At 35.5% G+C, this 72,089-nt stretch overlaps 1 protein-coding gene across 1 annotated transcript; it reads right to left on the reverse strand.

Moving 5' to 3' along the window:
• Positions 1 to 13,605: 13,605 nt before the first annotated feature.
• On the reverse strand, positions 13,606 to 48,598 carry LOC123542589 (lysosomal cobalamin transporter ABCD4-like). The gene is made up of 11 exons (XM_053543169.1): positions 48,453 to 48,598; positions 44,857 to 44,978; positions 40,534 to 40,625; positions 38,654 to 38,755; positions 37,284 to 37,411; positions 36,434 to 36,544; positions 34,461 to 34,552; positions 32,401 to 32,443; positions 23,839 to 23,941; positions 20,856 to 20,932; positions 13,606 to 17,968 (listed from the first exon to the last, which is right to left on the reverse strand). The coding sequence occupies exons 1-11, from the start codon at positions 48,586 to 48,588 to the stop codon at positions 17,763 to 17,765; spliced, it is 1,212 nt and encodes a 403-aa protein (XP_053399144.1). The 5' UTR covers positions 48,589 to 48,598; the 3' UTR covers positions 13,606 to 17,762.
• Positions 48,599 to 72,089: the final 23,491 nt, after the last annotated feature.

Genomic DNA, 72,089 nt, shown 5'->3' on the forward strand with positions numbered 1-72,089 from the left:
AAGTAGGAAATAAACAGAAACTATTAGACATAGTGAGATCGCATAATTTATTACATATGAGAATATTGGTTATTATATCTAAGGAGTAACAAAAACAGCAAGGACAAATTCCAAAAGGAAAAGCTACATTTAACAAACGGAGCCGCCCATAAACACTCCACATGGAATTTCGTAATAAGAGTATGCGTAAATGTATACAAGAACACATCGACGGACCATAGTACACGTTAGCACAAACGTATGAAACGATATTAACAGAGAACTAGCAAATAGACACCAACATACATGCAGAACAAATGCACAGGGCACAGCTTTGGAAAGTCCAGTCGCAAAGCTGAAACTTGCTAACACGGGCTTAATTCCCTTTAACAGCACGTGTTATGTCTCATTTCATCTTTTATCTACAGCTTAATGTTACAGCGTTATCTAAACTACCTTCCATTACTTACAACAAGAATGTAAACTTTGTTTAATTACGGGAATCCTGAAATCCAGCTTAGTTCTTTCATATTTTTCAGCTGCAGTCAGGAGAAACGTTTTCGACAATCCCATATTTGCTTTTTTCTGGTGTTTCCGATTTTTTGTTGTACGAATATATAATATCGACATATTCTGTCCGACAAGTTGATTTTATGTCTGAAAAGAATGTCATGTTGTTGTAGCATAATTTCGTCATTATTATGATACCAAAATAAGAATATTTCGTGCATACGTAAGGAATTAGTTCAATTGTATGTAAATATGATATGTGGAGGCATATTAACTTACATATATTCAACCAACAACCTATTTATTGTGATGGAAATGACGCCAGAAATATAGTTGTGAGGAAGAGGCGCCGTGCCCATTACCAGAAGGCCAGTAGTACGCATCTTTATTGTATGAAAATAGTGTATATAAATGTAACCCAATGAACAAATCATCTAAGGACATTCCTCCCTAGAATTCAGTTCAAATTACAGTAAACAAATCTTCAGTCAATGGACTTGCATGTTAACTTGAATGCACCACTAGTTATCTATTCAGACCTCAAATGTTATTAATCTTATTTTTACCTAAACGATATGCAGTATTTGTGCATGTTTTCAAGTAAGAAATTTGGGTATAGTATACCTTTAAGGAAGTCAACTATTTGCATAATGACCTCTGTGCTATGTGTGGGCAGTATTTTCTTAGAGGATTGTTTTGCGAAAAAAATGTCATAAAGCTTTAGGCATTACCTTAGAAGACAAATTCAACTTTTGTATCATCCTTTTAAATTTAATTACGTTTCTCATTAATATACGAGGATTGTTCAAATATGAATGCAACTAAGCACATAAAAATGTATCCTTAATAGATTTCAATGAAAATTTTACCTCCAACATATATGCAAAGTTTCAGTCTTCTAATCCAATCCTTGAAGGCATTTCCATAGTCTTTTCTAGGAATACTATGAAGACATTGGAATATTGCAGAACCGAGGTGTTTGCGCTGCACAAATTTTCGACCAGAAAGGTATTTTTGAGCCTTGGGAACAAAAAGAAGTCACACGGGGCAAGGTCAGGCGAATAAGGAGGGTGAGGGAGCACAACAACCTTTTCCTACTTCAGAAAGTCTTGTACAATAGACGCCTTGTGCGATGACGCATTGTCATGTAGCAATCTGACATTGGCCAAACCAGTTGCGGATCTTCGATGATTTTTGAAATATTTCTTCAGTTTTTGAAGAACTTTAGTCTTGTAAAACTTCGCATTTACGGATTTGCCTTTAGGTACAGCAACCTGAATGGCAGGACCCTGAGTTGTGAAGAATATGGCATACATTACCTTCTCATGGTCCGCTTTGCAATGCATAGTCTTTTGTCAGACTTTGTTGCCCCTATTTTGTTCTGAATCTTTCGTTTGGGCTCAGAAAAGTGAACCCATGTCTCGTCACCAGTGACGACATTTACGAAAGACCGTGCATTGTAATTTGGAAACTGTTTAAGCAACAATTTTGCGCAGTGCACGCGTGCCTTTTTCTGCTCATCTGTCAACAGATTGGGAATCCATCTAGCACAGATCTTTCTCATTTTCAAATTACGTTTCAGAATTGTATGAGTTGCTCCTAATGAGATGCCAACCATACTAGCTATTTGCCTAGCGGTGTATCTTGCATCAGTAGCAACTATTTCTTTCACTCTAGCAACCATCTTGGCAGAGGTTGCTGTTTTCCGCCGACGGCCATGTGGTGCATCTTCTGTTGAAACTAACCCACATTTGAATTTCTTAAACCAACGAATAACTGTCGAAAAAGACATTTCATTATGCCCATAGACAGATCATATTTCATCAAAAATGTCTTTACACCCTATGCCAAGAATACAACGATTCTTAATATAGGACCGTATTTCAACGGCGTACGCTGACCTTCCAATATTTTTATATTAGTATACACGAGTATATAGGCAATGTTTAGCGAGCGATAGACACAGCTAAAGTGAACGGATTTTAATGGGTGTGGTATCAATGTAAAGCTGATATGTTTATCTACCCAATAATCTTAATTTCCTCGTGATTTTCGCATTATTGAGCGAGATAACGTTCTAGATACATTCATATTTGAACAATCCTCGTATTTTAATGTTATTGTAAATTCTCTTTGTTAAAGGTAATGAAGTAGTGAAAACACTAAGAAAAGGTAAAGCAATAAAACACAGTTCTCTAGAGGGTGGTAAAACTACCAATCACATCACTGCATGCAGTAATGACAATGTTTTAAATCCGATATAGTTTTAATAGCCCTTTTATGATAACTGAATGGTTTGGAGTACCCCTAGGCAATATTCTGCAAAGGCTTAAAACATCTAATTGTATATTGATATTGTCGTCGACTGCTTGATAAAGTCTTAATCAAGCGGGGACAGGTATTGTCGAACGTGCTTGTAATTCCGATCACTTTTTTCAAGGTTTGATTAAAATAATCACATTGAAGTAAAAGTTAAAATGAACATTAATTTGCATCCATGTCTCTAGACAGACTTGTCGTAGAAAGGAAATGGTAGCATACATAGTTAAGTTGTTATGGACCAGATCATATTAGTGGCAGTAGTGTCATGTGATTTTTACGAAATTTCAAAAATTGGGTGACCAAAATTGTAAGGTGTATAATACCTATCAGGAACAGATTCCACGATTTTGTTTGGATGCGTTCATTTCTTGTATACACTTGATATATAACAAAAGTTGAATCTATAAACATGCAGTTAATTGTTTACAAATTAGAGGAAAATTATAACAAACAGAACAATAGCTAACATTTTGTTTTCGATAAAAGGATAAATCTGCTATAAGTTTTCAATAAACCCATCCATTATTGATTTATTGTTGAAATAGTTGACCATAGCAATTTCTTTTAGTTTTTCATTTTTGATATAATTTGGTATTTAGATAAACAATACAGCATCACAGAACATTCTACTAATACATTGTTCTTATATTTTATGAGGAGAAAAAGTTTAAGTACTTTTAAACGTTTGTACAAATTTATTGACAGTTGATACAGAAAACAGTTTTATTATTATAATGGTCATGGGCAAGCTATCGACTCGGTTAGAAACTAGATTTTAAGGTATATGTATACATATAGAATCGGGAATAAAAATAAAATCCTTTAGATCACTGTATACACGGTTTTTCAAAGTCATATCCTTTTAAACCGTATTTATTGCTTCTGTTTTGGAATTCAACCATTCAATTAATTCAAGTTGAAGTGTATAAACTATCATCTGTTGTTAAAATAGCGATGTTAATAGCATAAAGGTATTGTCACATTACAACATATAAGTGATTCACCATAAGTATATAACACATTTTATTACCTCATTTCGAGTTCTTTGGATTTTCTTTTCATTTATTAAAACTCTGAGAAAATAAATCTTCTAAACGCGACACGTTTCAATGTAATACGCATTAACAAGGCTCTCGGAATAGAGGGGTGATCCAAAAGTTGTATTAACGTTTTACACGCTCGTTATTATTCCAGTATCTCAAGAGCATAGATACAATATGTTTTTACATAAAATTATTTATTTATTGTCTTTAAAAGAGTTATCGGATAGAACTTTTCTTGAAATTCTCGATATAGCCAGCGGCTGTTCCCGTATTGTTCTGAAACAAACTGCATGTTTGGTGTTCAGCTCTTTTACAGTTCCTCTTTGACTGTGATGGGGGACTGCATAGCAACAACCTCATAAACCCACTCTAGGAACGACTGGTTTGATAATTGTCCCATATCTTGCTTTGTCGTGCCCTTGACAGTGTTTCCGCTGGTGCTGTGGCTTCTGAAAAATCCTTGAGTAGATAAGTTTCCTTTTTGGTTCATGAGCATTATAAAATTTAGAACAGTAAAGTAATGTGACGAAACTTTCAAGTTATCCTAAAAAGATCATAGCATACATCTACTCGTTATAAACATAAAAAATATCTTCATATTTCCTACACCCATAACTAATGTACTTTATTAGTTGTATACCAAAATAATATATGTCCCAAAGCATGTTCATGTTAGTCTTTGAGCTGTATCATGCGAAAACCAAAATATGGTATCATTAATTGTAATTCGGTTAGAGGAGAAAGTTTGAACTCTGAGCCCCTTATCTGTAGAATCAATTGTAGGTTGCCTCCCTTCCACGTACGTTTTCATGACAAGCTAAACACCTGAAAAAAATCTGTCTTCGTATTTAATCTCTTTCCTGCACTGCGACAAATATTATGTGATTTGTCGTCAATTTTGTCGCGTATTAATATCAATAGACGTAGTATTCTAATGTTAGCGATTTTAAAGAATAACAATCACGATTTTTACAGTAAGAAAAATAAAACATTTAATACGAATAAAAATATACAATTATAATAACGAAATATACAATAATAACACCACGGATGTATAATTTAACAACATTTTACATTCTGTAAAAATAACTTGTAGATATAAACAATACAACTTATAAAGTCCGATTTGATGCTTAATATATATACTAAACTAAAGCCATTTTATAACGAATATGTACAGCAATTATTTCAAAACGATAAGTTCTCTTCCTCTCACATATTTGCAACTTCTGTATCTCGATAATCTCCTATCCGCCCCGAAAACATGAAAACAACATCTTTTATACCCGCTACAAAATATTGACAGCTATCAGCTATTTCATAAACTAAAGCATTAGCCCTGTCAGATAGGTAGCTTAGACCCTAGAGATATATTGAGCTACATGTTGAAATACACACTGACTTTACAGCATACTTTACCGGGTGTAATATAGGTGGCGCTGCGGTCGGAAAACAGGTTTCCCCAGGCTGTCAATTTGCAGGTATTATAAAAGTTAGAAGAAATCATACCTAATACTATGCATTACAGATCACTTGATTTGCAATTATGTTAATTGGAATTCATCGAGTTCCGATATTATCAACGCCTGGGAAATCTGAAGGAGTTCCATGTTACAAACTGATTTCGATTCTATATTAGCCTAATTTAACATGTGATCAGATTTGCGTTGTTGAAACGAAACGAGGCAAAGATGCCGAAATCGGCATTTTCCCGTAGATCACCAGGTCTACATAATATAACTCTTGATAGCTATACGCAAATTAAGTTCATACTGATTATTTAAAAGTGTTACATGCTGGAAAGCTATTGGAGGCCAAACTGGTATGTCTATGCCGGAATGTTCGGAAACCTTCGAAGTACCACGATTCTGATCTTCTTTTCCGTGAGAATTCGTTTCTATTTTAGCCATGTATATTGCTTTCAGAAGTTTCGTTCTTTACCAAACACCCATAGTTTCGGTGTAATATAGGTGGCGCTGGTCGGAAAACGGTTTCCCAGGCTGTCATTGCAGGTATATAAAAGTTAGAATTGTCAGACGGATTCCAGGCTAGACAGAACTAAACAAACTGGAATTTAGAAAGGGGATCTGAGGTTATGGAGCCTGCGTATCACAGGAACTGTCAAATTACAAAATTAAAAGCAGGCACCATATCCGAGGGGTGATTATACAATACCCAAGGCTATGAAAGCGGGAGTATTGGAACCACCCAGGCCGAAATGGTAATGTTGAGAAACTAAACAGTACCAATAACACGACATAAAAGTCGTGCTGAACGATCTGAGAAGATCGAAATATAACAGCCCTGACCGAATAAACGGGGAGACTTTTTACGGCCGCCACACGGCACAAACAATGCTGCTGTGATGATAAAATAGAGAAAAGCGGAAACTTCACAGGTCGACCAACACGACAAAAATGAAAATGTTGCAGGCTCGGTTTGATTGAGCCTGTTCATGGACGGTAGTGGAAATGCATGCTACCGCCCACGCCCTCTAGCCCCGGGTTGAGCAGATCGAACTCAACATTTACACATGTTAAAAGTACAAAAAGCAATTTAGAGACATCCGCAGATGTATTCAAACGGCGGTGAACATGGAACTTTCAATGATACACGTGTTGAGGCGTGTAATTCCATGAAGAGCGGCGTTTGGTCCTCAGATAAAGTAAAGGGTTTGCCCCAAACGAGAAAACAATGGGCAGAACTAAACAAACTGGAATTTAGAAAGGGGATCTGAGGTTATGGAGCCTGCGTATCACAGGAACTGTCAAAAGACAAAATTAAAAAGCAGGCACCATATCCGAGGGGTGATTATACAATACCCAAGGCTATGAAAGCGGGAGAATTTGGAACCACCCAGGCCGAAATGGCCATGTTGAGAAACTAAACAGTACCAATAACACGACATAAAAACCTTAAACACAATCACTCTCAACTTTATTCGGGTGCCATTTTATTTTCTATTTAAATGAACATCATATAAGCATTTAAATTTAACCATTCACAATTTTCAAACTTTCTACATTAATTTTGGACAGTATTTCATATTTCTTAAATGTTATCAAATGATATCTGAAAGGAAAATTTCAGAATAATTAGAACACCTTAAATCCAATTTTGTGAATACAAATTATTACTCTAAGGTAGAATTCACTAGGAATATTGGGTGTACACAATATCCCGTCAAATTCCTGAACACACATTAACAAAAACAATGCAAAATATATTCCAACACATTATAATTCACAGAAATATTGGGTGTAATACAATATTCCATTCAATTTTGATACGCACATGAACTATATTCCAACAGAATAATTTATATCCAACAATGCCCAAGAACATTTAATCCACAAGAAAGAATTTAAAACGTAGATTTCCAAGATAATTTCTTGAAAAATCTCACATCAAAAATTTACATCCTTTCACTCTGAAATCTCTTAAAAATGCTTAGAAACCGAAGGTCATCTCAAAGTTTGCACGAGTTTCTTTTGTTCCCATAAGCCGTTGACTGAAACTGACCAGTCATTTGTCAAAAGTTTTCCCAGGGCTAGTACTGAAATGGTTTACTTTGAATCCCATTCAAATCACAATTTTATTGTCTAAATATTTGTCTGTCTCTTTATTTGTAACAGACCCTGTAGACCTTTAAATGATAAGTCTGTCCCTCTCGCACCAATATGGCACAAAGGTCCCACGGTACAATTTTAACCTGTCATCACTGCGATCCATGTTTTCGCATTCTGAGAAACTTGAATCTCAAATAGTACGTCATTAAATTTTCTGGTAACTTAGTAAGGACCTTTCCGGAAACCTATATTTTTCCAAGTATTTCACATTTTGTACAAGTCTTGATATGACTTTTCACACTGTCTTTCATTTTGTACCTCCTAAATTTCTGTCTCAGCCATGAATAACACTTGTCCACTCGTACGTATGCACCAGCATTCCGATCATGAACCGAAAGCAACACTATTCGAAGGAAGTCCTCATGACTGGGTTTCACAAATCTCTTAAATATCATGCTGTCCCAAAATTTTAGTAAGTCCCAATGTAACCACATATTTCTCATGGCAGGATATTCTCTTGTTGTCAGACTTAAGCAATTTAAAAATAGCAGATATATCGGGATTATGCTGCTGAAATTTTGCCATCCTTTCAGGTGAAGAGTTAACAGCACAGACGTTTTTCAAGCTGCCAAACGCGGAAGATGTTTGGTGTGCTGCACTGTCGAAAAGTGAGCCAACATCGTTGTCAGAGTGTACGCTTTTTCCTTCCTGTATATTAAAACTGCTTTCACGAGAAGTAGAATTGCTGTTATTTGATAGGCCAGAAGTTTCAGAATACTTCTGGAAGCGCAATCGGTTGACACCGCAGCGACGATATTTCCTGATTCTGAATAGTCCATTGCACAAAGACACAACACAATTCCTGGCTTGTACAAAAAAACATGCTTTCAAAAGAAGTGGTATTGCTGTCATTTGCTAGCCCAGTGGTTTCTGCATACTGATGTAAGTGCAATCGGTTATATACCGCAGGGACGATATTTCGTGATTCTGAATAGTCCACTGCACAAAGACACACCACAATTCCAGGCTTTTACAAAAACAATTTGTAACACCAGAAGAAACAAATCCAAAGTTCACTCCCTTGAAATTTGATTCTGGAGATCCAGGCACTCGATGACTTCTCCCAAGTTCTTAGACAAGTGAACAATGTCCTTTTTCAAAAAGGGGAACAACATCATCAAACTGTTCGAAGTCTGACCAGGCTTTATGCTTCCTTAGGCACGTAGCACATCCCTCATGGCAAATCCTCTAATATGGTATATCTGTCAGAACACTGTCATTTATCAAGGTAACAATTTAAGGTATTCTTGATTTACAGAAACTGCATAAGAGTCCTAAGTCCAACTTTGATATCTACAGTCCACAACACTAGCAAATTTTAAGTCCAGTTTTTCCCTCGCCAGAAATTTAGAAGTCCACAAGGTGATCACATCACCAGTCTCTTTAAAACGTGTCAAATTCCTAATCCCATCGTTTAATATATACTAAACTAAAGCCATTTGATAACGAATATGTACAGCAATTATTTCCAAACGATAAGTTATCTTCCTCTCACATACCGGTATTTGCAACTTCTTAACCTCGATAATCTCTAATCCACCCCGAAAACATGAAAACAATATCGTTTATACCTGCTACAAAATATTGAAAGTTATCTCCCAAATATGGAATGCTATCTCATAAATTATAGCATTAGCCCCGTCAGCTAGGTAGCCTAGACCCTAGAGATTCATTGAGCTGCATGCTGAAATACACACTGACCCTAGCTAACCCCAGCAGTCTGCAGAAAGTAACAGACATTTTCTGCAATGAAATACTCTAAGGAAAAGAAAATAAATCTCTGTAAAATTACAACAATATAGCGAAAAGTGGAAATTTCACAGGTCGCTCAACACGACAAAAACGAAAATGGTGCAGGCTCGGTTTGATTGAATACTCAGGTCTACAGTGTTCTAAACATTTTCCTGCAAATTTTGCTTCATCAACCGTTTCGTTTATATTCTATCAGTTAAATATTTTTGTATCTACAATATTCAGTCGTGTATTCAATTTTCCTTCTGTCAGCAGTAAGGCGTAAAAAAAATGTTTGTTTCCGGTATCCCGACATACCCTAAATGTTTTTATGGCCTTGGAGAATATTTTTTTCAACTTTTTAACAAAAAGTTGCGAAACTGCACTTTTTATGCTTTAAACATGTCCAGTGATGTTAAAAATCAACTTACTGATGCTCTGAAGGCATTACCCTCTTATTTACATTCATTTTTTGACACAAAAATATTTTCCAAAAAGTCTCCCTTCATAAAAAAAATCAAAAAAAAAAATTTCCAACCTACCTACCCAATTTTTTTGAGCATGTTACCGGAAACAAAGAATTGTTTTAGACCTAAGGCAAAAGCTGTATCATTAACCTCCTTTACATTGCATTCTTATTCCAACTCTTTCTTAAGAGTGTATTATACCATGTAATCAGGGTAGGAAGCAATTCATTGTACTTCAGAGTTTAGCTGCTAAAAGTTCGTGTTTATGGGTCTGTGTCACGAAGTTCTTCGCCCTTAAAGTTATATTTGAAGGTGCATATGGATATTAAATACTTTTCAGCTTATCAAAGTTTTACTCAAAGCAGAGGAAATCTGCGTAGATTATTAATAAGCATGGAAAAGGTGATTCCTAAAATACATCTGTTTGAAAAAGAAAATCCTTCAAAACATTTTATTTTTAAAATGATAAATTTGTTTTATTCTTATTTATTTAAACTAATATACAAAACAAAGTCAAGGTCTTACGTTCAATTCATCGTCTTCTAACTGCTTGTACCAATAAAATCTGTAAAAAGATCCTTTGAAACCAAAGAATGCAACCAAAAAGAATAATAGCAGACTGGGTTTATATTAAGTTTCTTTCATACAAAAATAAGAGACGTGAAATAAGAGTGACCTTGACATCTTAGGCTCTGGCCCCAATTTCACGAAAATACTTAAGTTTGTTAATTGAATTAAGTACGTTAATATGCATAAGAAAAGTAATGTGGATTTGGTAAATCCAAAGTACAACAAATGTATACAACACATGGCGAAAAACATTTCTTCATAGTTTCATGAATCTAGGTCAAATACTATTTAACATATATAGGACTTAAACGCTTTGGCAATGCATAGCTTTGATGAAATCGAGGGTTGTTGAGTGAAAACCAAAACAAAACATGAAGTGTACAACTATAAATAACATTTCTAAATGGTTTCATTAAAAATCAAAAACGATTTGAGACATGTGTGACACTAACGTTTGGGACCTTTATGCATAGTTTTGACAAAGTCAGTGGTCATAACTGTAATCTGGCTACGTAAAATACAAAACTAAATCCCAGGCGGATATCAACCCTGTAAACATGAAGTCATTGGGCCAACGACGAAAAACCGTCAAAGGATAATCTGATGTCGGTCAGAACGCCGTAAGAGTAAGAACTACGGGATTATAGATACAGATAATGCAAGCGAATGGCATTTAACAATTCATATCTAAATATCCTGTGGTTGAATGTTGCCTCTCGTATTGCAATATTATTTGGCTCGAAATATGACATGCTGCTACATATGATTAAAAAGCAGCTGATTAAGAACTATACTCTGGCAGTACAATAAAATTTCGAGTGTAGTTTATCATGGAGGTAATATTACCTCCATGAGTTTATCCGGTCACGCTCCCGTAACAGTGACCATTGCGAAAAGTCATTTCTATTATTAAAGGAATACTTTTCCTATAATTTTCCCTCAGACATTGTCTGTAAAATGAAATTATCTCGATACTGTATTATTTTACCAACATTATATTGGATGCGTTTGCAAGCTAGATAAAAAGAGAGTTGATTTGTTTGTCTATACTCCTTGTCTTTGAATTTTACGGGTTTTCTTTTCATGTTGAAGGTAATCTTAACAGAAACATTTCTTTACAAGTAACTTTCAATGCGTACATATCATCTGGGATTATACTGAAATCCATGTCCCAGAATTCATGAACGGGACAGGGGTGATCCCTATTTGATATTTGCTGCAGCAAGTCATGCCAGCAACAGAGCCGACATTAATTGGAATTTATGCCTTACATAAGAAAAATAACATTTGATGAGCAGATCCAAATCCTCGAGGTCAGTTAAATCCAGTACATTGTAAAATGCATAAAACTGTAATTGAAGATTATGCACAAGTAAACAGTTAGTGTCAGGGGTGAATAGATGTTGTTCATTGTACTTTTATTTGTTTATGGGTATTCAAATACTGTATGTATACTCTATTTTCTATGATTCCAAAAGCTTCACTTTTACTGTCAAATTATTTTGTAGGAGTGAGATTTGGTGGATTTTGCAAAAACAGCTATTTCCTTGGGATATAAATTTAAGTAGTTCAATTTTTGAAGATAATATGAACTAGGATTTTGTTTGTAATTGGGATTTAATATAGTTTGTTTTGGGTTTAGCGCCGGTTTTCAACAGTATTTCAGTTATGTAACGGCGGGCAGTTAACCTAACCAGTGTTCCTGGATTCTGCACCAGTACAAACCTGTTTGCAAGTAACTACCAACGACAGGTGGAGGATGAATGATTTCAGACAAAACGTCTTTTATCAAATAGTCATGGAGAACATACGGCCCAACCGGGAATCGAACTCACAACCAGGAAGGTCTAATACGAGGAGTAGAAACTCCGTATAAATCAATACATTTATCTGTATTATGCTGTCGTCCATACCTGTAAACATCGACCAGTCGTTAGCGATCGATATTTTGTTTTCGCCACTATCGATTAGCGTGTAATTAGCATATTACCTCATGTTAATCATGGAGCTGTAGCACTTGTTCAAAGGGTTTACCAGTCACATGTTAAGTGGCGATAATTAGATGATTAGAGATTGATCTAAAGGGATTCCGAAGGAAAAACAGCATGCGGCTGCATGTGGTGTTATGCTTAATTATTATGAATTAACTCGAGCTCACTTCCCTGAAGAAATATTTTACCACGTAACTTCAAACCTTTATCAAAGGACCGATTTTTGTTGGATTTGAATAAATAAAATGGAAAAACCCAGAAAGCTGACACTTTTTCTTAATCTTGTAGAGCCATAATTATAATTATTGTTTATGTCAGATTTCTACATACAAGAAACAAACATTCTTCTTGAACGCAGAGAATGTTTCAAACGAAATTGTTGTTTAAACTCCAAAAATTAGTTTAATAATTTAATCTTAAAACTGATGTGTGAAAAATACAACGTATTTAAACGAAAATAACAATATTTTTTTTTAAAGGCCGACAACGAAGTTACATTTAGTATTCCGAACTTTTAGATACAACTGCAGAAAATCATCTAGATTTAACACGCATTTAAATGGTGAAGAACAAAGCAATATCTTAAACAAATATTTTCAGGCAACAGTTTACAGTTTCGACTTGCTTTTTTTCATTAAAATATGTCCTAATTTTATTGTTCTAAATACTCTGAATCAACAAGGCAAATATCATGTAAAAAACGACATCTTTCTCTCTGGGTAAGACAAGCCTAGATTTAGCCATTTTCACAGGGCGAAAAGTAACATTAATGTAGATATTTTCCATTTAAAAACAGATGCAGGCAATAATTTCATGGCAGAACTTTTGTTTGCAACAAAAAATTCAACAAATGCTTTCCCAGATTTTCACTGAAAGTACGAGTTAAACTGTAAGGCGTAAGTGTGTGAGTAATAGACATTTCTAACGTAAACGTAAATCGGAAACGGATTACTGAATCTGTAAATGTTATTTGCAAATAAAGGTCTAAGGGAGATACTATTGCATTACTATTGGATAAAATTGTCTCCCATAGACCACAAATTAGCCTAAAATTTTACGGATTTAGTATTCCGTTTCATAATTACGTTTACGTTAAAAAGGTCTAATAGCAGAATAACCTACGACATATGCTTCGATTGGATGACAGCATAAGATAAGATAAATGTCGCTTTCCAGTCCCCGTGTCAGTTGTTCCAGTCACAACCCCGCGATCCTAGATCTGCACTCTCACTATTGAGCTTAGCGGGCGGATTACTTTAGTATCGTGGAAAGATGCAACTAGCAAAGTCCACTAAACTGATTCTTCAAAGAAAACTAAGAGCGTTTCAAATGTCTAAGTCTAAAAATAACAGGAGCCATGACGTAATTACATAATTTTAATTTTCAAATACAATTTTTAATTATTACAAATAAATCCCAAAAGTTCATCTAAAATAAAACACTTAACATCATCTGAAAAACCTCTAATACACAACATGCATCATGAAACACCAAACACAACATATAACTAATACTAACATTACCTATTAAAAGTAATAACATTCATGTGGATTTCTCATCATTTAAAAAATTTCCTGTCATCTTCAAATTGTCATTTACAGAATATTAATACTGTAATATAAATGCCCAGAAAAAAGGTAATCTAATTATCAAAGATGCAGTTGAATTATTGGTTAGCTTGTTTTATAAGGTTATGACAGTGACAGTTATTCATTTAATCCTTGTCATAAATGGTATGTTGTGCTAATAATTCTGATATCTATTAATTCCAGTAATTCGATTGGTTAAACTGAGACGTTCACACACTTGTGTCTCATTATCATTTTTGATTTTAACATTTGTTTTTTTTTTCAGGGATGAATTAATGCTGAATCAGGAAGCTGTTGACACACACTTTCTTAGTTTGATCTTTGATTTAAAAAAAAATCAACATTGTTGGTGACAAGAGCAAAATCATTAATACACAACAGCTGTCAAAAGACAGCAACGCTCGACTATTCAACAGCCTTGTAAATTGAATGAATACAAAAGTCGTAAAAGGGGCATAATTTTGTACAAATGCAAAACAGGGTTACGGAACCTGCACAGTGCCAAAAAAAATCAGCTCATGACAGTGAACAAGTGTGTGAAGTTTCAATCCATTCCCATTAGTGGGTACTGAGATACTACCTTACATATAAAAACTTAACCAATAAACAGCTAAGTTGAAAAAGGGGCATAATTTTGTAAAAATGCAAAGTAGAGTTATGGAACCTATGCAATATAAATCAGTTTATCACAGGGAATATGTTTGTGAAGTTTCAATCCATTACCACAAGTGGTTACTGGGATACCAGCTTACATACAAAAACTTAACCAAATCGGGACGCGGACGCTGATGCCGGGCGAGTCCAATAGCTCTACTATTTTTTTAATAGTCGAGCTAAAAACTGAAAAATTGGTATGGAAACAAATTACTTTTTCTTTAATTCATATATCTGTAAATCCTGCCTAATAATCTATACATTGAATAGTAAATTACATTTCGATACATTAGAAGGCAGTAATGTAACTAGGTTGTTCTAAATTTGAACAAGTTCTCAACACATATATATAAAGCAGTATTGATACATGTCAATTCTAACTGTAAACAACTTCAAAACAGATAGCTACTAACAATAGGCAGTTTTAGGAACTTAAATATATATAGAAATTAATAACACCACTAATGCCTTTATTTCTGTGAACCAATGCTGTACGTGTTATAAGCTATTTCTCCTATGAATAAGTACTTAATATGTGCCGAAAGGGACACTAAGTCTTGTACTTCTCATCTCAATTCTACATTCTAGTATGGAGTGAATCAAATCATACTGTTTTAGAGGCACTGACCTCCGGATTTGGGCTAAAAATGATCTTTCTTCAGAACTGAAGTTCGGTCATATTATGTTATAAACATTAGAAAACTAGTTTTTGTTTCTTAACTACCTTAAAAATGCCAAATCAAGAAAAGAAGACATCCTACAAAGATACAAAATGTAGTCCTAGATAGACGATACCATTACGCCGAACTTCGGATAAGCCGATGCAATTTTTGCAGTCCCTTGAATATCAAGGTAACGGTACTTAACTGTAATCAAGTTTCAATGCATTCTTAAGAAATATAGCATTAATTTTGTTTTTGTTTTACAATCTGGAGGCCAGTGCCTTTAAATATTTTGTACTGCATGTCAAAATGTTTTTGAGCTATATACATGTAACAATGACATTGTTCATTGCAACAAAACAACACTGAGTCTAATATTGAGAGACAATGTAATGCATCAACACAGCATTTAGGCCATCCAAATAAACAGAATGATTGCCTGTCTTTAAGACATGCTGCAGGAAGAAAATAACACAAATGTCGTATTTAGAAGAAGCTATTTGTTGAAAAGACTTTCATTTACAACTTTTTAGAGCCAATACATATTCATGTTGTGGTTACTCACACATTTATTAGTGTGTAGTGTTTCAAACTTAACACATAATATTGTTTGTACACAAATAAACTTGATTATCTTATAGATATTGTGCAACAATTAAGTGTTCTTCTTTTCAAAGATGGAATGTTGGCAAAATTACCTTCAAGAACAATTAATTCTAAATATTGTATGTCAGAAATATTGAGACATAGGGAACTAAGTCGGCTGTACTCAATTTAAAATATTTTGTTCAGAGAAAAATAATTGACAAACAATAAACGTTTGACGTTTGTTGCTATTGGCTTTGAACACGACCCTGTTCCAAAACATATAATCCATGTATCAAATACATAACATATTCATTAATAAAGTACATCATAAACTCTTGGAGTCATAAGACAGACAATTATTGGTTTTGGAAGAAACATGGCCGCTAAAAGGGGTCAAATACAGCGGTCGGGAGGCAATTTCGGTGGCCGCTGGGCACGGACGGGAGGTGGCCGCTGAATGAAGTAATAAAATAGAGGAAAATCGGTCGGGGGCGTCATAAAATGACCGCTGAACACTGATCTGAGGTGACCGTTAGTACAGGTTAGACTGTACTGACAGTAATCTAAAATAAAACAATCACAACAAAAAAATTAATTGAATAAACACAAGTTCATGTATGGACTAAAAATGTTTGTTTTAAAAACTGTTTTTAAAACCACTATTTCATATACAATTACAAATATGCTGACTTTATTGTATAGTCATGTCAGCACAAGGAAATATTTTCATAGTACATACATAACTTGTCAGGTCTATACTGATTAAGGTAAAACAAGATTATCTACAATGCTTGTAGCTAATGCAGCGTTTCATTTCTTCTAGAATGTGATTTTAAAGCACCACTTCAAAATTGTAACACTATGCTGAGTAATCAGAATTTATCAATGGTGAGAAATACCACTAGGCACCACCTCCAGGGCTTTGCACTTACGGAAGTTATTCCAGCAGTTTTGAGAATATGAAACAGAACAAAATAAAGCTATCTGACATTTTACCACTAGCTCTTGACCCAATAACCCGGGTCATGTGCACTGCAAATCATTCTAAGAAAGTAACTAATTTATACAAGTTTCATGAAAATCCTTCCCAGAACTTAACAGGGATAAAATACATAAAATAAAGCTGTTTCACATTTGACCTCATTGTGACCTTGACCTAGTAATCATAGTTATAGCCTGTGCATGTCTAAACGAGGTTAACAAATGATGTTATTCCTATGACTATCCTTCCAGCAATTTAGAATAGAAGGAACAGAAAAAATCCTTGATGAACTAATGGATGGATCAATGAGACACCTAATATATCATTTATCCACTATGTACTTGGGTGTATAATTATTTTCAGGAAATTGAAATCATATAATTGTCATGTTCTTGATTTAATAATGATCATGTAATTAAAATGAGCCGCGCCATGGGAAAACCAACATAGTGGCTTTGCGACCAGCATGGATCCAGACCAGTCTGCGCATCCGCGCAGTCTGTTCACGATCCATGCTGTTCACTAACAGTTTCTCTGATTGCAATAGGCTTCGAAAGCGAACAGCATGGATCCTGACCACTATGTTGATTTTCTCATGGCACGGCTCAAATGTCAATAAGAACCCTGATGTAAGTTGCCCTGATACAGATCCTCAATCTTTCATATTGGCCCATGGCATTCAGTCTCCAACCAGTGTGACAGACATTGGAGCTATTACAGGGCCATTATGAGAACACACGTGTGTTTAACATTATAATATTTGAGTATTTAAACTGAGTTTGAGTCACATATTGCTAAATGGTGTTTTTTTTATAATCATATTGCAATAAATCTGCAAAATTCTAAAACTGTCAGTACCAAAACATCAAGAATGATCAAGTGTTTCTGATGAATGATCTATAACTTTCCTCTCATCAAAGGGAGACATTTGAGCAAAAACCATTTGTCACTAAATAAATTAAAACATTATACTTTTGTGTTGCTGTAGGAAAATACCAGATATTGAAACCAACTATTTGTCATGTCTAAGTCCCTTTGTTTACAGTTATCTATCTATATGCGATGCACCATGATGTTGGATAGGTTTAATACTACAATCTCCACTACCAGTAAAATGGAGTTCAAACTGATGATACTGGAGAAGGCTGTCCCTGTGTCCAACACTGAGCACTGTTATACCAAGTTCATCGCAGAGATTATACATGGCTCGCTCTGCGTCAATACCAATCTGACTAGTAGCTTCATCTAATACTGAAATATATAAAATCGTATATGAGCCGTGCCACGAGAAAATCAACATAGTGGGTGTGCGGCCAGCATGAATCCAGACCAGGCTGCGCATCTGCGCAGTCTGGTCAGGATCCATGCTGTTCGTTAATGGTTTCTCTAATTGCAATATGCTTTGAAAGCGAACAGCATGGAGCCTGACCAGACTGCGCGGATGCGCAGGCTGGTCTGGATCCATGCTGGTCGCACACCCACTATGTTGGTTTTCTCATGGCACGGCTCATATATATATTTTTGAAAAATATTTCATTTCTATACCTTGCTTTGTTTTAAGGTCATTTTCAAGTACCCTTGAAATACACAAGAGCTAGCAGTAAATGCATGTGTTCCTGCATTTTTAACCACAATTTAAAGAGGACAAAGTTGAATTACACAAAAATGATCATAAAATTTAAGATGAAATACGCTGGATGACCACAAGTTAAAGGGAACAAGAAGCTGTGTTCAATAAACACTTGATGCCCCAAGTGGCATCCTTGTCGACAGATTTTGCAACTGAGTCCAAAACAAGGTCAATGTCAAACTGAGGTCAGGTGATGTTTGAAGATGAGGAATGGTCACAGTTTACATCTGTATTAGTATCAATTCATTCTTGTAAGGGGTATTGATGCTAGACGAAACGGTCCCATTTGGTTAACCAAGAGATGGCCCATATAAAGCAACCTAAGTCCAAAATGAGGTCAAGGTCAAGGTCAAACTGAGGTCAGGTGATGTCTGAGGATGAGGACTGGTGACAGGTTACATCTGCATTAGTATCAAGTCATTCTAGTAAGGGGTATTGATGCTAGACGAAAGGGTCCCATTTGGTTAACCTCGTACGGACTGACGAACCAACGGACGGACAGGACAATCACTATATGCCTCCCGCATCTATAAAAAGGATGAATTACACTGGATGTTTATAAGTTAATAGTTGCAATTCACTAAAATGCCAACAAGTTAAAGATGAAATACACTGGTTGACCATAAGTTAAAGAGGGAAAATCAAAATGAAGATTAAATACATTAGATATCACATTACTGCCGAACGTTCAACAGCATTTGCCCCTTCAGGTTTAATTTTTTTTTTACTTTTGGTTTGAAATGTATAGCCTTGACTCTGCAATGTACTTACTATCAGAAATCTGTTTACAATACTTTATGAGATAAAACAACAACCTGACCATGACATTATCGAATGAATTAGCGCAGTTCTGTACATATATATATTCATCAATTCATAGTTTTTCTTTGTCTTAAATCCAGGACAAAAAAGAACTGTGAATGAAATGATTAGTTAGTAAACAGATAAGACAGAACGAACAGAAATAAATGTGTATCAATATATCTATTTTAGACAGCGAGCCATAAAACAGCCTAGTAAACAAGAATTATTTGCCCACACATCCCAGTATATCTTCCCTTCAGATCAATTCCTTACAGTTTTATCAGTGTCACCTCCTTTACCAAATAAACAGCTCCATAAAGTCTTTGAAATAAAATGCGACTGAAGATAGCTAGAACATGTTTAAATGTCAAATTGCTCTTAATTCACAATTTCAAATGTTATCTATTATCACAATTCCGCAGTTGTTTTAAGGAGGTCAACAAAAAATAGTGAACAGCACTTTTATCTCAATAATTTGTTACAACCAACTTGGCTATGTTATTTCCTTGAAACAATTACCTTAACTATCCCAGATCAAAATTTACGCCTCCAATGTTTCATTATTATCAACACATCAGCAGTATTCTAATGCATTTTCAGTTCGGATGAAATGCCATTAATTACTCTGCTCTCTTTGTAACATTAAGGAACCAGAAGTTGGAGGTGGTAAAAGGTACTCATACATTAACAGAATTTCAGCTATTAACTAACATAAAGAACCTTAACTGTGAATTTTTCCATTCAAAGATTTGTATTACCATTTTATGGTCATTATAAGGAAGTAATTTTATTGGTCACCATTACCACAGATACATAACAATTAATCAAACAGCACATACATTACATTTTGTTTTGTTTTTGTTGGGTTTAAGGTCAGGCCGACACAATGATAGGTCATATGGTGACTTTACAGCTTTTGATGGTGGAGGAAGATGCCAGATGCCTCTCTGGGCATTATTTCATCAAGGGCGGGCACCTTGGTAGAATCACCGACTTTTCATAAGCCAGCAGTATGGCTTCCTCAGTCATGAAGAATTCTATGCTCCAAGCAAGACTTGAATCCACATCCACAGCATTTGATTTGAAGTCATTGACCTTAACAACTTAGCCATACAGGCCCCACATAAGTTACATTAACATACCACTATCTTAAAGATAACAATCATCTCACGTGTCTTCCAATCCACTGATGCTTATTCTTACAAGTGAAATTTTAAAGAAACTTTCCAAACTATTTTGCAACACTGGATTTATAAAAACTGTTGTATATGTTTGCATGAAACCAAAGTTGATTTATTTATTTATTTTTTTTTTTTGGATTTAACGTCGCGCCGACACATGATAGGTCATATGGCGACTTTCCAGCTTTAATGGTGGAGGAAGACCCAAGATGCCCCTCCGTGCATTATTTCATCACGAGCGGGCACCTGGGTAGAACCACCGCCAGCTGGATAGCTTCCTCACATGAAGAATTCAACGCCCCGAGTGAGGCTCGAACCCACATCGATGAGGGGCAAATGATTTGAAGTCAGCAACCTTAACCACTCGGCCACGGAGGCCCCGAAACCAAAGTTGAAATAAGTTAAATGATTACAGATGTACAATACAGAATGGCCAAACTGCTTTGAGAGAAATCTATTAAAAGGCATATAAGAAGATGTTTTGGCAGAACACTACTGATTTCTAACAAAATCTGATACATACTTGCAAATTTTGGTTTATGATAAAAAAGTCGGACAAAAGAAAGTCGCTGCATTTCTCCTGGTGACAGCTCGTCATACCTAAAAGGAAAAAAATATTCAGAGCAAAAAAATTTCATTGGCAAAATATTCACAGAGCAATAAAGTCACATAATCTTACTCTTCATGTTGTATTGCGGTCAGATTGTTCTAAATATTATTAGCAACTGTAACATTGGTCAAAGGGAAGTAAATAGTACAAGACTAAAATGTATTCAGCAGAAGAATTATGTCTGTTATCACAACAGGTTTATTGTTTTGACAAATGAAAATGTGTGTTAAAAAACAAGCCTATTTGCAAGTACAGTGGAACCCCTACAAACCTAACACCTTATGGACCAAAGAAAAGTTTATATATTTTTTAGTCAAATATAAACTAGAATGTGTCTGTAGGACATAGGGTGTGCCACCACTGGTATATTTGTCAAAAATAAGTGGCAATAATTCAAATGTTTGCAGTCTTAATGGGGTATAGCCTCAACAAACATGTTATGAAGCGGATTCATTATTCTTGGCCATATACATTTTGAGCTATGAGCATCACAAACATAAAATCCACTATTTTGGCCATTTCAAGGGCCGTAACTCTGTAATAAGCACTAAAACTCTCAAGAAGAATGCCAAGTGTGCAAGGTCAAATCATGATAAAGATTCAAGCAAGGTTTCATGAATTTACATCAAATACTTTTTGAGCTAGGCACAGTATTAGGTGAAAAAGTTTTACTATTTCAGGGGCCATAACTTTAAAAATAGAGGGTGGAGCCAGACAAAAAATAAAAGGTGGACAAGTTTATATCATGATAAAGACTCATGCAAGTTTTCATCCATTTATATCATACACTTTTTGAGCTAGGTGCGTCAAAAGGTGAAAATGAGCATTTTTGACTATTTCAGGGGCAATAACTCTGGAAATATGGGGCAGAGGCAGACAAAAAATAGGAGGTGCCCAAATTCATATCATGATAAACACTCATGCATGGTTTAATCAATCTATATGAAATACTTTTTAGTTAGGCGTGTCACAAGGTGAAAATGTGCATTTTTGACTATTTAAGGGGCCATAACTCTGGAAATAGGGGGCGGACCCAGATGAAAAATAGAAGGTGCCCAAGTTCATATCGTGCTAAAGACTCATGCAAGGTTTAATCAATTTATATTAAATACTTTTTGAGCTAGGCACGTCACAAGGTGAAAATGTGTATTTTTGACTATTTCAGGGACAGAAAATAGGGGGCAGAGCCAGATGAACAAGAGCTGTCACTAATGGTGACAAATGCCCCCACAGCACCTTGACCTTTGACCTTGACCTTTGACCTGGTGAGCCCAAAGTCAGTAGGTGTGGTGTACTCAATAAATACTATCAGCATGTGAAGTTTGAAGGTCCTGGGTGCAGTGGTTCGCGAGTAAAGTGCCTTCATGCAAAAAGTTAACGTTGGCCCCTGTGACCTTGACCTTTGACCTGGTGAGCCCAAAGTCAGTAGGAATGGTGTACTCAATAAGTACTATCAGCATGTGAAGTTTGAAGGTCCTGGGTACAGTGGTTCGCGAGTAAAGTGCCTTCATGCAAAACGTTAACGTTGGCCCCTGTGACCTTGACCTTTGACCTGGTGACCCCAAAGTCAGTACGGGTGGTGTACTCAATAAGTGCTATCAGCATGTGAAGTTTGAAGGTCCTGGGTGCAGTGGTTCGCGAGTAAAATGCCTTCATGCAAAAAGTAAACGTTGTGAAGAACGAACTAACGGATGGACAGTAACTGTTGAAAACTAATATGCCTCCCTTCGGGGGCATAAAAATATGGTGCGCAAGTTCATATCATGATTATGACTCATGCAAGGTTTCATGAATCTATATCAAATATTTTTTGAGCCAGGACTGTCACAAGGTGAAAATGTACATTTTTGACTATTTCAGGGGCCATAACTCTGGAAATAGGGGGCAGAGCCAGACAAAAATAGGAGGTGTGCAAGTTCATATCATGATAAAGACTCATGCAAGGTTTCATCAATTTATATTAAATACTTTTTGAGCTAGGTGCGTCACGAACTTCGGATGGATGGACGGACAAGACCAAATCTATATGCCTCAACCACTCATGGGGGTGGGGCACAAAGAGGGCATAGTTTACAGGGGAAAAAACTACAAAACTACAGACTTGTTAATTATATTTGTAATTTTGACTGAATTCAGTAATCATTTTCAATATGAAAGGTAATTCACACTGTTTTGCCAGAAAAACGATTTTTTGACTGTTTGATACAGTAATAACTTATCAAATGTGTATTCATACCAGTTACCCTGAGGCTTGTTATCAATACCAGAAATACAAGTTAATGTAATATGTTTTAGAGGAGTGTGTTACCCAAAGCACAGCATAACTTTTCATCTATTAAAGCACAATGTCATGATTTATTTAATGTAAAAACAACAACAGATTATAAGCTTGCTTTTTCCAACCTAAACAATGTAATTTAAATAAACATTATCCTGTTTTGAGTCTTCTAAACAATGTTTTTCTCCAAACAGATTAAGATAAGACAGGAAAAATGATGAATAAGCAACTTTTGGCAGATTGATTGGCATTCAACATACCAAATAATTGCTCTGAATGATTCAATAATGCTTATGTTCATAGAAACTTACATCCTGTTTACAATTCTGGCCACTACTTAATTAAATATATTTCATTACAAGTGTTTATTCCAGAATCAAAAAATAATGCTTTTATGATACTTGGGAATAATTCTATTCTTATTTGGGAAGGGAATAGAACCAAATTTTGACCCAAAACTGGCCAAAAAGAATACACTGAAATTACACCTATTTGAACAAAGAAAATGTCTTTCACTCTATGACAAAGTCTTTTCAAATCATATCTGTTCTTTTTCCTTTCTACATAAGAGAAACAGTTCTTTATGTAATAATAGGAACACTAGAACTCATGTCTCACCAATTCCAATCTGGTTCAGTATCAAGACCTCGTGTTCTCTCACATATATGGCTAAGTTCCGTCTTCTCTAGATACTCTCCAATTAATGCATCTTCTGTACTTACTGAAAACACAGTAAATTTCTATGCATTTATTCTTGAAAAACTAATTTCTGGCTTAAGCATTTATGCTTCTATTCTATTATGTTTCTTATCTTATGTACAGGTACAGGTATCAGATGCCTTTAAGTTGGTTTTAAAAGCTCTTAAGAGCTTATGTTATATTGTTCTTGTACCATGACTTTGTAAATAAAATTTACTTGACTTGACTTGACTTGACTTGATTAACTCTCACAATAAAACACTTGCATGAATATGTCTATATATAAGGATTAATGTACCATCTTCAACAACAGTCATGTTTGAATGAAAACCTCATATAGTCCGATTAATGGCAGACAGATAACAAAAAGGAGTATTCTTAATAAACCAGTCCAAAATACTCTTCAAATACCAGCTGTAAGCACTAACAACTAATTAAACAAGAGGACCATGTTGGTCCTGAATCTCTCACCTGTCCACAAGCAACCCAGTTCATTGGGCTCAGTTTCATTGAAAACCACCAAGTATTTTCACTATTTTTAGACCTACTGACCTAGTTTTTGACCGCACATGACCCAGTTTCAAACCTGATCTAGATGTCATCAAGGTGAACATTCTGACCAATTTTCATGAAGATCCATTGAAAAATATGGCCTCTAGGGAGGTCACAAGGATTTTCTACTTTTAATCCTACTGACCTAGTTTTGGATCGCACATGACCCAGTTTCGAACTTGACCTAGATATCATCAAGATGAACATTCTGCCCAACTTTCATAAAGATCCCATGAAAAATGTGACCTGTAGAGTGGTCACAAGCAAAAGTTTACGCAAGGACACACGGACGACGCAGACCTACTGACCTAGTTTTTGACCGTAGTTGAGTTGACCCAGTTTCAAACTAGATCTAGATATCATCAAGGTGAACATTCTGACCAGTTTTCATGAAGATCCATTGAAAGATATGGCCTCTAGGGAGGTCACAAGTTTTTCTTTATTTTTAGACCTACTGACCTAGTTTTGGACCGCAGTTGACCCAGTTTCGAACTTGACCTAGATATCATCAAGATGAATATTCAGACCAACTTTCATACAGTTCCCATGAAAAATATCACCTCTACAGATGTCACAAGGTTTTTCTATTATTTGACCTACTGACCTAGTTTTTGATGGCTTGTGACCCAGTTTCGAAACTGACCTAGATATCATCAAAGTGAACATTCTGACCAATTTTCATGAAGATCCATTGAAAAGTATGGACTCTAGAGAGGTCACAAGGTTTTTCTATTTTTAGACCTACTGACCTAGTTTTTGATCGCAGTTGACCAAGTTTCAAACTTGATCTAGATATCATCAAGGTGAACATTTAGACCAACTTTCATACAGATTCCATGATAAATAATGCCTCTAGTGAGGTCACAAGGTTTTTCTATTATTTGACCTAATGACCTAGTTTTTGAAAGCATGTGACCCAGTTTCGAAGCTGACCTAGATATCATCAAGGTGAACATTCTGACCAATTTTCATGAAGATCCATTGAAAAATATGGCCTCTAGAGAAGTCACAAGGTTTCTCTATTTTTAGACCTACTGACCTAGTTTTGGACCGCACGTGACCCAGTTTCGAACTTGACCTAGATATCATCAAAGTGAACATTCTGACCAACTTTCATAAAGATCCCATGAAAAATGTGACCTCTAGAGTGGGGACAAGCAAAAGTTTATGGACGCACGGACGAGGGACACCGCGCGATCACAAAAACTCACCTTGTCACTTTGTGACAGGTGAGCTAAAAAGACAAGAGGGCCATGTTGGCCCTATATATAGCGATATATCGCTCACCAGAGTTGATCTGGCCTACTGACCAAGTTTTTAATCCCACATGACCCAGTTTCGAACTTGATCTAGAGATCATCAAGACAAACATTCTGACCAAGTTTCATAATAGATAGTCACAACTGTGGCCTATAGAGTGTTAACAAGTTTTTCCTTTTATCTGAACAGATGGCTTAGTTTTAGACACCACACTGACCAATATTCAAACTTGACCTAGAGATCACAAATACAAACATTCTGACTAATTCTCATGAGGTTCAAACTTGAATTGTGGTCTCTGGTGTGTTTTTGACCCAGATTCGAACTTGATCTAGAGGTCATCAAGACAAACAATCTGACCAATTCTCATAAGTTTCAATCTTAAATTGTGGTCTCTTGAGTGTTAACAAGATTTTCCTTTGATCTGACCTACTGACCTAGTTTTTTATTCCACATGACCTAGTTTAGAACTTGACTTACATATCATAAAGACAGACATTCTGACCAAGATTCATAAAGATTGGTGACAACTGTGGCCTCTAGAGTGTTCACAAGCTTTTCCTTTAATTTGACAGGGTGACCTTGTTTTTGACCCCACATGATCTAGATTCAAACCTGACATAGAGATCATCAAGACAAACATTCTGACTAATTCTCATGAGGTTCAAACCAAAATTGTGGTATCTAGAGTGTTAATAAGATTTTCCTTTGATCTGGCCTAGAGACCTAGTTTTTGAACCCACATTATCCAGTTTCGAACCTGACCTAGAGATCAACAAGACAAACATTCTACCTATGTTTCATAAACATTCAGTCACAAGTGTGGCCTCTACAGTTTTCACAAGCGTTTCCTTTGATTTGACCAGATGACCTAGTTTTTGACTCACATGACCCAGATTCAACCTAAACCTAGAGATCATCAAGGCAAACATTCCGACCAAGTTTCATAAAGACTGAGTCACAACTGTGGCCTCTGGAAGTTTCAAAAGCTATTCCTCTGATCTGGCGTACTGACCTAGTTTTTGACCCCACATGACCCAGTTTCAAAACTGACCTAGAGATCATCAAGACAAACATTCTGACCAAGTTTCATAAAGATAGGTTCACAAGTGTGGCCTCTAGAGTGTTCATAAGCTTTTCCTTTGATTTGACTGAGTGGCATAGTTTTTGACCCCACATGACCCAGATTCAAACTTGACCTAGAGATCACAAAGACAAACATTCTGACTAATTCTCATGAGTTTCAAACTTAAATTGTGGTCTGTAGTCTGTTTACAAGATTTTCGTTTTATCTGGTCTAGTGACCTAGTTTTTTCACCCCACATGACCCACTTTAAACCCTGACCTAGAGACCATCAAGACAAATATTCTGACCAAGTTTCATAAAGACTGGGTAACAACTGTGGCCTCTACAGTGTTCACAAGCTTTTCTTTTGATTTTAATGTGTGACCTAGTTTTTTGACCCCACATGACCCAGATTCAAACTTGCCCTAGAGATCATCAAGACAAACATTCTGATTAAGATTCATAAAGATTGAGTCACAACCGTGGTCTCTAGAGTGCTCATAAGCTTTTCTTTTGATCTGACCTACTAACCTAGTTTTATACCTCGCATGAAGCAGTTTCGAACTTGACCTAGAGATCATCAAGACAAACATTCTGACCAAGTTTCATAAAGATTGGGTCACAACTGTGGCCTCTAGAGTGTTCACAAGGCAAATGTTGCGGGACGATGGACGACTGATGCCGGACGGAGACGAAACCTAACAAGGTTTATGACAAGAGCTGTCACAGGAGACAGCGCGCTCGACTATTTCGATGCTGAATAGTGAAACTGGGCACATCTGAGGAAACTAGAGCTGTCACTGGAGTGTTTAATGACTCCAATTGTGGATGAAGATATTGCACAATAGCCTGAGTCTATGTCAAAAATATCAACTTAAAGTAATAAGAGAGGTAAAGATAAAATGTATCAAAACACTATATAAGTATATCCTAAGCAAAAAGGGGCATAATTAATTAAATATTGGTGCCAGAGTTATGCACCTTGTGTCATATGGTGTGGGTGATAATGCTGAACAACTATTTTAAGTTTGAATCAAATCCATTCAGTAACAACAGAGACAGAGTGAAAGTGCATCAAAACTTTAACCTAAAATTCTAAGTAAAAAGGGGGAATAATTAATGAAAAATTGGTGCCAGAGTTATGCACCTTGAGTCATATGGTGTGGGTGATGATGTTGAACAACTATTTTAAGTTTGAATCAAATCCATTCAGTAATAACAGAGACAGAGTGAAAGTGCATCAAAACTTTAACCTAAAATTCTAAGTAAAAAGGGGGAATAATTAATGAAAAATTGGTGCCACAGTTATGCACCTTGCGTCATATGGTGTGGGTGATGATGTTGAACAACTATTTTAAGTTTGAATCAAATCCATTCAGTAATAACAGAGACAGAGTGAAAGTGCATCAAAACTTAAACCTAAAATTCTAAGTAAAAAGGGGAAATAATTCATGAAAAATTGGTCCCAGAGTTATGTACCTTGTGTCATTTGATGTGGGTGATGATGCTGAACAACTATTTTAAGTTTGAATCAAATCCATTCAGTAATAACAGAGGTAGAGTGAAAGTGCACCAAAACTTTAACCTGAAATTCTAATAAAAAAGGGGGAATAATTCATGAAAAAATGGTGCCAGAATTATGCACCTTGTGTCATATGATGTGGGTGATGATGCTGAACAACTTTTTTAAGTTTGAATCAAATCCTTTCAGTAATAACAGAGACAGAGTGAAAGTGCATCAAAACTTTAACCTGAAAATCTAAGTGAAAATGGGGGATAATTCATGAAATATTGGTGCCAGAGTTATGGCCCCTATGTCAGATGATGTGGATGATGATGAGGAATAAGTATTTCAAGTTTGAATCAAATCCATCAAGTAATTACAGAGATAAGCTGAAAAAAGAGAAAGTGTAAAAAAAACTTTAACCAAGGTGGAGATGCGAAAGATGCCGACGCCGACGCCGGGTCGAGTTGGATAGCTCTCCTTATACTTCGTATAGTCAAGCTAAAAATGCTTCAAACAAAGCCGCCATGATTGGTGAAGATTCATCAAGTGGTTTATGAGAGAATTTGTTAAAGGTTTTCTATTTTCAAATTTGAGCTCTAGCAGCCCCTACAAGAGACCAAACGAAACCATTGGGAAAAATTAGATATCAAGACCAAGTTTTGTGAAGATCGATCAACTGGGTCATTACAAATTCTTCGAAGGTTTTTTCTATTTTTTTGCTCTCAGGTCTACTAAAAGGGGCATAGCAGAACCATTAGAGTAAATTTGTCCAGAGAAGGATGCCGTTAATGAGAAGTTGTTTAAATGTTTTTCTATCGTTATAACCAAGCAGGACGATTTGAACAAAACTGACAGAGGTCCATACAAGGATGCTACAAATCAAGTTTGGTGAAGATCCATTAAAGTGGGTCATGGGAAGAACATGTTTAACAAGAGCTGTCGGATGACAGCGCGCTCGACTATTCGAAGAATTGATTGAAGAATGGGGTCAAAATATTTCCGTAGATTTTCAGACAAAAGAAAAAAAGGGATTAAACAAAAAATGTTCCTGTATTTGTGGATTTCGATTAGTCTTGCACTAAATGGCAATGTGTGACCATGATGGCAAATATGTTAAGTTATATGATAGGCAAAATATGGACTTGTATGAAAAATTTAACTAATTTTCAAGTCCAAAAAGGGTCATAATTCAGTCAAAATAGTTGACAGAGTTATGTACACTTGCCTGTAGATGGAAATCATGTTGATATACTAGTGTTAAAAGTTTCAAAGCCACAGTTCAAACAGTTTTGACAAAAATTTCAAAGTCCAAAAAGAGCCATAATTCAGCCTAAATAGTTGTCAGAGTTATGTACTCTTGCCTACAGATGGAAATCATAATGATAAACAAGTGTCTAAAATTTCAAAGCCATATGTCAAATAGTCTTGACAAAACATGGATATACAGTCTAACCTGTACTAACGGTCACCTCCGATTAGCGGTCACCTCCGTTCAGCGGCCATTTTATGACGCCCCCGACAGATTTTCCTCTATTTTATCACTTTATTCAGCGGCCACCTGCCATCCGCGGCCAGCGGCCACCGAAATTGCCTCCCGACCGCCAAATTTGACCCCTTTCAGCGGCCATTTTTCTTCCAAAACCAATTATTTTTAGGCAATAATCGCCGAAGATACCCGATTTTGAGAAGCACGTGGTTGCTAAGTTTCGCGTGACTTCACCAAAAGAATGACAAAATGACATGAGCTTCTCAATTAAAACTGATAACCAAAGGTGTAATCCCCTTTTGTTATGATCAAATGGCCAGTAATTATCGGTAATTAGCGTGTCACCTCGCGTCAGTTTTGTTGTTCACAGTTTGACCTCGGTTAAAGATCATACTCGATAACTAATTAGTAGCATAATATTTGAGATTTTTTTATACTTCTGTCATCAAAATACTATTAAATTTATACGAAATTAATTGTGTTTGAAAAAAAATATAAACCACTCTATCTTTTACGGAACGTAACGGCAATCTTAGATTTAGCGTAGACAATAAGCGCCGAGAGTAGCTTCCCTTACCAAAATGGCGAAAATTGTAAACAAACTTGTTTCGAAGTTGGAAAATTGTCTGTAACAATTTTTGTAGTAAAAAAAACACGCCGGAGTTAGATTGCTAAAAAGACCATTCGTATTGCGAAGGCAAATGCACGTCATTGTATCCTGGTAAAATAATAATGGAAAACCCAAAAAGAAATGGGCCTAAAGGCTAAAGATTGGTCAGAAGTCTGAAAAATACATATACTGGCTGCACCTCCGATCAGCGGTCACCTGGCTTAAGCGGCCAAATTGTCTGCTTCCCTTGGCTGGCTGCTTAAGACAGGTTAGACTGTATATGAAAACAGAACCAATTTCCAAGTTCAAAAAGGGCCATAATTCAGCCAAAAAAGATGACAGAGTTATGTACTCTTGCCTACTGAAAGAGACTATAATACTGAATAAGATATAAAAGTTTCAAAGCCATATGTCAAACACTTTACACAAAATATAAACTGGTATGAAAAAATTAACCAAGATTTCTAAGTCAGAAGGGGCCATAACTCAGCCAAAATGCTTGATGGAGTTATGTACTCTTGCCTACAACTGGACATTGTGATGGTAAACAAGTGTTGAAAGTTTCAAAGCTTTATCTCAAAAGACTTTGTCAAAATGTAGACTGGTACGAAAAACTTAACCAAGATTTCTAAGTCAAAAAGGGGCAATAATTCAACCAAAATGCTTGATGGAGTTATGTACTCTTGCCTACAACTGGACATGGTGATGATAAACAAGTGTTGAAAATTTCAAAGCTTTATCTCAAAAGACTTTGTCAAAATATGAACTGGTACGAAAAACTTAACCAAGATTTCTAAGTCAAAAGGGGCCATAATTCAGTCAAAATGCTTGACAGAGTTATGTACTCTTGCCTATTACTGGACATGGTGATGGTAAACAAGTGTTGAAAGTTTCAAAGCTTTACCTCAAAAGACTTTGTCAAAATGTGGACTGGTACGAAAAACTTAACCAGGGTGTGACGCCAACGCCGACGCCAACGCCGACGCCGTGGTGAGTAGGATAGCTCTACTTATTCTTCGAATAGTCGAGCCAAAAATGTTTCTTATTTCTGCTCTGACATCCCATAAAATGTACAAAGCTGAACTCTTTGAACAAACTTGAGAGTGGTCCATACAAGGATGCAAAAGGCCTAATTTGATGACGATAAATCAAGCAGCTCATGAGAGCAAGTTGTTTAAAAGCTTTCTATTCTTAGCTGTGGAATCCCTTCAAATGAACTATGGGGAACCATTTGAACAAACCTGAGAGATGCTCATACATGGATGCTACAGACCAAGACCAATCAAGTGGATAATCAAAAGTTGTTTAACGTTCTTATCCCTATTTTTTGCTCTAGAGGACCCTAAAACTGGCCAAAGGGTACTATTCAAGCAAACTTCAGAGGTGCTTGCCAGGGTGCTGTTGATCAAATTTGATGTAATTCTGACCTGCAGTTTTAGAAAAGAAGTTTGTTTGTTTGTTTTGGGTTTAAGGCATTTTCAACAGTATTTCAGTAAACTGTTATATAACAGCGGGCAGTTAACCTTAAACCAGTGTTCCTAACACTGTACCAGTACAAACCTGTTCTCCCCAAGTAACTGCCAACTTCCCAACATGAATCAGGGGTGGAGGGCGATTGATTTCACATGCAATGTCTTTTATAAAATCGTCAAGGTAAACATACGACCCGCCCGGGGATCGAACCCACAACCTCGCAATCCCTAGATCTGCGTTCTCCCTATTGAGCTAGGCAGGCAGGATTTCAGAAAAGAAAATGTTCAAATAAATAAACTGATGCAGACAATGGACAAAGGATCCGAGACATTTCATCTTACTAATAGCTCAACCAAAACAAAGTTCAGGTGAGCTAATAATACAGTCTATGGAATGTAACACAATCATCCCCCCTCCAAGTGAAAATCTAGATTTGGCTGGAAAAAGAGAAAAGAGGGGTTTTCCAGTTTATGACTATATCTCATTGAAAAAAAAATCCAGCAAGAAAATAATACAAAATAACTTACTAAAACTTCCTCTTCTGTCAAATTCTCTCAATGGATATATGATCTGAAATTCAATTTTATTTTAAATTTAATTAACAGTATAGACATTACACCAGGAGGTTATATTACAACCAGCTATACAACAACTTTTATTTGTTTGCAAAAAATAAAATGAGCCGTGCCATAAGAAAAAACAACATAGTGGGTTTGCGACCAGCATGGATCCAGACCAGCCTGTGCATCTGCGCAGTCTGGTCAGGATCCATACTGTTCGCTAACAGTTTCACCAATTCCAATAGGCTTTAAAAGCGAACAGCATGGATCCTGACCAGACTGCGCAGGCTTGTCTGGATCCATGCTGGTCGCAAAGCCATTATGTTGGTTTTCTCATGGCACGGCTCAAATAGAGTTTGCTATCATGACAAATCTTGAAGCTTTAGGCTTCCCTGTGCTGTATGCATGAGCAACTAATCTTGAAGATAAGTTTTTAGATACAAATCAAATGGGTCCTTTTATCTGTGACATAAAATAATTATCACATAATACATGTTTTAAAATACTGGAAAATCAATTTCTTTCAATCCAGTGTTATATGGAAAACATAAACTTGTGTACCATAATTAAGTCTTTCAAGACAATACAAATTCTAAGATATCAAGCAAAAAGTGATAGTTTCATCGTCATGACAACCCAAATTCAAGATCGCCCATACACACTAAGAAAACAGTGGCTCATGGTTTAACAGCCGTTTAATGAGTTCTGTCTATTTTCAGCAAAAGGTTTTAAAAGTCTCCAAATATCAAAATAAAATTGTAACAACACTGAAACTCCTAAATCAGTGAAGATAATGTTTTCAAATTTTCAGAATCTGAAAGGTAGAAGAACAATGCTCATTGACAATTATCTCCATTTTGATTTTTTGCCACAAATACAAGTCTTTTCAATGAATCTTATATATATATATAAACTATATATACTGGTGTTGTGTTTGGGTACTGCATGACACCTTTCAGAATTTTCAGAAATTTTAATACAGTAAAACTCTAGACTGTTTGAGATGCAAGGGACTGAGCCAAATATGCTTGAGAAATTTAAATTAGTTTACCACAACAAACTCATGACAATTTCAAGAAATGTATTACAAATGTTATCTATGACAGACATTTGAGCCGCGCCATGGGAAAACCAACATAGTGGGTTTGCGACCAGCATGGATCCAGACCAGCCTGCGCATCCGCGCAGTCTGGTCAGGCTCCATGCTGTTCGCTTTTAAAGCCTATTGGAATTGGAGAAACTGTTAGCGAACAGCATGGAGCCTGACCACACTGCGCGGATGCGCAGGCTGGTCTGGATCCATGCTGGTCGCAAACCCACTATGTTGGTTTTCCCATGGCGCGGCTCATTTTAATATGCTATTTGTAATTTGAACAAGTGTAGGAACAAGCAGGACTTTATTATTTTTGGTTTTCATTAATCAAGTCTTAATTTTGTATTATTTTCTTCTCATGATTATATTCTTGCCACTTCACATTTGTAATTGCAAAGTACAAACAATTATTCTTTAAAGAATCTTTCATCAATAAACAATCTCAGTATCAGCTAAAATATATAAATATATATTCAAACATTTTAGATATCAAATGAAAGCATATGTCTTGAGATTCTCACGGTAGGTGGAAAGTTTCAATTACTAGGTAACTGTTTCATTATGACTTCCTGAAATGAACAACACTTTGACACATGGGCTGAGTTTGCCTGTAGAAACATATAAAAAATATACAGGAAACTGTAAATGTAACATTATGAAACCATTACTTTTTTTAGTAAACATTCATATGCACTTACTATTATCTTTAAAACTATTAAAGATATATTAGACATAAAAGTAACTGGCATGTGTTAACTGTCGAAGTTTACAAGGAAACTTATAACCATTTCATAAACAAGGTCCTGCACCACAAAAATATTTTTCCCGAAATAATACACAAACCCCAATACATTCCTTAATTGTTTCACCATACAACAAGGTATTCTTGAATCTCGTGTTGCAACTTAAAACTTCAATTACTGTAACACCTTACCTGTTGTCTTAGTGAGCCATCAGTAAAGTAGGGTTTCTGTGGTAAAAACAGTATCACACTGGGTTTCAAATCTACCTGATAGTCAATGGTACCTACAAATTGATAAATAATATAAATTAAAACTTGTTAGTTTGTTTTTTTTAATTATCTTATGTGATAGAAAATATAGAATATCAATCAGCAACAATAAAACTCTTGTTATAAAGAAACCCCAGATACAGTGAACAATTTAAAAGTCCTCGATTTTTCTCCTTCTTTGCTTTATCACAGGAATCTGAAATTCTATCTATAAGACTCCAGAAATCTATCTTAAAAACACCCCCCTATATATAAAATATATAAACTACATGTATATGCATGTACCGAAATTCAAGTTCTGTTAAATGACCTTCACTGTTGATATCAAATATAATTTGATCGCTGCAATTATTTGATCTATGAGTGCCATTAAAACATGTGATTAACTGTTCCGTATACCTCGGCCATTGTGACACAATTCTCATGTTTTGTTGACATATGTCTTGAAAGAGTTACGCTTCCATATGAAATCTTCTCTGTACATATTGTGTACAAACATTATTTCAATGTCAATAGAAATTAGACGAAAACGTACTTGACAACTGACTGCAGTTGATGTAACCAGTGTATAGCTGACAATTTAATTGAATCATATCATTTACATATATAACCAGCTGTTCCTTATATCTGAGTTTTCCTGTTCAACAAAGAATTTGTTAAAGGAAGATTTTGCTGCTGTGTATTTATCACCTTTGCAAATTCAATATAGGTATTAAAGGTATTTTTTCTTAGCTTCCTAAAGCAGTGCCTTTGAAACTTGTATTTGTATTAATCTCATTTGGATGTAAGAAATTCAACTACCAGTAAGGAAAACTGAATATTCGTAAATGACACAGCTCGATCAATGATTAACTTGTGCTTCCACTAAATGAGTCTAATACCCTAAGCAGATGCTTTGGTACAAGTGAAATAAAATGTTGTAAACATGACTTTGTGTGTGTGTGTGTTTGGGTTTAACGTCTTTTTCAACAATTTTTCAGTCATATAAACGACGGTGTCTACTTGTAGCAGTGAGCACAATGCTCAATTTTATAGCCCTGCCTCACTGGAATATCACGCCGTAGACACGTGACATGATACCCCAACCAGTCACATTATACTGACACCGGGCTGACCAGTCCTAGCACAACCCTCTTAATGCTGAGCGCCAAGTGAGGAAGCTACTAGTACCATTATTTATGTCTTTGGTATGACGCGGCCGGGAAACAAACCCATGACCTCCCGCACTCGAAGCAGACGCTCTACCACTAGGCTACTGAGGCTGTACTGACTTTGACCTTGGACCTTATGACCTGGGTTGTCTTAAAGTTGTCTTATTGCGGTTAATTAATTGATGCTAGTTTTATGAAAATCCTTCCAGTTGTTAAAAAGATATGGAGTGGACAAAAATTTAAGCAATTTTAGGTGTAACTTTGACCTTGAACTTTGTGACCTAGGTCATGTGATCTGCATGTTTACTTGATGAAGTAAACAACTGATGCTAGTTTGACAAACTTTCAAAATGGTTAAGATATGGAGCAGTCACAATGGATGGGTGGTCACACCAACAAATGAACATGTGTGATTACATTAAGTCCACATTTACTTTGTTTCTGGGGGCATAATAAATTTTACAGGATCATTTTTCTATTATAAATGTTTGTGTTATTGTTTACATTGCAAAATGCTTTTGAATATGACACTGACATAAATAAAATGCTATGGTGTTGATTTCACAATTGGTATTCCCATAAATTAAATGTAGTTGAAGTAGATCCATCTGTCTATCTGCCACTGACATCAAACCCCTTGCGGTACATAACAAGTAAGATATTTACAAAGCTGACCTAACAATAAATGCCTCATTTAAACACAATGCATATAAATAACTAAGGAAACATTCAAATAGTTTTTACCTCTGACCTCTGGCCATATACCATTGATGACCCTGAGAAGAGAACTTTTACCACAACCGCTGGTTCCTGTGACCAGAATATTAACTCCCTGTTCAAAACGTAAATTCAACCCTGAAAGAAGAAAAAAATTGCCAGCCATTGGGATGCAATGTCTCAAATGCAGTATTATAATGCAGAACATTATGAAACCATTTATGCTTGGCCAGAAGTAGTACATTTTGTGGGCCTCAGTGACTGTGAAGTTGGGCCTCCGTGATCGTGTGGTTAAGTTACCCATCACTGATATTGTGTGGAATTCTACATGTAAGGAAGCCTTCCAGCTGGCTTAAAGAAGGTCTGGGAGTCCGATTCATGCATGAAACAGTAACACAAGGAGCACCTGGGGTATTCCTCCACCATCAAAAAGGAAATGTCACCATATGACATAAATTATGTCCATGTGACTCTGAACCAAACAAAATCAAAAAAGTACATTTTGTATAGAACATTAATTAAGTACCTAAAGGAATAAGTAAGTATTCTAATGATTTGTGCATGGCATTTTAGTTTAAACATATTTATGGACATTACATAAAACAACCGAAAACATTTAATAAACCATTTGGAGAAATCAATAAAAAGGGCTGAAACTGCTTCACTTTTTACCGAGATTAATGTTACACTGACAAAGAGGTCATATGGCACTTTATTTTTTAATAGGAAGTTACTATTTCAGCATCATATTAGCGTACCCTATTCCTGATCATTAACATAAAATAATAAATATATAACAGCACTTTCTGACTGAATATCATAAACAAATATAAAATTCTAATATTTAAAGAAATTCCTGTCTACTTCAGATACCAACCTGTACATAATTTTTTACTAGATTTTGGTGCAGTATATTCAAGATCATTTATTTCAAATGCAGTGACTGGATCTACTGATGTTTCACTTTGACATGTAGCCTCTGACTCATTATTCATTAACGTCTCCCTGAAATATTGCAGTATTTTAGAAGACTCAAAATAAGATAAGTAGAACATAATATGGAAAATATATTGTAATAAATAAATATTTTTTAACATACCAATTTCTATTTTTAACACTACTGGAAAGTCATGTAAAAGACAGCAGATAAAAATACCTGAAAAAGTTTTGAATCACATAGCAATAAGGAAGCGTAATTGTACATACATGTTTCAATTTTATGTATACTTAACTCTTTTAAACAAAAATTTCTACTAAGAAAATTTTTCTCCTTACTTAATTTTTACCCTGCTAAATTTCTAAAATGGACTGGTCCATGATTCAATTTGGGCACTCTGTACCACTTCTTATTCAAAGGGATGTTCACTGAAAATTTACTGACTGAACAGCAAACAGTGCAGATCATGATTAGCCTGGCAGTGCATGGGCTTGCCTCCAGCAGGCTAAAGATTAAGGATTCTGAAATGTTCAACCAACGTTTCCTAGTCAATTGCAATCTTTATCAGCTTTTATATAACAAGCAGTTTGGATAAGGGCATGAAGTCTATATGACTAATGTCTCCTATGCAGTGGAACCCCTCTAAACTGTAACCCCTGCAAACTGAACTTAAGATTTTTGCAGTCTCAAAATTTGGCCTTCTTATTTCATTAAAGAAGAGACCATACTGGCCCTAGATCACTCACCTGAAGCTGACTATTTGACTTTAAATATATGTGTCACACACTGAATCATGAATAGTACCAACTGTGTTTAGCAAAAAAAGATATAAAACAAGTCAAGTGCCCCCTTTTGAACAACTGGCCAAATGTTTCCAAACTTCAAACTTTCCTTCGATATTACTGGTCAAGTTATATAACTCTTATTCTAATTCTGTCAAAACTTTGCCCATAGAATTTTCAGTAAAAGTTACCCATGTAAGCAGGTTTCTTAAAAACTACTAAGCCAAAAGCTTTCATATTTCTCACATATCTTCAGCATCATGAGATGAGCTAAATAGATAAGTTACATAACTCATGCTTCAGTTTTGTCAAAATAAAGACCCAGTTTAGCTTAGAAATTTTGTAAAGCTGCATGTTAGCAGGTTTCAAGGAAACTACTTGACTGACTGCTTTCAAACTCATAACAGGTCTTTGGCCTTATGAGATGATCTCATAGAGCAAAAAATTAAAGTTTCTACAATTACTAAAATGACAAGAACAGCTAGGACTCTAACATGAGTCAATTATTTACAAGAAAATGTGACTTACATTTCACTCCATCCAAAACCTCTGATTTCCTGAGGTCTACTGGCAAGCCTGGTATCTTGGCAATTCTTTAACTTTTCCAGAACTTGTAATAACTCAACAACTCTGTCAACAAATGGGAATATCAGGATTATTTACTTACAGACTGTACTGTTTTTGTCTACAGCAGTAAAATAGTCCTACTGGAATTCACTGTATAAAACTGTTCAGAAAAATATCACCACTCAATCACAGTCACTGGTCTTTTTTCAAAAATCCCTTTTTTCACACAATATCACTGTTTAAATTACGTTAGCTAAATGAAAAAAAATGACAACCAAATATCTTGTCACAGTAGCAAATATATAAACTGACAAGGTGAACTACATGAGCGTAAAGCTATGGGAAGTTACTCAGCATACTTGTAGAACATGCCAAAATCGGAGTTAATACACTTGCAGCCTCCACATGCATGATCGCACTTTAATAACATTTAAAGGCTTCCCTAGATACAAGGCTGGACCCCATGAATTGCTTTACTTAACCTTCCATACCAATCTTTCACAACCCTGGTACTATGTTTACTTCACTCAACAATTCTAGTGGGTCAGATTGTTATAATAATGAGTCTTTGAATGAAAAGGTGCAGAATTTAAGTAACAATGTCTGTTTGTAAAAAATCTGTACAAATAGTGTCAAGCATCAAGAAGGACAATTTCTTCTTTTTTTTTGTTTTTGTTTAGTCACAATGCCCAAATCAGCACAATTTAGGTCATATGGCAACAATTCTAGTTTTTGCCAGTGGGGGAAGGCACCAGGTACTCCTCTGGGCATTATTTCATAAATGAGTCGGCACCTGGGTAGAACCACTGACCTTCCATAAACCAACTATATTGCTTCCACACATGAAGAATTCAACAACACAAGTGAGGATTTTGAATACACAATGGTAAAGGGCAAGTAATCTGAAGTCAAGACCTTAACCAATCAGCCACCCAGGCTCCACTTCTAGGAGAGTATATTCAATGACATATTTCAGATTTACATTTCTTTCAAGACTCTAAAGAAAATTGTGTAAGATATTAACAGAGATGAAAGCTTCTGAAGCAGAATTGAAAGAACAACAACTCTGAATGAGTTTGCCCTCACAAATGGCAAATACGTATGAGCACTGCTGTCCAGCAGAAATCAAAGTTGGGACTTCAGGACCAGTATGGTTCCTAATCAGCCTGCACATCTGTGATCTGGTTCCATACAGTTCACTTGTCAGTTGAATATAAGTGCATAAACTGATCAATAAACAATATGGATGCCAGGATAAAACAACAGTATGGAATGGATGTGCACTGCCCAGGATCCTTGCTGGTAGTAAGACCTTACATTGATCTACGCACAGTGGCAAACCATTATTTACTACCATAAAAGAAAGAAAGAAAGACATTTCATATGGAACAAGCTCAATGTGATTTAAATATGTTTAATGCCTTCCACCAAGTAAATAATGACTTTTATAAAATAATATCTAGTTATCTGAGTATATTTTGAAAAAAATAATTGTAGATTTAGAATATTAAAAAATGTGGGTCATTTTCTTTACCTGATCATCAGTATGAGGATGAACTCTAACCGAAAACAAATAAAAATGTATCAATATGTGAGCCGTGCCATGGGAAAACCAACATAGTGGCTTTGTGACCAGCATGGATCCAGACCAGCCTGCACATCCGCGCAGTCTGGTCAGGATCCATGCTGTTCGCTAACGGTTTCTCTAATTGCACTAGGCTTTAAAAGCAAACAGCATGGATCCTGACCAGACTGCACGGATGCGCAGGCTGGTCAGGATCCATGCTGGTCGCAAACCCACTATGTTGGTTTTCTCATGACGCGGCTCATATGTAACATACCTGTGAGTTGTTCCAGCTATATTGGTTACTTTCACAGAGAGATCCAACAACTTAGTGAAACAGTTGATCAGATATATCACAACAAAGGCATTCTGAAAGTCAATGAAATATATATGTGAACTTTTTTCTTGGCTGGACTTTCATTCCACAACTTTAATTTTCTAAGATTCAAAGTTCTTTCGTTTACATTGAGGAAAGTATAATGTCCTTTTTTAGAATTTTCAAAGTAGCAAGGTCAAAAATATAAAACAACAAGAGCTGTCCGTAAGACAGCCAAGCTCGACTATTTGAAATATTGTCACAGAAGCAGGAAATTATTACCCAAAATGTTAAAATCAAAAGAGTTTTAAGTTCGAAAGGGGACATAATTTGACCAAAATACATATCAGAGTTATGGGACTTGATGTTATCAACTAGTTTTATAACCCCGAAGAAACATGTTAAGTTTCAATTCAATATCTGCATTAGTTTTGGGGATAGTAACTTGCATGTTAAACTTTAACCAGAATTTTCTAAGTCCAAAAGGGGGCATAATTTGCTCAAAATACATGTTAAGAGTTATGGAACTTGACCCAGTGAGGTTGGTAATTGACCTTGAAAAAGAATAAATAAGTTTCAAGGCTATATGCCTTTTGGTAATAGCTGTATGTACTTGCACGCAAAACTTTAACCAGGATTTTCCAAGTCCAAAAGGGGGCATAATTTGCCCAAAATACATGTCAGAGTTATGGGACTTGGTGCTATCAACTAGTTTTATAACCCCGAAGACACATGTGAAGTTTCAATTTAATATCTGTAGTAGTTTTGGAGATAGTTACTTGCATGTTAAACTTTAACCAGAATTTTCTAAGTCCAAAAGGGGGTATAATTTGCCCAAAATACGTGTTAGAGTTATGGGACTTGACCCAGTGAGGTAGGTAATTGATCTAGAAAAAGAAAAAATAAGTTTCAAATCTATATGCCTTTTAGTAATAGCTGTATGTACTTGCACGCAAAACTTTAACCAGAATTTTCTAAGTCCAAAAAGGGGCATAACTTGGCCAAAATGAAGGTCAGAGTTATGGGTTTGGTGCTATCAACTAGTTTTATAACCCCGAAGACACATGTGAAGTTTCAATTCAATATCTGCATTAGTTTTGGAGATAGTAACTTGCATGTAAAACTTTAACCAGAATTATCTAAGTCCAAAAGGGGGCATAATTTGCTCAAAATACATGTCAGAGTTATGGGACTTGACCCAGTGAGGTAGGTAATTGATCTAGAAAAAGAAAAAATAAGTTTCAAATCTATATGCCTTTTAGTAATAGCTGTATGTACTTGCACGCAAAACTTTAACCAGAATTTTCTAAGTCCAAAAGGGGGCATAATTTGGCCAAAATGAAGGTCAGAGTTATGGGACTTGGTGCTATCAACTAGTTTTATAATCCCGAAGACACATGTGAAGTTTCAATTCAATATCTGCATTAGTTTTGGAGATAGTAACTTGCATGTAAAACTTTAACCAAAATTTTCTAAGTCCAAAAGGGGGCATAATTTGCTCAAAATACATGTCAGAGTTATGGGACTTGACCCAGAGAGGTAGGTAATTGACCTAGAAAAAGAATAAATAAGTTTCAAAGCTATATGCCTTTAAATGATAGCTGTATGTACTTGCATGCAAAAAGGTGTGACGCCGACGCAGACGCCGACGCCGACGCCAGGGTGAGTAGAATAGCTAGACTATTCTTCGAATAGTCGAGCTAAAAACATCAATAATTCATGGGAGATTTATTTTTATACATTTCGTAGTTGCATCAATCAATGAAAGTAAATACTAATGAACAATTAAATTCCTATTAGTTCTTTCATTAGAAGTTGAAATCCATGAATTCCCCTCCCTCGCCCTCTCCACGAAATAGTCATTAAATCCAAAACCATAAAATTTCAAGCCCTGAAAATTAAATAAAATCACAGTAGTTATCTTGAAATGTTCAAAGCAAGTCAGGGTGTTTAGCTTGGTTTCAAATCAAAATATGCTTCATGAATACGGCACCTTTCCAGCTTGAAAAAGGAATACAAGACAGAAAGTGCTCAAAGTTTCAAAGCTTTATCTCAAAAGGTGGTCTGGTATGAAAAACTTAACCAAGGTGTGAAGCAAACGTCAATGCCGTGGTGAGAAGGATAGTATGAGCAATTTACTACCAAAAAAAGTATGGACAAAAGCAAATACCATATCAGGTTTTAAAGATATCGAGTGAAAAAACAACGCAGACATTCCCGCGCGTTTCATGGAAATTTTATGACCTTGAGGGGTAATTTATTTGTTTTGCAAGTTTTATGCTAGAATAGCGTTAATGCATGTTCATTTCTTGTTGTAACACATTCAGAATCCGTCTGGAAACGTTGGTACCCTCGCCCTACCTGGCTCGGGCACCAACCAATCCCTAGGGATTCTGCAGATGTTCTAACATGGAAAAACATGCGTTATCCCTACATATTCATAATTTGAGCCGCACCATGAGAAAACCAACATAGTGCGTTTGCGACCAGCATGGATCAAGACCACCCTGCGCATAGTATACCTTTAACACAAGCGTGCAGTACTACATGTACATGTATAACACTTTGCAATAAGCTTATGTACCATTCAAAAGCAATGATGATTGTAGGCTAAAGTTTTCTATTGTTACTTAGTGGAAACCATTTTTAGTTATGAGGCCACTGTGTTCTTGACCTTTGACCTACCACTCCCCAAAATATTAAGGGTCATCTACCACAGGTAAATATCCTATGAAGATGATGACAATATGTTAAAGTGTTCTTAAGTTAATGAGTCAAAACTTTTTCCAGTCTATAAGCCACTTTGACCTTATACTTCAACCTGCCAATGACCACAATTCTGACCACAGATTCTGATTCTATGAAGTTTGACGACTGCAACATTCTTTAGATATTGAACTGAACTGAAACAGTTTGACCTTTGCCCTCTCGACCCCAATACAAAAGGGCTTATCTATTGATAAAAGGCAATCATCCTATGAAGATTAGTGACTGTAAACCAAAGCATTCTTTAATTAAAGAGCAGAAACGGTTTTTCGTGTTAAGGTCACTGTGACCTTTGACCTAACAACCCTCAAAACAATAGGAGTCATCTACTGACCGCATGCAATCAACTTTTGAAATTGAACAACTGTAAGTCAAATCTTTCATTAATGAGGAGAAGCCATCTCTAATCTTGCAAAACTGTGACCTTGTCCTTTGACCTACTGATCCTCAAATTATTAGTGGTCATACACTGACAACAGGCAAGTGACAATGACCAAAACAATATAGCCTCTCTTTTTCAAAGAAGTGTATAAAATACAGCACTGAGCACTGCAAAAGCTGCTTTTCAGTTTCAATGTCTTGTTCTTTCTATCCTTGAGTACAATTTTGATTGTGATTTGAATTTATCATCACTTTACTTTTCTTTGCTAAACTTTCTGTTTGCAACTGTAAGAAACATAGATCATAATGAAACTTAACACATGTAATTCTTTTAAACATCTAGATACAATATTCTTAATTCTAATAATGTTTCACATAATCCTACCATAAACAAGATACATTTAAGATACATACAACAGAAACTTTTTGGCCCTTTCTATGCATATTTTTTACTAAGTCAAGACGGTATCTCTGGTCTGGCTGTGTGAAAGTCAAAATTAAAACACCAGATGCATAACTTCACATGCTAAATAACAATCCTGTGAGGCTTGATGACTCTGGCTCAAATATTATGCACAACACAAATTTGGACAGACAAGGGCAACTCTAAGTGCCCCTCTCCAAATTTTTGGGGGCACAGAAGAGCATGGGCTATTCAATTTTTAAAAAAAAATGACACTAATAAAAACATATTTCTTTCTGAAAGTCTGCAGTATAGTGTGAAAAATTTGCAATGTGAATACAAGTATGTTTGTAATAACTGCTGAGTAGGATCATGGAGAGCATTTAATTTTTACTACAAGAGAATTTCTCTTAAACTGGTGCTAGCAGGCATCAGGGGTGTTGCACGTTTTATTACCTCTGATGTACAGACTCAATCAAACTGAGTGTACTATAATCATGCACTGTTAAATTCAATGCTTCCAAAGGACATTTTTACTGATTTTATTGTCGGAATTATAAAAAGAAGTGACGTGGTGCCAACATCTTAACAACAATTACCTTTACAAATGACAGAGGACATGTGTGATCACAATAGCTGACCCCAAACCTTTGGCTCAGGTCAGCATTAACAGACTGGAACAGACTTTTGCATCTGATGAGGTATTTCTGATGAGTTTGATGAAATATACTTACAGCAGAAATAAGAGCAGACAGATCTGGAGAAGAGAGACTGTCATACGCCCCAAGGAAGATAGGAAATGCAATGGCAATGTAGCTGAATATACTGCCGAGATAGTCAAACAAGTTCACTGCAACTGCAAAGCATTATTTCATTAAAATCAAGCAATGAAATGAAAAGCATGACTGTGGTAGTTTATGGTTTCTTGTTTAGATGTAGGTTGTCCTGGAAAGAATTTGAACAACTTATTTCCAGCCAAGCCCATATGTAATAGTTACCTCCCCAGCATAGAGTCTAGGCTATTACTGCTGAAAACAGTATTAAATTAAGTAAATCACACATTTAACTGAACACTAGCCAGAATATCAGCCATGACTGTAAATCCTTAGTTTAAGATGCTAACCACTGTGTCCCTCACTCCCTAAATTAGTGCATACATAAAACAAGAGGGCCATGATGGCCCTGCATCGCTCACCTGAGTACCATTGCTCTTAATGATAAGATCAAGATTTGATAATATAGATCACATAGGCATACACATTAAATATCATCAGGATAAATATTTTCTTGTAACAGTCCCTTTTGACCTATGGGTCACATACTCATCAGGGCCAATCTCCATACCAAGTTTGAGGGTCCTAGGCTTAAATGCTGCATTTTTGTACTAGTATGACTATTCCTTACCCTGGAAGAATTAAATAACATTTGAAACCAATCTCATTAGAAGTTCCTAACGTATATTCATTTACATAAAAAAAATAAAGGGAGGTAATTTGTCATAAATTTATTCAATATGTATCTAAACTGATTGTCCAAGTCCTATTGATGGCATAAATGAAATTTCAGATCAGCATCTTCATTAGTTACGGAGATTTACCCATTTTAATTTGAAACAAAGGGAGGTAATTTGACATAAAATCAGTCCATAGTTATCTACCCTGATTGTCATAGTCCAACTAATGACAATAATGAAATTTCAAATGAGTCCTATAAACACTTACTGAGATAAATCCGTTTTTATTAAAATCAGGGAAGGTAATCATGCATTGGTATATGCATGTAGAAGATATAGAGTACAAGCCTTTACAACAATATATTAGAAAAGTAAGTAGAAGTAGAAATTTCTTACCATTGAAGACATAAATAACGTTTTAAACCAATCTCATTAGAAGCTTCTAGGTAAATTCATTTACACAAAAAATAAAGGGAGGTAATTTGTCATAAATTTATTCAATATGTATCTAAACTGATTGTCCAAGTCCTGTTGGTGGCATAAATGAAATTTTAGATCAGTATCTTCATTAGTTATGGAGATATACCCACATTAATTTGAAATAAAGGGAGGTAATTTAACATAAAATCAGTTCATAGTTATCTAACCTGATTGTCTCAGTCCAACTAATGACTGTAATGAAATTTCAAATGAATCCTGTAAGTACTTACTGATATAAATCCATTTTGACTAAAATCAGGGGAGGTAATTAGATATAAAATAACCCCAGAACCTATGACTGAATCTGACAGATTCATCATGAAATCCAGGATTTATAAAGATATGTTGCAAGTCTGTATCAAATCAAACCATAAATGAAGTCTCTATATAGCTGCAAAAGCCAAAATAGCAAATTTTGGACCTTTAAGGGGCCATAACTCTGGAACCCATGATGGCATCTGGCCAGTTTTCGAAAAGAATCGAAATATTATGCCAATACAGGTAGTGTGGAAGTTTGATTAAAGTTGACTGCAAAATGTTGTTTATCGTGTTCACAAGCAAAAAATAGCAAATTTTGACCCTTTAAGGGGCCATAACTCTGAAACCCATGATGGGATCTGGCCAGTTTTCGAAAGGAACCGAGATATTATGCCAATACAAGTTGTGTGCAAGTTTGATTAAAGTTGATTGCAAAATGTTGTATCTATCGTGTTCACAAGCCAAAAATGGCAAATTCTGGCCCTTTAAGGGGCCATAACTCTTGAACCCATCAAGGAATCTTGTCGGTTTTCGAAAGGAACCGAGATATTATGCCAATACAAGTTGTGTGCAAGTTTTATTAAAGTTGATTGCAAAGTGTGCTCTCTATTGTGTTCACAAGCCAAAAATTTCAAATTTTGGCCCTTTAAGGGGCCATAACTCTTGAACCCATGACAGGATCTGGCCAGTTTTCAAAAGGAACTGAGATATTATGCCAATGCAACTTGTGTGCAAGTTTGATTAAAATTGATTGCAAACTGTGGTCTCTATCGTGTTCACAAGAAATTGTGAACAGACGACGGACGAAAGGCGATCACAAAAGCTCACCTTGTCACTACGTGACAGGTGAGCTAAAAAAATGTAGACTGTTCATTAGAGAGAGTTTCAACATAAAACTACCTAATATAGACATTGTTGGCTGTGGCCTAGTAGCTGAGGCATCAACCTCAGAAATGTAAGATCGAAGGCTGAAAACACACCAATATGGGAGTTGCAAGCTGGTAAAAGAATGATTATGATACCAAATGCCTCGCTGCCTGATGATCAAAGCATTTAAGCATAAATGTATACAAAGCAAAATATTTTTCTTCACTTTATAGATACCCGTTTTTCCCAACACTTAATATATTATCTAAATTACCTCAGTAAAACAGCAACAAGTAAATCCATGAAAATCCACTATTCACAACATGGTTTAAGTTCTTACTGCAACGTTGCAAGGTGCAGATGTAGAAAATAGACTTATCAATTTTAGATCGAAGTTTCAACTAAACAGCTAGTGGACTTTCTGCTTGCTAGTTTTGATAATTTTCAACCACTTGCATTTTCGACCCATAATGTACAACATGCCTAGCCTAGGGAATCAAAAACTTTAAGCTAATTTGTATTTTCAGGAACGTATTTAGTTTCTAATTATTCCTTACAAAATAAGCAGTACATGCCATAATCATCATCAGCTATGCCACAGAAACTTGTCATTTCTTTAATAAATGTGCAAAAAACACGTGTCAAGTGTAACATCAATAAACCCATGCATTAAAATAAAAGCCAAAATACACTCAAATTACCATTTGTTAAAAGAAAAAAACCTGTGACAAAGATGGCCAACTAGCATTAACATTTTCACATGCAAAATATAGCAAGTTCATGAAATCTTGACAGTCAAGCAATTTGAAATTTTCACTTGCATTTAGTAAGTAAGTGAGCTTAATCTGAAGCATGACAAATGTTTAATATGTTACTGACCACCAATTCTAAAAATATATTAAAGCACCTTTACCTGTATGAACCAAATCATGCAATAACGGTACTCCTATCACATTTATAAAAAGGTAATTAATGTAAATATGAAATACTTTAACAATAACAAATGAAATGTATGTAACAAAAAAACTAAATATTCACCAAATTTTAAAATGATGCTATAAGCATTTAAAATTCTATTAATTTCTGAAAATATACACGTATAATTATGTAGAATTCAGACAGTGCTATTTTACTATCACCTATATATGTAAACTGTTCTATTTTACTTGATTCAGGTTTATTATGTCAAGAGGTGATACAGCGTATCTGACTAATATATTCTTAACAAAAAGCTCTGATTTAATAAATCCTCAAAACCTGCAACTAACTTACAATTTAGAGCATATTCTTTTCGGATGAGTTTATGCTGAGTATTTATCAGGTTGAACAGGTGCTTGTTGCTTTTGTCATTCTCCACACGACCTGACCTAAAAAATGCTGCTGACTCGCTGTTAGACCTGATCTGCATATGTTTAAACCTGCAAAACAACAACTTGTGAATACAAAGAATGCAATAAGACCTTTAAATTATAACTGTGGGTCCATATATGCAAGTGATCTGGTACAGAAACTGTTTTTCTGGCAGCAATTTTTCTAAATCCTTTGACATTAACAATTTTTTTCCATCATTACGCTTACAAAATCAATGGCATTAGGAAACCAGCTCCTTAAATTGAATAATTTGAGAAAAATAAAAAATTCTCATAACTATTTTTTAAAAATTCTTTTGAAAAAATTTGGAAATGCGGGTTGGCATTTAAATAACAGCCCAGGAGTAAATGTTTTGAACTCACCTAAATACACATGAAAGCTAACAAAGTAGCTCTAGAAAAAAAAAAAAAATTAACAATCATTTAGAAATTTCAAGTTGAATTTTGACAAAACAATGTACTTTTTTGACTGACTCTTTCAACCAGTGGTAGCTTTATAGGGTGAATTATAACTCTGATCTGTCAGCTTTCACAAGTCTTTGGCAGAATATTCTTTGAATAATTCCAAAATATTTCCTTCCAAACTTGAAATTCAAAGAAAATATTAATTCAGATTGAAAAATATATCATTCAGCGTCCCGATTTGGTTAAGTTTTTGTATGTAAGCTGATATCTCAGTAACCACTTGGATTGAAACTTCAAACACTTATTCACTGTGATAAAGTGACTTACACTGCACAGGTTCCATAACTCTATTTTGCATTTTTACAAAATTATACCCCTTATTAGACTTAGAAATTTTTGGTTAAGGTTTTGTATGTACTATGTAAGCTATTTGAAAAACAATTTGCATAGTACTGATACCGGTAATACACATAAACTTAATGTTAATATAACATTTACATAACATACTATAAATTATGTAATTATTGTTCATGTTTTCAAATATAAAATTTGTTTCTAACTTCATTACTGTAAAATCATTTAATTTCGTGGGCATGAAATTTCATGGTTCTGGTCAAAACGGCAATTTCGTGGGGATATGAATTTGTGGATTTTAACTTTTGAACATAAAATGAATGGGAATTTTACTTGTTCGTTGGGATTAAATTTCGTGGATTGACTCAAAAATGAAAGTCCCCCATGAATATTAATGATTTCACAGTATTTCAGTAGGTTGGGAAACATTGACTGGGAAGCATTGTACCAAGTTTCAGCTGTCACTGCAATACAGCTAAATACACAGTTGTACAGAGAATTTCAACTGAATTTTCTAAATCAAATAAAGGCCAAAATTAAATTAAATTTAACCAAGCGGTATCTACCTTGCTTACATAACTAAAAAGCTTTGTGTTTAGTGTCAATCCAATTCATACAGTTGTTACTGAGATGCAGCTAGAAAGTTTGCTGCAAGCAGACCTTAAAAGAATTTTCAAACTAGAAAAAAAAGGACAATTTATTTGAATCAGTTTCAAAAATTATCTGACTTGGTTAATACAGTAGGTTTAATAACTGAGAAAACTTGTATTGTTCCAACACAATAAGTAATAGAAAGAGCATTGAAACTCGAGGGTAAACAATTTGTACGAGTGGGCATAGCCCCCTCTGAGTATAAATCGTTTACCCGAGAGTTTTAGTGTTCTGTTTTGTATCATAGCCATCCATATATGGTAGTTATAGGCGTTCCACACTGCCATATACAGCAGTTCAGTGAGTACTTAAAACCCTTGCTTTACAAATGTGTAAAGCCCAGGTAAAATAAACCAATGCCAGAGCAGAAAATCAATATGATACACTTCAATGTCTACTGTTCCAGACATGCTGGCATACTTTCCTATCCAACAGTGCGGTAACTAGCGTGCGGGTATTCACACTTTTAGTTACTGCACCCTGTACTCAGTGTATACGATTTACCTGCACAAAATTTGTTAAGAAAAAACACCAAGTTATGATACAATTATATACATGCAACGAATAGTCTGATGTTTATGATCCTGCACACAAAACTTTTACCATGTGTGATGCTGAAACTCTTTATGTAGAATAGCTCCCACTAGTCTCAACAGTCAAGCTAAAAGGTGTAAAAGCCACAAAATTGCAATTTATGCATCTTTGGTATGACCTTGAATACTGAAGACTGGAGAATTAAAACAGTTTTTACTTCATTTTTTGCATCATTTCAAGAAAGTTTTATTCCACTTTCTCCTGAAAATTTTGGTTTTTGTAGGTTTACTATCCTCAACGGAAACCATCAATAACATATTAATTATTATAATGGACATGGAGTTAATCATAAAATTCAAGCAACTGTCACCACCTTAAACTGAGATACTTAATCAATGATCAATCAGTCCCAAATATACCAACACATGTATTTCTATAATTTCTGTGATTATAAAGCAGTCAATAGCAAAACATTTATTTGAAAACAAAGTTATACCTTTTTGTTTGAATTCCAGACTGTTTTTCCATGCTGTCTTTAATCTTGATTTGCGGAAACTTTCAGAAAACAGCTACAGTCTGACACTGATTCTCTATTACAACATTTCAGATTTCACTCTTGTCTGTAGCTGTTACTCCAGCTAACAATTTAAACACAACATGCTATTCTATCTGAAAATAAAAACAACTTTTGTTGTATGACATTTTGCATACTAGTTAAACATGCATGGACATGTGCAAATAAACTGTATACAGTCATGTTAGATTTTAGGTGCACACACACATTTATATTTAAAACAAGAGTGCCAGAATGTCACAATATACGCCCGTCACAGCAAATTTCTTTACTCTAGCACCTGTATTCGCAAATGGAATTTTAATTTTGTGGTTGTTTAGTAATCATTGTAAGTCATTTGTTTTGCTAAGTCCAAAAAAAACTCCTTACCAGGTAGAGATACCTTAAAATACACCTAAAATTTGAAAGTAACATCTATGTTGTACCACAGAAAAGTGGTCTTGTTTTTTCTCTACTGTCAATTATAAAAAAGTTACAATATAAGTTATTTATAGTAACAACTAAGGGAAGATAATCTTAAAAAAAAAAAAAAAAAAAAAAAAAAAAAAAAATCCAAAAGAAAATTGTAAGTCCACACAAAAATCTTTACCAGGTAGAGATTGGTCAAAATACACCTCATAATTGGATGTAGCATGCATGTTGTACTACAGAAAAGTGGTCTCGATTTTTCCCTACGACTAGTAATGAAAAAGTTACAATATAAGCTATTTATAGTAACAACAAAGGGAAGTAATTCTAAAGAAGGGAACTGCGCATGACACTTTGTCTCATGATGGTGTATAATTGTGCCAAGTTACATCAAAATCCCTCCATGCATGAAGAAGAAATGCTTCGGACAAAGTCATTCTTGTATCTGACCTTTGGCCTCTAAGTGTGACCTTGAGCTTTGACCTAGGGACCTGGTTCTTGCGCAAGACACTCCGTCTCGTGGTGGTGAACATTTGTGCAAAGTTATATCAAAATCCCTCTATGCATGAAGAAGAAATGCTCCGGACAAGGTTTTCATTCTAGTGTCCTTTGACCTCTAAGTGTGACCTTGACCTTAGACCTAGGGTCCTGGTTCTTGCACAAGACACTCCGCCTCATGGTGGTGAACATTTGTGCCAAGTTATATCAAAATCCCTCCATGCATGAAGAAGATATGCTCCGGACAAAGTTTTCTTTCTTGTATCCTTTGACCTCTAAGTGTGACCTTGACCTTAGACCTAGGGGCCTGGTTCTTGCGCATGACACTCTGTCTCATGATGATGAACAATTGTGCCAACTTTCATCAAAATCCCTCCATGCATGAAGAAGATATGCTGCGGACAAAGTCATTCTTGAATTTGACCTTTGACCTCTAAGTGTGACCTTGACCTTAGACCTAGGGACCTGGTTTTTGTGCATGACACTCAGTCTCATGATGGTGAACAACTGTGCAAAGTTTCATCAAAATCCCTTCATGCATGTAGAAGATATGCTCCGGACAAAGTCTGTGGACGCCGCCCGCCCGCCCGCCAGGGGGGTTCCCATAATACGTCCCGTTTTTCAAACAGGCGTATAAAAAATGAAATGGAAGGTTGTTTTTTTTTTCATTCACAATATCTTGATTTGCACAGCTTTCTGTCAAAAGTGCTAGATTCTAATGATAAACAAGAGGGCCAAGATGGCCCTAGGTCGCTCACCTAAGAAACACTCCATAACAGTGTAAAACATGTTTGACCTAGTGATTTCAAGGAAACAAATATTCTGACCAATTTTCATTAAGATTGGACCAAAAAATTGGTCTCTTGCGATAAAACAAGCATTTTCTTAGATATGACCTAGTTTTTGACCCTAGATGACCCATGTTCAAACTCGACCTAGATTTTATCAAGGCAATCATTCTGACCAAAATTCATGAAGATCAACTGAAAAATACAGCCTCTATCACATACAGAAGTTTTTTCTTTGATTTGACCAAGTGACCTAGTTTTTGACCTCAGATGACCCATATTCAAATTCGACCTAGATTTCATTAAGGCAATCAACCTGACCAAATTTCATAAAAATCAATCGAAAAAAACAGTCTCTATCGCATACACAAGATTTTTCTTTAATTTGACCTAGTGACCTAGTTTTTGACCTCAGATAACCCATATTCAAAATCGACCTAGATTTCATCAAGACAATCATTCTGACCAAATTTCATACAGATCAATTGAAAAATACATCCTCTATTGCATACACAATGTTTTTCTTCGATTTGACCTAGTGACCTAGTTTTTGACCCGAGATGACCCATTTTCGAACACGGCCTAGATTTTATCAAGGTAATCATTCTGGCTAAATTTCATGAAGATCAGTTGAAAAATACAGCCTCTACTGCATACACAAGGTTTTTCTTTGATTTGACCTAGTGACCTAGTTTTTGACCCCAGATGACCTATTTTCGAACTTGGTCTAAATTTCATCAAGGTAATCATTCTGACCAAAATTCATGAAGATCAATTGAAAAATACAGCCTCTATCGCATACACAAGGTTTTTACGTGATATGACCTAGTGACCTAGTTTTTGACCCCAGATGACCTATTTTCGAACTTGGTCTAAATTTCATCAAGGTTATCATTCTGACCAAAATTCATGAAGATCAATTGAAAAATACCGCCTCTATCGCATACACAAGGTTTTTCTTTGATTTGACCTAGTGACCTAGTTTTTAACCCGAGATGACCCATTTTCGAACTCGGCCTAGATTTCATCAAGGCAATCATTCTGACCAAAATTCATGAAGATCAATTGAAAAATACAGCCTCTATCGCATACACAAGGTTTTTCTTTGATTTGACCTAGTGACCTAGTTTTTGACCCGAGATGACCCATTTTCGAACTCGGCCTAGATTTCATCAAGGTTATCATTCTGACCAATATTCATGAAGAAGAATTGAAAAATACAGCCTCTATCGCATACACAAGGTTTTTCTTTGATTTGACCTAGTGACCTAGTTTTTGACCCGAGATGACCCATTTTCGAACTCGGCTTAGATTTCATCAAGGTTATCATTCTGACCAATATTCATGAAGATTAATTGAAAAATACCGCCTCTATCGCATACACAAGGTTTTTCTTTGATTTGACCTAGTGACCTAGTTTTTGACCCGAGATGACCCATTTTCGAACTCGGCCTAGATTTCATCAAAGTTATCGTTCTGACCAATATTCATGAAGATTAATTGAAAAATACCGCCTCTATCGCATACACAAGGTTTTTCTTTGATTTGACCTAGTGACCTAGTTTTTGACCCGAGATGACCCATTTTCGAACTCGGCCTAGATTTCATCAAGGTTATCATTCTGACCAATATTCATGAAGATTAATTGAAAAATACAGCCTCTATTGCATACACAAGCTAAATGTTGACAGACGACAGACGACAGACGACAGACGACGGACGACGGACGCCGGACATCGAGCGATCAGAAAAACTCACCTGAGCATTGCTCAGGTGAGCTAAAAACATCAGTATAGTGGCATTTAAATTTGTTTAAATGTGTTTTGTTGCAAGAGAAGTTTCCATGTTGAATTGAAATGGGGGTAAAACAGCAGAATTAGATCTGGAACATGAGTGCCAGAATGTCACAATATACGCCCGTCACAGCAAATTTCTTTACTCTAGCAACTGTATTTGCAAATGGAATTTTAATTTTGTGGTTGTTTAGTAATCATTGTAAGTCATTTGTTTTTCTAAGTCCACAAAAAAACTCCTTACCAGGTAGAGATACCTTAAAATACACCTAAAATTTGGAAGTAACATCCATGTTGTACCACAGAAAAGTGGTCTTGTTTTTTCCCTACGGTCAATTATAAAAAAGTTACAATATAAGTTATTTATAGTAACAACTAAGGGAAGATAATCTTAAAAAAAAAAAAAAAAAAAAAAAAAAAAATTCAAAAAAAAAAATTGCAAGTCCACACAAAAATCTTCACCAGGTAGAGATTGGTCAAAATACACCTCATAATTGGATGTAGCGTGCATGTTGTACTACAGAAAAGTGGTCTCGATTTTTCCCTACGACTAGTAATGAAAAAGTTACAATATAAGCTATTAATAGTAACAACAAAGGGAAGTAATTCTAAAGAAGGGAACTGCGCATGACACCTTGTCTCATGATGGTGTATAATTGTGACAAGTTACATCAAAATCCCTCTATGCATGAAGAAGAAATGCTTCGGACAAAGTCATTCTTGTATCTGACCTTTGGCCTCTAAGTGTGACCTTGACCTTTGACCTAGGGACCTGGTTCTCGCGCATGACACTCCGCCTCGTAGTGGTGAACATTTGTGCAAAGTTATATCAAAATCCCTCTTAGTCTATGCATAAAGAAGAAATGCTCCAGACAAGGTTTTTATTCTTGTATCCTTTGACCTCTAAGTGTGACCTTGACCTTAGATCTAGGGACCTGGTTCTTGCACATGACACTCCGCCTCATGGTGGTGAACATTTTTGCCAAGTTATATCAAAATCCCTCCATGCATGAAGAAGATATGCTCCGGACAAAGTTTTCTAGCTTGTATCCTTTGACCTCTAAGTGTGACCTTGACCTTAGACCTAGGGACCTGGTTCTTGCGCATGACACTCCGTCTCATGATGATGAACAATTGTACCAACTTTCATCAAAATCCCTTCATGCATGAAGAAGATATGCTCCGGACAAAGTCATTCTTGAATTTGACCTTTGACCTCTAAGTGTGACCTTGACCTTAGACCCAGGGACCTGGTTTTTGCGCATGAAACTTCGTCTCATGATGATGAACAACTGTGCCAAGTTTCATCAAAATCCCTTCATGCATGTAGAAGATATGCTCCGGACAAAGTCTGTGGACGCCGCCCGCCCGCACGCCAGCGGCGTTCCCATAATACGTCCCGTTTTTCAAACAGGCGTATAAAAAATGAAATGGAAGGTCGTTTTTTTTTTCTTTCACAATATCTTGATTTGCACAGCTTTCTGTCAAAAGTGCTAGATTCTAATGATAAAAAACATTAGTATAGTGGCATTTAAATTTGTTTAAATGTGTTTTGTTGCAAGAGAAGTTTCCATGTTGAATTGAAATGGGGGTAAAACAGCAGAATTAGATCTGGAACAAGAGTGCCAGAATGTCACAATATACGCCCGTCACAGCAAATTTCTTTACTCTAGCAACTGTATTTGCAAATGGAATTTTAATTTTGTGGTTGTTTAGTAATCATTGTAAGTCATTTGTTTTTCTAAGTCCACAAAAAAACTCCTTACCAGGTAGAGATACCTTAAAATACACCTAAAATTTGGAAGTAACATCCATGTTGTACCACAGAAAAGTGGTCTTGTTTTTTCCCTACGGTCAATTATAAAAAAGTTACAATATACGTTATTTATAGTAACAACTAAGGGAAGATAATCTTAAAAAAAAAAAAAAAAAAAAAAAAAAAATCCAAAAAAAAAAATCCAAAAATCCAAAAAAAAAAATCCAAAAAAAACATTGCAAGTCCACACAAAAATCTTCACCAGGTAGAGGTAGAGATTGGTCAAAATACACCTCATAATTGGATGTAGAATGCATGTTGTACTACAGAAAAGTGGTCTCGATTTTTCCCTACGACTAGTAATGAAAAAGTTACAATATAAGCTATTTATAGTAACAACAAAGGGAAGTAATTCTAAAGAAGGGAACTGCGCATGACACTTCGTCTCATGATGGTGTATAATTGTGACAAGTTATATCAAAATCCCTCCATGCATGAAGAAGAAATGCTTCGGACAGTCATTCTTGTATCTGACCTTTGGCCTCTAAGTGTGACCTTGACCTTTGACCTAGGGACCTGGTTCTTGCGCATGACACTCCGCCTCGTAGTGGTGAACATTTGTGCAAAGTTATATCAAAATCCCTCTATGCATGAAGAAGAAATGCTCCAGACAAGGTTTTTATTCTTGTATCCTTTGACCTCTAAGTGTGACCTTGACCTTAGACCTAGGGACCTGGTTCTTGCGCATGACACTCCGCCTCGTGGTGGTGAACATTTGTGCCAAGTTATATCAAAATCCCTCCATGCATGAAGAAGATATGCTCCGGACAAAGTTTTCTAGCTTGTATCCTTTGACCTCTAAGTGTGACCTTGATCTTAGACCTAGGGACCTGGTTCTTGCGCATGACACTCCGTCTCATGATGATGAACAATTGTACCAACTTTCATCAAAATCCCTCCATGCATGAAGAAGATATGCTCCGGACAAAGTCATTCTTGAATTTGACCTTTGACCTCTAAGTGTGACCTTGACCTTAGACCTAGGGACCTCGTTTTTGCGCATGACACTCCGTCTCATGATGATGAACAACTGTGCCAAGTTTCATCAAAATCCCTTCATGCATGTAGAAGATATGCTCCGGACAAAGTCTGTAGACGCCGCCCGCCCGCCCGCCAGGGGCGTTCCCATAATACGTCCCGTTTTTCAAACGGGCGTATAAAAAGAGGGTCATGATGACCCTGAATCGCTCACCTGGGTAATATGAGCCACACGTTTCAAATGGCAAACTGACGCTAAAATATTAGAAAGTAGGTCAGTTGGTCACATTCATGGTCACTGAAAGACTGTAAGACTGATGTGCAAAACTGTACATGTCATCCAAAATTCAAGGCTGTATCTTAAAAAACAAGAAAGTAGGTCAGTAGGTCAAAATCACAGTCAAGTGATCCCTAATCGCTTGGGTCATCAGGTAATTATAATTACACAGTCTAGGAAATATGACCTGATAATTTTTGAAGTATTTTTTCCTTAGTATATAACTCATAATTTAACAAGTCACCCCCAGGGCAGGGCCTCTTCACCCCAGGGGCATAATTTGAACAAACTTGTTAGAGATCCACCAGGCAATGTTACACACCAAATATCAAATGCTTTAAGGCCTTGAACTTTCAGACAAGAAGATCTTTAATTTTTATCTTATATAAGTCTATGTCAAACTTGGTACCCCTAGGGCAGGGCCTCTTTACACCCTATGCACATAATTTCAACAATTTTGGTAGAGAAACACTAGGAAAGGCAACATACTTAATATCAAAAGCCTAGGCCTTGCAGTTTCATGCAAGAAGATTTTGAAAGTTTTTTCCTATATAAGTCAATGTAAAACATGAGACCCACTGTGGCAGGGCCTTTTTTCACCCCAGGGGCATAATTTGAATAATTTTGGTAGAGGACCACAAGGCAATGCTACATACAAAATATCAAAGGCCTAGGTCATGTGGTTTTAGACAAGAAGATTTTTAAAGTTTTTTACTATATAAGTCTATGTAAAATTTGTGTATCCCCGGGCAGGCCCTCTTTTCACCCCAGGGGCACAATTTGAACAATCTTGATAGAGGACCATTAGATGATGTCACATGCCAAATATGAAGGCTCTACACCTTGCGGTTTTAGACAAGAAGATTTTTAAAGTTTTTCCTTTCGGTTGCCATAGCAACCACAGTTCTGCATGGAATTAAATTCTGTGGATAATTTTGAAAGGGGACCATCCAAGGATCATTCCTGTGAAGTTTGGTGTAATTCTGCCCAGTGGTTTTCAAGAAGAAGATTTTTTTAGAAAATGTTGACGGACGACGGACGACTGACGACGGACACTGAGCAGTCACAAAAGCTCACCATGAGCCTTTGGCTCAGGTGAGCTAAAAACACGCGCCAGAATGATTTTGAATCAATGTTTTATTTAGCAATAAGTAACTGCAAGCCTGGAAAGTGCTATAACAAAAGCGTTACTTATGGGAAAAGAAAATTACGAATATGAAGATATCGAAGGATTTTTCTTTTCCAATGATTTAATTCAAGAAATAGGGACATGGAGTAATTCGGACAATGATTGGCCATAATTTTCCCATGTGAACAGTCAAACGATAGGGTAATAATTAACTGCAATCAAACAAAATGTGAATTCAAAATAATTAACACTTTTACCTCGTCAGCACACCATTTCTATACTACCTCCATGGTACAAGATAGCTTCAAATTATTATTATTATGTATATAAACCACATGTAAATAAACTTCTCAGGATTTTTCTTACTATATATATCAAAATAATACGGCTTAATCTTTTTAAATGTATTCCATTTTTTAAATTTCTATTAAACACTTTTCATTCACAGAGGTGTTTTAATAAAATTTATAAACACGGGCCCTATTTTGTCAGTACAGGATCTAGCTACAATTTTCATATGATGACATGTGAAAAATAACAATACAAACAAACATCTTAAATTAGCCTCACTCCTTTGGCTAATCAGGATGGTTTAAATGCTAAATATGATCTGATATATAGGCCAGTGAAAGTCAAATATTATCACCCTGTCCCTAAACCAGAGCAACAGACAAGATGTGTGTTTGCATTAAATGATAAATATCCAACTAAAATTTGCAAAATATCCAATATATTTATTTCTAATGTTTATCAAAACTCAGACAAAAAAATCAAAATACCCATTAATCTAATCCTGATCAATGTGTGCATATCCTCAAATTACTGTAAGATGTGTCCATGTATCTACCATTCAAATACTCATGGTATCATTTAATTGTCAGAGTAGGAGTCTCTGGCACTCACTAACAGTGATACAGTCCTATCCTATTTCTTCATCTGGTGGATAAATTATGCCATTAAAATTAAGCGTCTGTTAGCAAAATGGTGTTGAAATTGGAAGGAAAAAAATCAAGAGGATTTACAGCAGACAGTTCATATAACTAAATTTTTCAAGAGTAATAAGTCGGTCTCAGATGGGGAGAAGGATACTGAAAGTATTTTTAGACAACATTATCTCAAGTTGTGCAAGTTATTAAGAAATTATGAGTGATCTACTAGACGATGTATTATCCGCAGTAAACAAAAGTTATTATCAGAAATTTGCACATTCCTGTGAGCGTGAAAATAAAAAACTTTGAGGCTAATCATATGAAAAGAGACTGTCCTGTAATATATGCAAGGCAAAGAAAGAAAAACCGAAACTCATTAGCATTTGAGTCAGTGACAGTTGTACCAACATACAAATTTACTGTGTTTTTCTTTGTTCTTCAGTTCCATATGTGTTGAAAGCATACAAATTTGATCAGCTTCCATTAAAATGCATAGATACCCAATTAAAATGAACATCTGTTGTCAGCTGGACAAATACACTGGCTGGGCAGATTAGATATTCAAAGGTCAGTTACTAAAGAGCCAAGTGATTTGGTCTGCAGTCAAGACATGCAGTGTACTGTTTGTTTGTTGATGTTTTAAACTTAATTTGTTGATGTTGTAAGCTTAGTCTTCTATGTGCTTTCTTTTATATGATCTAGAGGAAGGTGCTAAAGGCCACACCAAACTTAGTAAATATGCTACTGGCATTCACTAAATCTTAAAATGCCTTTAAAAATTTCTTTTGCCTTTTATTTTTCTTTTATATATAGTTGTTGCCAAAATTTAGTTTAATCATATTTTATTGCATATATATATTCACATATGCATAAATCACATTTAATACAAGCATTAAATCAAATACATACAAATGGGTTGGGCCAAAAGTTATTCCAACATTATCTAGGGCCCTCCCCAAAGGTGCCAAAATTAGCAACTTCTATGCAATAAACTCACCATGTAGTGTAGTATATGTATGTCATTTCCCTTTTACTTATGTACTTATTTTTTTACCTGTTTGTGCTTATATGTGCTATGCATGTAAGTTTCTTTTTAATCATGTAACCATGCCATTCTTAACCACGTACTGCAATGTAATTTTTATGTTTTAATATGCCCAACTTTCACTTATATTTCTTTTTTGTTAATTTCTGTTTTCTTTGTTTGTCAGGAAATAGCTCATGAGCTAATGTTTTTGTTATACTTTATCCAACGTAAAATAAAGATTCTTGTATCTTGTATGGGGCAGTATGTTTTAGAATAACCTAATGACTCAAGGCAATACCCAATTAAAACCAAATGATGCTTACCTGTTGCTCTGCCTAAACATGCTGTTATTTGTACTAATTCAAATTGTATGTCAGAATGTCTGTCTGTAAGCCAGTGAAACATTGAGTTAGAAATTTACACAATCTACATGAAGTCTATAACCTAAAATCTGACTCTTTTTTTTTGTGTTTGTTTTGGGTTTAACGTCGTTTTTCAACAGTATTTCAGTCATGTAATGGCGGGCAGTTAACCTAACCAGTGTTCCTGGATTCTGTACCAGTACAAACCTGTTCTCCGCAAGTAACTGCCAACTTCCCCACATGAATCAGAGGTGGAGGACGAATGATTTCTGACACAATGTCGTTTATCAAATAGTCACGGAGAACATACGCCCAGCCCGAGGATCGAACTCACGACCCCGCGATCCGTAGACCGACGCTCTACCTACTGAGCTAAGCGGGCGGGTTAAAAATCTGACTCTAAAGCACCGTCATTTTTAAATTTTCATGTTGGTCAAAAATTATAAATATACAGCTTATATTAATTTGTAATGTGATTTGATTATTGACAATAAACAAACACTGACGTGACTTGATTTACCATTAAAATGCTATCCTCACTGATATATTATTCTGTTACGAAACAATTTGAGTACGAATAAACCAACGGTACAACTTTAAATTTCAACCAAACAGCGAATTTATTTGATTATACTACGATGCCAAATGATGTCCGACCACTTAATATTTAATTATCTTGCTTCGATGTTCCACGTCAAGCCTCAATTATCAAATAGCTTTCTCTTACTTACAAACTTACATCGCATGTTGTGTACATTTCCCAAAGGTCGGGGTCAAGGTCGATAGCTAAAGTCTGTTCCATTCCAAAGGTTTACCCCAACTTTGGAGTCATATGACAAAACTACGACAATTACCGGCAAAGTAAACATGGTTTGATAAACTAAAAAAAAGTCACCCTCGAGAAATTTAACGATTTTTTTCTGCTTTGCCAAATATCCAAATAAATGACAAATTTATATTTTCAACGGCAGTCTCCCATTGTAATTTCTTGTCGCCATTGGAGTTTGCTCTCTAAATTTGAAGTATTGAGGGAAAATTCTCGTGAATTTTATCGGGAGCGACTCAAAACTCATTTCGTTCACAATTCCCTACAAGTGAATGCATGAGTGAAATGAAATTTTGTGTTTAAAAAAACATGTTATTTAGATCTAGAAAAAATGTAAATTGACTCACTTTTAACCTATCAAAGTTGTAAACACTCCAAAATTCTTCCAAGTCTTCAATAGCTCTATCCAATCCTCAAATTGCTCAATGAATCAGTTGTAAACAAACAAGCTCTTTTACAAATCGATGAAATTCAGGCATCAATCGCACCATGCCCTTGAAACGATGACTTGTTCAATTTAACATCATTTCCAAACGCATGGTTCAAAGATAACCTGTATTTTAGCATCCTTAATGAAGTATTTACAGTCCGCCACATATCCAATTTCTTTCACAATGAACACAATATTCACCCTATCGAGTCCCGGTTGTGTATGCTTCTTTTTCTTTGAAAGAAACTTATGACGTATGAGATAAATGACGTAGTATTGCTGGCACTATGCAGATTTATATGAGGCGCACAAGGGAAAATTTACATAGGTGTACAATCAGCCGATAGAAGATAGAAATCTTGACGTGTGTTATGCTACACACTGGTTATTCGGGTACCTACTCGTGTGAGCGATACCGCCCTCGTGTGATTAATGTACATGTTGGTGAACAGGAAATTCACACCTATGACAGGTAATTATTCCGTATTTTACTGAAGATTTGAAAAGGTTTAGTATTAAATGTGTAAGATCATACCTTAACTAGATCTATATCCATGTCAAATATCTATCTCATATGATCTGAATAACTGTGAAAAAAATACGGTTTTTGTCGGGGAAATAAAGATATTTTAAGGCGATGGTGAAAGCGAAATCGGATCGTGAACCCATTCTCTGTTTTTATTAAATTATTATTATTATCTTTATTATGCCAGATTTACATTTGACTTAAATAACTGGTAAAAAGTCCAGAGAGCAGTCATAGAACGTAAAATATTGTTATTCATAACCGCCGATTTCAATTATAAAAAATATCCCCGAACTATCATTTATCAACTTTTATTGTCCATCAGAGCTACGATGTCCAGAAACAGATTTAAACATTTAGGCCTACAAACTATTTTCAAATCATTCATGAATAATTGACGCTAATGCAAGCTGAAACTTGTTTTCTTTTCCGTTAAAGTTTTGCTTTAGTCTTACATTACTCCAGTCAGGGTTTTTTTAACAAAGGTTTGATATTTTCTTTTTGTTTCTAATCATTATTTTTATATATCCTATATTCCTGTTGAATTTGCAGTCTGGAGTATGCTTTTAAATTCCACAAAGGTAAGAGCGCAATCGTCGCAAGTGTTACGTAACTTCAGATTTTTTTTCTGGATTTAACGAGCACAGATTAATTATTGTCTCTAGCACAAAGTCTTGTTAATAAGGTCCACGGAGACAGATTGATAATTCTTTTCTTTTCGGTCGGTGCTCACACGTGTAACATTTGGCACGTGACGAGGCGCGCGATCGAAGAAAATATGATAGAATGATCAAAATGATAAGCAAAAAGTGTAACATAGGCGTAGGAGCAGCGGGACCTGAAGGACACCCGGTGTACAGCATGTATTTTGCCCCCCCCCCCCCCCCCCCCCCCATCGTTTCCCGCACTTTTAATTAAAACAAGAGTTTTTTTCCTAGAATTAACAGAAAAAGCCCATTTTGAGAGAGCATTTATATAAGAATTTAGACTAAATTCAGGGGTGTAAAAAAAATTTTCACATCACTCGCCCTGCAGGACTAATAGCCAGTAATATCTACTCGCCCTTAGTGAACAGCCACTCGCCCTAATAATTGACACTTTTAATACTGTCACTTTTATAAAAGGAGTATTATGTACAATAGTATTATTTCCCGAAAAATATTTATTTTGAAAAGTGTCTAAAAAATTTGGACACAATAACCATCGTCCATCCACCCGTGTTGAAAGAGATGAAAAAAAACGTTAAAGATTATCGGTAATTATTCAGTTGATAAACTAAGTAATTGCCCTTGTTTTCATGATCAATTTACACCCCCTCAAAGAGCTAAAAGAAGTGTGTCAGTATCTTGACATCTGAAGTGGAGATCAGAGCGGTATTTTTGCTCGAGATTGTCATGGCATTACGTCATGTTTTTTCGCGCCATGTGACACATCACTGTCTGATCGTACCGCATCGGTTCTTAAAAGTAGTCAATCACATTAATTTTGAGGAACATTTTCTGACATTTTTCACATTTTTCAGTATTTATATATTCTGTTAGAGATTTATTTAAGGAACGAAAAGACCCATTACATAAAGTTAGATACCTATTGGAAATGTATGATTTATTACTTCTTAAGAAATTTTGTAATTATCTCCCTTTAATACAAAAGCGTTTAAAACGTGGATTATTTCTTTTAATTTCAATATAATTTCTAGTTTTACATTTGCATTTGATATATATTGGAATATTACAACTATCTGAAACAAAAGGCAAGTTTGAAACAAAGTGTAGCTTTGGAATTGATTTATTTAAATCTATCTGGGTTGCGCAACCAAGATAGACAAAGGGAGGTAATAATAATTTTATAAACTTGTATTTCTAATGAATTGGCAAGATATGTTCTTGTCAATGCAAATCTTTTACAACTCTAATACAGTAGTGCTTATATTCATAACATTCCTTAGGCAATGTATGTTGGTTGGGCAACCAGGATAGGAAAATCATAGTTTAAAAATTCTTCCAGTGAAAATCTGATGTGTATCAAGAACTTGATAAACACAAATAAGTGTAAATTATCAGTTGGTAAAGTTTTTAAAAAATCTGAAAGTTGACCAAAATCTGATTAACCACCTTTAAAATTGCTGAGAAATAGAAATCAATAAAAAGTTTCTTCTTTAATTTGTTATCAAAAGCGAATGTGCTATATCCCGTATAAAACGTAAATGTCTCAAACGATAGTTACTATAGCGGATATCCTACCTCTGTGACCTATTTGCCCTCAAGGAATTTACATTATTGTTTGACAAAAAAAAACTTTTAAATTGTTGGTAAAAAATACATGTACAAAGATTCATTTAAAACTTAATAAAAACCGCAATGACATCACATTGCTTTATTTTAAAATCGCATTTCTATTTACGTTCACGAGGTCACGTAACCTATTCTGCCGCACTAACAGAAATCTGTTTGCCAAAAATCGTTTTACTCTATGTATTGTAATTGCTGCCGCTTTTTCATTATTTAAGATTTTTTTATTCTGTTTTTTGTTCTTTCTGGTCAAAAGTCTGAATTTTATGCCCAGAGTATTCATCATTTATTTACTTTTCGAAAGAAATAAGTAACTAAGATCGCGCTGTTTGAATTTTTACAAATGATTATATGAAAATTCGACCGTTTTTATAGAATTTTGCCTACATTTCTGTCGATATCTTATTAAAATCATTATAGAATTCAAATGGTATTATTTCTCAAGAGGTGTTGAAAACTTGAAGCGAAAATGTTAAAAAATGAATGCACTACGCACGGTTTTTGTGTACGTGTCGATGTAAATTAGATATTTAATACGACAGGTCGCACGTGCTTGTGGAATGGAAAATTACCGGAATGACGTTTTGATATCTTTACGATTCGCGGGTAAATTCCAGTCAATCCAGGTAACGACTGAACCATCTCAAAGTTTGTTGAGGTTTTGGAGTTGTAATTTCTGAATTTTGGTAAAGTAAGGACGTAAAAGACCACTCGCCCGATCGGTCGAGTATACAGCGAGGTCCACTCGTCCTACTCAGACTTTAACTCACCAATGCGAGCGGGCGAGTGGAATTTTACACCCTGTCAGTAAAACGTTAAATTGTTACCTTTGAAAAAGAGGCCATTGTCCGTTCTACATTTTTTATCCACAGTGGTGACTAAAGGAGTTTACATGCAACATAAATATGGAGTCTTAAAGAAAAAATTTGTTTACGTTATTACTTTTCTGTATGTTTTCCGTCACTGGTCCAATATAAAAATTTGGCCTTTCAGTGGAACATTTACATAAACTGATATTTCTTTATAAATTAGATCTGGGTCCTAAATATAACTAAAAATACAGAAATGTTAACAAAATTATTTAGGAAAACCCAATATTTGTATTTCTAAACGGTCAAGATAGTTTTTGTAACTATGAACGTATTTCAACGCAAATATTTCGAGTAGAAGACATCTAACCATTTTATGTTTAAAACATTTTTTTCCTTGTCCTGTCCGTTCAGATTAACGTGACGTGATTGAAAGGGAATATCCTGACGGACTGCGAAGTTTAGTTTCCACTTTTATTAATTAAATCCATAAAAATACTTCCGGGAGGTAATATCTATCTAGGTCACATCCACAGAAGTCAAGTTATATTATAATTTTCCGGTCTAACAACAGAAAAACATAATATAAGAAGAATACCCATGTGTTATTAAAATATCGAGACGCTCGCACGCACATTTGTTTTTAGAATGCCATTGATTTTTGTGTTTGTTTCTTTCTATTTTCTTATTTATTTATTTATTTATTCATGTTGAGGTGGCCTGACATGAATTCCCCAAGAATTAGCATAATACGATAACAAACACAGTATTTTCAAATATTAACTCGGGCGTTTTAATTTTGAGTTGACCCCTAGTTTGTTGCGCTACGGACGCCGCCATATTGGAAAGTCGACGTAACGTCATATAGCATTACGGCCTATGGGGAAAAAAGAAAAATCCAAGATTATATCTTTAAAATACACTTTATTGAAAAAATGAAAAAAAGGTCTAAAGATATTGATGTATGGTATATAAATATGTTTTTTGGACGATTTTATCGATACTGATAATTCAGAAACGAGGTAAACGTAATAGGTGGAACAGACTTTAGGGCATTCTAAATATAGATGTGGGATCAGGCAGCATGTTGTCCAGGGGCCCGGGCGTAGCCCGTCAGAAAGAAATGAAGGGCATATTTTACCATGTTTTTTTTTATTCTTTGCCTGTTGAACTTTAATTGAAGTCTTTTTTTAAGCATTGCCTCATAAAACAATTTTCGGTGACATTAGAAATCTACAATTGATTTTTTATGGATATCCTTAATTCATTACAGTATATACTATAGATCTATCATTAATTCAATTGTGGTTATTGCAAATTCATTTTATAGCTAGATCTAATCGTATTTTTATATTTAAAAACAGATTTAAGGATATCACTAAATTGATCTGACGAAATCATAAATTTTTTTTATTGATATAAAGAATAAATAATGGTTTTAGATATCTTACAATTGATTTTATGATAGATCTATCATTTTAAATTAGTAAAATTCGTACATCAATAGACAATAATAGTTATTTTGTATGAATTATTGATATCCATAAATCTATAATTTTTAAGATATTTAAAAAATAATATATCACATCTAACTACGTTTTAACATATTGAAATAATACGATTAGTATATACGCTTGCGGAATACTTTCACGAGGCCGTTGCTTGAGTGAATTGTACACGCGACGTAACAACGTACAGATTCGTACTGTTGAGATACGTTAAAACGTCGTTAATTAAAATATGGTTCTGCTATTAATCATTTCTATACCTATACAGTATACATGTGTGAATTGCGTGTACCATAACTCTATCATATAATCTGAAACGTCTTTTTAATATAAAATAGTTGATCAAATTGTAGTAGCACGTACTCTTTCTTGGCTCTTGTACAACGCAAATTATACGTCGACGTGACGTCAGATTTCCATGTTAAACGTAAATATGTAAGTTAAGAATGACTACTATACTAGTATGTTACGGAAACACGTGAGAATTAGTTGTTTTTACTAATTTTTACGATGAAAATATCTATATTTCACGTGTACTTAACACTAAATCCTCCACAGTGCTATTGGTAACGACAGTGTAAATCTTTTTATTGCCGCGGCGGTCCGGGTTCAATTCCCAGCGCGGTCATCTATTTTTCTTGATTTGCCATTTTCAAAATAGTTTAGAAACGAAAACTCATAATCTAATGTTCATAATATGACCAAACTTCAATCTGAAAGAAAGATCATGTTTTAGCCTAAATTTGGAGGTCAGTGCCTTGAATATGTTACACAAAGCTTAATTTTTGACATTAAAACAAAACTTTATCATTTCATCTTTGTCAACTAAATACAATGTACATGTTTTTTCTTTTCCAGGAGACAAAGTGCCAACACATATGCTATTCCTTAACCTTCCGTGTATTCAATGGATGGCAACAGAAAATGACACAAACAGAACATATATATACTTCACAGTGATTTAAAATCATTGACATGATAAAAAGTCTTGATACATGCATTACTTAATACTAATAAGTGATTTTATACATAATCGGAGACAATTATTGAATAAAAAATTTGTAACTATAGTATCGAACAGTGACTGACACTCGGAAAATATCTTTTCATATTAATATATATACTGAGGCTGAGTGAAAGTAGAATAGTTTCCAATTGCATGTCTTTACATATGAAATTACACAATAAAATGTTACTGGATCCTTAATTATCTTGTATCTATTGGCAATTGCCCTGTGATATCATTTGGTAATGATAGTCAGGGATCCCCGTGGATCCATGCTGGATCCATGCGGTGAAAAACTGATTTCAGTTTAACAGGCAATAATCACCTAGGTATTAATTAAGTCCAACAAAAGTGGTCAAAATCATAGATATGGTAGTAAGTCGTAGGGGTGAATACAGTCTTTGGTGACCCGTTGGATTATCGTTGGAATCCATGCTTCTTGTTGTTGTTATTATTATTATTATTATTATTATTATTATTATTATTATACCAGATTTATATAGCTCCCTTTTCATAATAAACACGTTCAAAGGCGCTTTACATATAGCAAACGCAGCCACAGGGCGCGAAATTCATCCTCTACTAGTACAGGCACAGAGCGATCTGACCGGAGGGACAGAGTGAGATAAAGCCCCCAGAACAGACAGAGAGAACAGAGAGAGATACAGGTCCGTCCGGCTAACTTAGCCTAGCTTAGACAGTCTGGTTCTTTAACGGTGCCATATCACCGATACACGCGAAGCCGTCTTTCCTGGGAAGAACCAGTACAGGCCTCTTAGTCAGGTGGGAGACACTCAAGAGCATCTCAGAAATTTCCAGTTCTTGGACCGGGATCGAATCCCGGATCTCTGGATTGACAGTCAGGCGTGTTACCACTAGACCACCGGCCCACCTATAATATATCATAAAGCCATCACTAAAACACGATAAAGAGGTATTTTTAAACATCTTCAACACATCATTTGTTGAAAGACGTAATGCAACTAGAAAATGATGTAAATCGACGGCACCAAATTAAAGGACCTTATAAAGACAGATGCCTCTAAAAGACATGAACGAACCAAATACTTCATAATGACGTCACAGAAAGATTCACAACAACACAAAAATACGTATCTTGTTGCTGCTGTCTGTTGTATTGTCAAAAATATTCCAAGAATGATATGAATTATATACATTGTAAATATACACTCAACAAAATTCCTAATCGGTCAGTTTATATTGTATTAATATTTTGTTAATAATGCATGTATTTACAAGAAATTTCACATACCGACATTTGAATAGGTACAGCAGCTAATTATCGATTTATTTTTGGCCGACTCACGACCAACGTAACCGCATTAGGCGTTTTGACCATTATAGCTTATTTGGCACGTGCAGGGCATGCGCACCAATATGCAGGCTGTACCGTAGATATTAACATAATTATGTTCAGGAAATATTGAGACTGTAGTGAGTTGACAGCTGTCCTGCTTTGTCATTTCTGTCCTTTTATGGTGTTTTAAGCGCGTTTTCTGAAACGGGTAGTGCGTTCTTGAACGTCACCAGGGAATCCGCATGACCGTTTTGTTCCGCACGAACTATGCAGTTTCTTTCGCTGTTCCATTTGTTAACTTCTAGTGGCATCTCGAGATAATTGCTATCCGTTTAGCCGAATCTAAAATAAAACTGATGTCCTGAACGTTCGATAATTTTGTTTGGCAGATCTGTGAACCAACGCGAGATTCAGGCGATAGACTTTGCAGTGGACGTAATTATCATAGGGTGATATTTCACGAACGATTGCGTTTACTTCTCGGTAATTCTCTGACATTTATGCCTCACCGTCATACCACTGCGTACGAATTTTCAAGGTCGGCTTCATGCAGGGATGACACAATACTGCTTTTCCTTGGACCGAAGCACACTCGACATTACAAGAAGAATCCTTCATAATATTGCACTTATTTTCAACAAATATGACACAGAGCGATAACTGTTATATAATTAATTTGTCCTTAGCTTGCAAAGGAAGGGCAATTCCGGCAAAAGGGGTCCGACACATGCTCCGATTGTGACGGTGGAGCCAAGTAAGATTGTCCTGTAATTTTAGAAAGTCATCATGTCTTATTAAAATGTCATGTTTACCGGTTTTCGACATTTAGCGATAGCAGTTGACCTGACGGTATAAATCTGACTTGACCATAATCCTCAATTTTCGGGCCTGCCTAGTCCAACAAAATAAATTTATAAAAACGTAAGGATATGATGTCTGCCCTACCGCTACCACGTAACACATAACAGTAACCACAAAAACAGTGTAAAACACAAATATGCTCTCGTAGTGATATGTTTACCAAACCATGGAAACGTAAACGTATTTACTCAATGACTTTACAAAAGCCAATACACCATTTAAGAAACACCAAAAAGGGCACGACAAAGCCGGTCAGGGGACAAACATGAAACCACTCCGTCCCTTGAGTGAGATTTAAAAGCTTACAGTCATGGTGGTCTCCTCAATCAAAAAAGTATAGTGACTAACTCTAGAACATGCTGTGTGTTAAAACAATAAGACCAAAACCTCTTCGAAAAAATGTTCAATCAAAAATGTACATGCAGGTATACAATAATACCTGCACCTATAAAATTATTCTTGCAGATTGCCAGCTTCGCAAAGATGTTACAATAAAAATGTAATTGTTACATCAAATTAATGAGCTGTGCAGAGGTTGTCTATTTCACAAGTTAAAATAAGAACGTAGTATAAAAATATGCAGACGAAACATAATATGGTGATATGAGTAAATTGCATGTAGAAGCAATCAATTTTCTTATACGCTTTTTAACATACACGTATTTAGTACCAGTTTTCCACTCATGCATTTGTGTTGTAGAGATATGCAGGAATTTCAAAATTTCATTAATTTATTTTCATTATCACAGTTCTTTTATCAGTTTTAACCAAATTCAACTGACAAAGTATTATTTTTTTTTCATTCGTGCCAGTAACTTAAACCTATCTCTAGCTAACTCATCTACTTGCATCAAAAAATATAAGTTTATATAAGCCTAGATTGATCACTTACTATTGTATAGTATTATAAGTAAGAAACAAGAAGTGTTTCTGTACATGTACATTATCTAACTTTCTCTAGTTGTTACTGTAATACAGCTTACTGCTTCCTTTTGCTGGAGGTGAAGAAGTAGTTATATTAACCCTTAACCTGCTACATTTCTATAATGGACTGGTCCATCTTTCAATTTTGACAGTACCACTTATTACTCAAAGGGGTTTTCACTGAAAATTTACTGACTGAATAGCGAACAGTGCAGACCATGATCAGACTGCACGGATGTGCAGGCTGATCTTGGTCTGCACTGGTCGCAAAGGCAGAATCATCTGCCACCAGCAGGCTAAGGGTTAATATGGTGGCGCCCGATGAATCTTCGCTAGCACTTTATACATGTGTATATAATTAAACAGGTCACATTCAGACACAAGCTTCATCGGTCCGTTTGTTCAACTATCTTTTTGAAGCAGTTAAGAACAGTAAATTCAAACAAAACATTGAAAATCCTGTGATGCCAAGGCCCGTTAACAATTTTTGACATTTTCTCACAAATATGAAACTAGT

Source organism: Mercenaria mercenaria, chromosome 1 (genome assembly GCF_021730395.1).
Source record: "Mercenaria mercenaria strain notata chromosome 1, MADL_Memer_1, whole genome shotgun sequence".
NCBI lineage: Eukaryota > Metazoa > Mollusca > Bivalvia > Venerida > Veneridae > Mercenaria > Mercenaria mercenaria.

Coding starts and splice junctions, on each gene's coding strand:
- LOC123542589 (XM_053543169.1), bottom strand. CDS start 48,588: ATGCAGATCAGGTCTAACAGCGAGTCAGCAGCATTTTTTAGGTCAGGT. Junction 44,979..48,452: donor AAAAGAATATGCTCTAAATT/GTAAGTTAGTTG, acceptor AATGCTTTGCAG/TTGCAGTGAACTTGTTTGAC. Junction 32,444..34,460: donor ATGGCTCACTAAGACAACAG/GTAAGGTGTTAC, acceptor ATTGAATTTCAG/ATCATATATCCATTGAGAGA.